This window comes from Adiantum capillus-veneris, chromosome 3, assembly GCF_014529385.1.
Source record: "Adiantum capillus-veneris isolate H3 chromosome 3, ASM1452938v2, whole genome shotgun sequence".
Taxonomy (NCBI): Eukaryota; Viridiplantae; Streptophyta; class Polypodiopsida; order Polypodiales; family Pteridaceae; genus Adiantum; species Adiantum capillus-veneris.
Window position 1 is genome coordinate 95531832 of NC_140933.1, and position 72089 is coordinate 95603920.

The window sequence follows — 72089 nt, forward strand, 5'->3', positions numbered from 1 at the left end:
AAAAAGACATTATACGCGTATGATGTCTTTGACCTAATTTTGGACATATTTTGATACTTTGCTAACACAGATCCATTGTAATAGCTGTCTAGAGGTTATATTTCAAGTTTCATCCCATTTGGATCACAATTGACCCAAAAAACAAGTCAAAAGCGGAAAATTGCCAAGAAAAGCCTAAATTAGCCATAACTTGCTCAAACAGAGTTCAAACTGAATTTTGTGAGTGAACAGAGCATAAAGGGCCCACTAAGAGTGAGTAAAACCAAAATAGTCAAAATCTGTGAAAAAAGACATCATACGCGTATAATGTCTTTTTCAGCATAACTGCGACAAAATTCTCACTTGATGAAACAGAAGTTGTCCAACTGACAAGATTAAACAATTGACCAAGTATCAATCAGTTTGGATCAATTCTGACCACAAAAACTTGGGGAAAACAAATTGCCAAGATGGAAAAGTTACAGTCCTTTAGGGGAATTGATGAATTTGAGATCGGGCAGGAATCTTCGTAATAATCAACCAAAACAAGGGGAACCAGCAAGTGTCATATCAACTGAGGGAAGTGTAAACCAAAGTTGGGTGCAACCATTAGAGCTGATCTTTGAAGGAAGTGTTTCTGATACTTCTTCGGAGAGGTCTTACGAGATTTTCACCGAACACTCGAACAGGAACAACAGAGAAAATATGGCAGCAGGATCATCAAACCCTTCCGCCACAATGAAGCTACTGTTCATAAAATATCAGTACGACAATGAGCAAGGTGCAAAGATCTACAAAGATGGAATGGACCGCTATTGTGTAAAGATAGAAGAAAGACCTAGTGAGTTCAAGGACTTAGTGCCTGTGAGCTATAGCGGAGATAGATATCTAGATGACGAGGGTACCATGTACTTGGTAGTCCTAAACCCTAACATTGTGGACAAGTGGGGATTGATGGGCACCAAAGCCAAAATAGATGAAGAACTCGAGGAGAAAGCACCAATAATGAACTTCCCTAATGCGAGGTTAAGAAGAGAGAATGAAACTACAAGGATCAACACTGATAACATCTATGTGGGGCTATACAAATATAATAATGGGGAGCAAGATCTCTATTATAGATGTGAAGAACCCTACACCGGAGAGTTGACAGACCAAAAAAGACTCTATGTCTTTACCTACACAGAGGGATCGGAAGTGAAAATTGCCGCTTACGATAAGTATGGCAGGCAATACTCAACAATGGGCAAGAAAGAATTAGAAGGATATACATACTTTGGGGGACCACTACATCAGTATTATGTTACTTCTAGCTCACATAGACCAGCACCAACAACTGGAGTGCAAAACTCAATGACAACAGGAGGACAAAGAACTCAGGTTGCTGACTCTTTCAGTCAACCTTGGGACTCGAAGCTCGGACCAATGGGATCATTACATTCCAGAGAGTCAATGGAGACGAATCGAGGTAGTGCAGTTCCAATCCCCACCTATACCACTCCAGGTCCAAGGTTTGAAGCGGAACCATCACATTTACCTCCTAGTAGTAGATTCAGGGCGGGGGAACCGACAAGGGTAACCCATGAAGTCCATGATGCTAGAGAAAGCTTTAGCCGAGACACAGGAGCAATGAGATTGGTAGCAGACCATAGACGTATGAGACCATCTCAAGTAGCGAAGTGTATGCCAAAGAAGTATGGTGGTTCAGGAGATCCGTATGCACATGTGTCACTCTTTAAGCAAGTCTTAAGAGCTGAGCAGATAACAGATTTCCATACACAATACGAGGGATTTGGTCTTACTCTAGAAGGTACTGCATTGACATGGTTTCAACCAATGAACATAGGGGGATTCCATGACATTGACCATTTGCTAAGAGAGTTTGCTGAGGAATTCTCAAAACGAGGGATTAAGCACAATACGGTCTCACAAATATATGCTTTTAAACAGAGAGAACACGAAAAAGTGAAGGAAGCTTCACTTCGCTTCAAACAATACATTGAGAGATGTCCAGTACGTGAACGACCACAAGATGACAGACTATCTGTTCTCTTTATTGAGGGACTGAGGAACGACACTCTCAAGAAGGACTTGCACTTGAAAGCTTGTACAAGTTTCGAGCAAGTAACGAGAGAGGCATTGTACTTAGTGGATAACTGTACGGTTTATGGAGAGGTGTCAGCGGATACAGATTTTGCATCCAGTAGCTCCTCCTCCGTAGCGAGCGAGACTACCACTAAAAAGAATGTTCAAACAACAACCATGCCAAATGTAGAGCAAATGATAGAAGATGCTCTAAAAAGGATGGCACCATACCAAAAACCATTGCCAAAAACACTGAAATGGTGTGCTATTGAACAAAAATGGACAAATCATCCAACAGAGGAGTGTTATTACAACAAAGGGTATGTAAGGGAGCGCCAGTATGCACCTCCTACTCAATTAGCACCACCTCAGATACATCCAGTACCTCGATACCCAACGGGAAGTGTACCAGGACCTATGGGGATAGAAAGACCGCAACCGGTATTGGGACAACAACCACCTTTACCAGGAGCAAGACCAGTGGGCATTAGATATGCACCAACCTTAGAGAATCAGGAAGAACAAGCCTTAGTGCCTGTTCAAGCCTATTATGAAGAATCTGGTGCACACATGTCTCCATCAGAAGAACCCAAACAACCAGAACCATGGGGCATGATTGGGAATGTTGGAATACCAACAATTACAAGTGCTTCTGATGAAGAGAGATACAATTTGGACGCAAGAACATTGATGTTCATAGCTCATGGAGGGTTAACAGGACAAAGACCATCCTATCCACAAAGGACGAATCAAATGGGACCAAGACCAGCACTAGGACCCTGTTACAAGTGTGGAGGTGACCATCTGATGAATGTTTGCCCACATACGGAAATCATTAGAATTAACGCTTATTGCACTGAGGTGTGGGGTTACTCACTTCATTGAGGATTGTTCAAAGAATCCAAACAAAGTGCAAAAGATGACATTGAATATGTTAGAAACTATTCCTACCAGCAGTGGGTCTGAAAATGAAACTCTGATACCAACGCAAGTTGTTACTAGAGCTCAAGCTAAGAAAACCACTAGAGAACCTGAGAATGGAAAGTTAGCGAATGAAGTGGTTAGTCAAGGACCGCGGAGTCAGAAAAACACATGGAAAGCTAGAAAAGCACGCATGAAGTTGAGAAAAGAACGTGAAGACGCTATTCTAGCTGAGGAGCTAAAGCAAACTAAAGCTAGATTAGAAAAACTTGAGAGTCAAAACGGGAAACGAGAGATGAGCCCGGAAAGAACGAAACAAAAGAGTATCAAAGAAACAACGAGCTTAAGCTCAGGGGGATCAGTGCTAGTCGACAAAGTACACGAACCATTGGACGCACTGATGAGAGCTTACGAAGCTAGGTTAAAGAACAACCAAACACAAGAACAGAGGTGGATGACATACCCAAACGCGGAATTGGAAAAGCAGAGACTTGAAATGTGCCAGAGAATGATCGAGACTGCACAAGCCTTATTAGAACCACCAAAAGAAACAATGAATTGTGGAAAGGAAAACCCAATTCAGCAAGAGACTATCGTTTCACGGGTAGCTGAAAAGACTCCCAGTGCACAAAAGCCTGAAAATACACAAAAGGATGACCGCATAGTATTGAACACAACCGATCAGGAGATAGAGAGTTTTCATCCAGTCATACAGAGGATTTACGGAAAAGATGAGGATTACAATGAATTTTGGAAACAAGTGAGAGAGGCAAACTTTGCAAACGAGCTAAGTTGCCAAGCTAATCAGACAAATTGGGAAAAGGACATCAGGAATCCTCCCATAGTGGAATTTGAGGCAGGATCTCAAGTGGACTTGGATCTGCAATCTTACTGGGGAGATGGGGGCTCTGTTAGAACAATGGAGAGCAAACCTCATTCACTGAAAACCTTACCTTCATACTTAGGAGAGTATGAAGCAAAATCCGAGATTAGAGCACTTCCCTCACGAAAAATCTCATCAGAAAAAGTCATGGACTCGCAAGGATTGATAGAGATTTTGTCAACACCAGTGACATGCACTATCACTCTAGCTGAGCTTTTGAGGCTAAGACCACATATGTGGACCACTGTAGGAAAATGCTTGGAGAAATTCGGGATAAAAGATCCAACATCGAGATTGCAAGAGAGCATAGAGGAGCTGAGCAAGCCACAAAAGAACGCTAAGCCTGTACCCTTAAACAAGGTCGGAGAGTATTGCGAAGGTGAAGAGGGGAATACAACCTTACCAGTTGAATTCCAAGGAGTGAAGACGATGGCAATACTAGACAGCGGAGCAGGGGTAGCCATTGCTACAAAAGAAATCTGGAAAAAATGGGGGAAACCAGCAATAAGGAAGACTAGGTTGAAACTCCAATTAGCAGATGGACACATGGAGAAACCTATGGGGTTATTAGAGAAAGTTGTAGTGACTTCTTGCGGCATTGAATACGAACATACTTTTGCTATTGTCGATTTTGCCAAGGAGAATAACTATGATATCATATTGGGAAGACCATTCATGAGACAGTTGAAAATGGTCCAAGATTGGGGCTACGATCACATATACTTGAGAAATATGGAAACCACTACACGTGTGAACCTGAAAGACCATAGCTACAAAGATGTGAACCGAACACCGGTAGAGGAGTTTGATTCAGCTACTTTGGCGGGATCCGAATTTCCAGCTTGGTTAGGTAAACCCAAGGAGTTATGGATGTGTGGAGCTTCGAAATGTGGAAGTCTAACGAGAGAAGAAGTGTTTTAGAAAGGGCTATCGAAGACGAAACTTATATAGGAGAACCCTTTCCAGAGGACACGTTTGAACCATTAGAATGGACACACATTCTAGCAACCCTAGATGTTTGTGCAATTCCGGATGGTCCCACAACGAAATTTTGCGACAAGGACGGGTACGACGTGGTTCCGTACTTCATGTTGAGAACTGTACTCGAAAAAGAAACTGAAAAGAACGATACACTGGAAAAGGAAGATGAAGAAGAGGTGTTTCACGACATTCCCGATCATCCAGAGTGGGGAAATGAAGCAGACAACGAGTCAACGGACAATTCAAGCGGAAACGAAGAAACTATAACGGATGTCCGATTTTATGATTTTCCGAACCAAACTAAACAACGCCAGAAACGCTATAGAGCAAAGAGAAAAACAAAGGGGGTTAGAACCAATCCGATGCCTAGAATAAGAGGAAAAAATCAATTCCTAATGCTAGTAAAGGCTGAAGATTGTGTTAAGGATAAGATTTCTGGAAGAATGAGAGGCAGTGATCAAAAGAGCTTACGAAAAGACAAAAGAGGCTCAAGAAATCAAGTTCAAAAGAATGGAACGAAAACTGAAACAGAAAAATCAGAAAAGAACAAGCGCAACAGAGAATACACGGAGTCCAAGTTAGAACGTAGAAACAAGTACAGAGAGCTCAAGAAAACTCTGAAGGAAGTTTGGACGACAGAAATTGAGAGTGGAGAGGACGAAAACGTCAAAATCAAGGAAAACATGGATGTTCCCTCTCACTATAGGAAATTCACAATAGAGGATAGGAAGGTGATATTAACCCCACCTATTCGAGAGAGGAAGGAGAACGAATCTTATGACGGACCGGAGGATGCAAAAAAAGTTGATTTAGCAGCTCCAGGTGAGCCACCTAGACCGGTGTACATAGCCACAGATTTGTCTCCAGGCGAGGAAGAGAGACTTTTGAGTCTTCTCAGAGAGTATAGGGATGTGTTTGCATGGTCTTATAAGGACTTAAAGGGAGTTGACCCATCGATATGCCAACACTCAATCCCACTGAAACAAGACGCAAAGCCTAGCAGACAGAGACCATACACATATAATGATACTTTTGCTAAGCGAATCAAGGAAGAGATAGATAAGCTAATGGAAGCTGAATTCATATACGAGATTGAACACACCGATTGGGTATCTCCGATTGTGGTAGTACCTAAGAAGAACGGAAAACTCCGAGTGTGTGTCAACTTAAAGAAAGTGAATGCTGCAACAATCAGGGACAATTATCCCCTGCCGATAACTGATCATGTTCTAGAGCGTGTATCAGGGAAAACAGCATACTCCTTTCTTGATGGTTTTTCAGGATATAACCAGCTAGCCATAGCACCAGAAGATCAACATAAAACAGCTTTTGCAACGGAGTGGGGAATTTATGCTTATCGGGTTATGCCTTTTGGTCTAACCAATGCTCCCGCAACCTTCCAGAGGCTGATGACGCATGCTTTCAAAGAATACTTAAGGCTGTTTCTAGAAATCTACATGGATGACTTATGTGTACATTCTCTACTGAGAGATGAGCATCTAGAACACCTAAGAAAAGTATTTGAGAAATGTAGGACATATCGCATTTGTCTCAATCCTGAGAAATGTGTGTTTATGGTCCGACAGGGCAGAATTCTGGGACATATTGTCTCACAAAACGGAATATCCACGGATTTAGAGAAGATAAAAGTTATAGTGGATATGCCTAGACCAACCAATGCGAAACAAGTACAGAGCTTTATGGGACATTGTGGATATTATAGACGATTCATTTACATGTACGCTATAATAGGCCAACCACTTTACAGGCTAATAGTGAACTTTGAATGGACAGAGGAGTGTGAGGAATCGTTCAAGAAATTGAAAGAGGCACTCATTACTGCTCCAGTCTTGAAATCACCAGATTGGGAGAAGATATTCCATGTGCATATAGATGCTTCGGCATATGCAATAGGATGTATTCTGGCTCAGCCAGAAGAAGGAAACATGGATTTTCCTATCTGTTACGCCAGTCGACAGCTCAACCATGCAGAGAAGAATTACACCACAACAGAGCGAGAAGGATTATGAATGATCTATGCTGTGAAGAAATTTCGGCATTATCTTCTAGCCAACAAGTTTGTGTACGGATCACCAAGCCTTGCTCTACCTAGTGAATAAACCATGCAATACCGGGAGAATAGTGAGATGGTTCATTATCTTACTGGAATTCGACTTCACGGTAGTAGTAAAGAAAGGAAAAACACATCTTAGAGCTGGTCATCTTTCGCGATTGACGAATGGAGAAGACCCTATAGGAGTAGATGACGACATGCCAGATGCGTACTTGTTCAACATAGAAATGATACCGAGGTGGTCTCAAAATGTCGTTAACCTATTAACCTATGGAGGAGAGTTCGATAGAAGAGAATACAACCTGAAACATATTGCTATTTAGCAATCCAAGAATCTTCAATTGGTTGCAGGAAGGTTGTATCAATTGGGAAATGATCATGTTTTACGACTATGCATCAATCCTGAGGAATATAGTATATATCTGCGCGAAGCACATGTTCAGGAATGTGCATTTCATTGTTCAAGAAGGAACACATATAGGAATTTGTTACAATTGGGAGTCTATTGGCCAGGAATGAAAGAAAGCGTACATGAATATGTCACTGTATGTATTGTATGTTCATCAAAACCGCCAGCCGAGTATTCGACATTATATCAGATAATGATCGCTCCAGAATGGAGTCAGTATATTGTTGAATATCTCACAAATAGAACTTTCCCAGAAGGAACGTCAAAAGCTCGTCAGAAATCTGTAGAGACAGAAGCTAGAGATTACGCTTTAATAGGAGATCAACTCTATAAGAGAGGTAAAGACAACCAGCTTAGGATTTGCGCATCAGAGTCTGAGTATGTGATAATCCTGGAGCAAGCTCATGGAGGAGTAGGTGGAGGCCATTTCTCAGGTGATAAGACAACAAAACTTGTCTTAGCCGCAGGAATATGGTGGCCAACATTACATATGGACGCTGAGGAATACGTTAAACGGTGTGATGACTGTCAGCGGACCAAAGTACCACTTAAAAGAGATGATATGCCGCTTAGACCAATGATGGGGGCAAGAGCTTTTGCAAAATGGGGGATTGATTATGTCGGACCCATTTCACCTCCTGCATATAAGACTCATGCACAATACATCATTGTGGCTACAGACTATCTAACAAAGTGGGTCGAAGCAAAGGCAACTCAAAAAGCAGATGCCAGGACCACGGCACAATTTCTATATGAATACGTCTTTGTACGATATGGATTGCCAATAGAAATTGTGAGTGATCGAGGCACACATTTCATAAATGAAGTGATAGAGATCCTTCTAGATGAATTCATGGTAATCCATAGGAAATCAGCCCCGTATCATCCACAAGCAAACGGACAAGCTGAAGCAACAAACAAAACCATATGCACGGTCCTTACGAAGATTGTATCTGAGTCGAGAACTGACTGGGACCAGAAGTTGCATTCAACATTATGGGCATATAGGGTAGCATATAAAACATCAATAGGAACGACCCCATATAACATGGTTTTTGGGCTAAATGCTATCTTACCAATAGAATTCTTGATTTCAACCTTAAGGGTGGCTAAGGATCTAGAGTGGACAGGGCACGAGCTTTCTGATAGAATAGATGACCTGGAAAAGCTAGACGAGCTTCGCCTAAAAGCAGTAGCTTCTATCTACGCTCAAAAAAGCGACAAAAGGAATTTTTTGATAAGCATGTGCGGACTAAAGAGTTTAAGGTTGGGGACTATGTCCTAGTTTACACTCTGAAACAGCATGCTAAGAAGCTTAAAAAGCGAGGGATGGGACCTCTGGTGATTAAAGATCTATCACCAAGTGGAGCCGTCAAGCTTGCTACATTAGACGGAGAAGAAATGCCCAATTGGATTAGTGGATGCAGAGTGAAAAAGTATCTGTTGCCGCTAACACAAGACATGCTTCTCAAAATACATCAAGAAAAGCTGCGTGTCCAGAAAAAGAAAAAGATTGAGGAGGAAGCGCAAGCCGAGGCGAAGGAAAGAATGGAGAAAAGAAGACTACTGCGTCAGAAACAGCGCAATGAAGGAGCAATACGAATAAACGCAGTCAGTATAACAGAAATGGGGAATGACAAAGAAGAACCCATCATTGAATGCAAAGTAGGGACCAACCAAATCAAAGCCAGAGCACTATTGGATTCAGGAGCTCAAGCTAACCTACTTTCACTCAGTTTGTATAGACAATTGACAAATGACACTAAATTACAAACTGCCAAGCAAGAGTTAAAGAGTTACTCTGAGAATTCAATCAAAACTGTCGGATGCACAGTTTTACATATACAGATTAACCAATATGTGTATCCTCATATGTTTTACGTGGTTGAAGACCAAGCTACACAACATCCATTATTGCTAGGACAACCATGGCAGAAGCAATATAATGCAATGATTGACTGGAGTTCTAATCAGTGCTTATCAAATACGAAGGTGAAAGTCAATCAGTTAAGTTCACCAAAGGAGAAGAGCCAACTCCAAAGGACGAATCCAAAGACAAAGATAAACAACAACCCGAGAAAAAGAAGAAGCAATGGCAACCAAAAGTTTCTAGACAACCGGATTACTCTTCGACGAGGAATTCTCAACAGTGGATAAGGAAGACAAGCAATAATATAACAGCTCAACCTTGGAAAAAAACGGAGTCAAAGTTGGTATGGAGACCAAAAAAGGCTGTGCCAGAGAACACAAAGGTGGAAAACAGAGTCTTCAATACCAGACAACAGAGTGATTCCAGACAATCAAGGACAGTGAAACAGATCTGGATTCCAAAGAAGTTCATGACGGCACAAAGCTATAGCAAGCAAATTTGGATCCCAAAGATTTGTAAACAGGAACTCCCTTCAGTACAAGCCACGGAAACTCCTAGGTATTTCAAGCCAAGGAAATCAACACACAGAACAAAGCAGGTTTGGGTCGCAAAGAGTTTGTGGCAAGCAAAGCGGAAGCAGATTTGGATTGTGAAAAAAGACAACAAGGTAACGAAGAATCCATCTACTGATTCTACTACCAAATTGCCAAAACCAACCCAAAACCCGACCACCAATCCATCAATCAAACAAAGAGCAGCTTTATTGAAAAGAATATTGTATCGTCGCTCTACAATTACATTGGGAATTTATGACCAAAACAACTACAAGGCTTCGCCCACAGACACTTCATAGTCGTCCGAGAGGACTCAGACTAGGAGGGGGGGAGGTATACAGGAGCTACAAAGCAGCTACAAGCGGAAAAAACAAAGAAAAACAAAAATTATATTACAAGGACAGTGTCTTACATGATTTTGCAATTTTTTTTGTTTGATTGTGGATATTGATAATATTTATGCCCTTATATACCTTGTTTTGCAACAAGAAGAGATCAAATGATGAATTTGGGTCTCTAGATGTGTAAATATCACTAAATAAGAGTGTTTTTGGAGCTAAAAAGTGGAAAAAAGTGGTAATCCAAGTCCAGAAATCACAAAGAAGTGTATATTCATATACACAGGGTTACCAGCTATTTATCGTGTATGTTTGGAATTTTTTGGCTTCAATTTGCTATTTTCCTTTATTTTTATGATTTTCTTAATAAAAAAAAAAAAAAAAAAGCAGGTGAAATGAGATCGGAAAAAAGAAAATAATAGACGGTGATGGTCCTAATGACAAGGGCAACCCAGGATAAAAATTGGGTACAATTCTGAAAAAGTTGCGGAAAGCCCGAAATGACAGAATTTTGGCAAAGTGGACAGATTTCTCAGAAACAGGTCAAATGGAGTCCAAATTGAGAAATTTCAAATCCTAAAGTGCATTTCACGACGAGATAGGAGCACATGTCAAATTTGGTAACAAGTGATCCGGAAGTCCGAAGTTAAGTATTTTTCACATCACTTTCAAGCTCATTTCCACTATTACCTTCTTGGAGAGAGCAAAGAGCACACAGGAGCATCCGACCTTCTACCGCCTTCTACGACTGCTACGAGAGCTCAGAGGACACCAGACATGAGAGGTAGACTCGTTGCCATAAGCTTTTGATGCTTATCGTTACCTTTTGTCGCGAAAACTCACCAAAACCAAGAAACAAGAGCAGACGGGGAATGGGGAGGAACGCTAGGTAGGGGCACAACCGCCTAACCAAACCTTGCAAGAACTTAGAGGTGGGTTACCCTAGTATAGGAGATGAGTTTCTAGCACTCAAAGCTCGAGAAAGAACGACTGGAAAAACCCTAGGTCAACAGAGCCTGCAAGAGGCAAACAGAAAAAAGTTGTCGGAACGACACAAAACTTCTCAGGAAGCTTAACAACATCAAGGGCAATGCAACCATGGAGTATCTCAGGGTTTGGATCACCAAAAGTAGGTCGGAACAACCGATTCGGCGACGGACACACAAAGCGTCATTTTGGCATAACGGCTAAAATTGACGACCAAATGACATGAAACTTCACAAGCAGCTTCAAATATACATGGATGACTTATGTTTGCAAGCAAAACCCAAAAGAAAGCTGATTCACTTACCGATGGTGAAAAAGACACTTTCGGGCAACCAAATGGAGAAAGATGGAGAACGGGGAGCCAAAGTCAAGTTCAACCAAATAGGTGGCTTCACAACATATCCAATGAGCTGGAAATGCAACTCTCGAGAAGAAAAGTTGAAGAAATTCAACTCCAAGGCAAAAAGACGACTTCAGAGACTGAAATGCCTATAAGGGGGCTTTTTAGCTAAACTGATGACTTTTTAAGTTGAAAACTAGTTAGCAGGGCTTAGGGCACTAGCACAAAGCATTCTTTGCACAAAAAGACCAACATTTCAAGAAAAGACATCATACGCGTATGATGTCTCACAGCATGATTTTCACATCCATTTCAACATTTGAGTGCATAGCCTCATTCCACATGTTAATCACATCCTATGAACCAAGTATCATGAGAATTGGAGTTAGAAAACCCAAGGAAAACCAAAAAGACGCAAAGTAGGCCATAAAATTGATTTTTGGTCCTAATTTTGTCAAAATAACTCCAAACTCATTGAAACTTTGTAGGATTGTTGATTAACACATCTACAAGCTATCTGGAACCAAAAAGCACCATTTTGACACAAAAGACATCATACGCGTATAATGTCTATTTACACTTACAGAGCCAAAAATGCTCATTTGTCATCATACATCCATTATATATATCTAATACATGCTACATATGAAGTTTGGAACCATTTGGTCAAGTGGATCACCCCATTAGCCCAATTAAGAGAAAATCCTTCATACAAAGCCTATTTTTGTTCCAAATCCAACATATTCAAGTCCAAACCAAGATTTGAGTATAAACAGTCCTTCACTAGCACATCGAGAGTCCACAGAACCAATCCCATGAAAAATTGATGAAAAAGACATCATACGCGTATGATGTTTCCAGAGCCATTTTTAGTCCAAATTCTATCCAAACTTGATAAATCCACTGAATAAGCCTATCTAAAGCCAAAACCAAGCTTATAGAGAAAATTGGTCCAAAAATGCACTAAAAGACATCATACGCGTATGATGTCTCACTATGTGATTTTGGCACCTCAGGGCTTCAACCACCAAACAGAAGTGTTCTACATGCCATTTGAAAGTAATCCACCAAGTTTTACCCAATTTGGATCATAAAATCCAATTCCCTTTCAAAATTTTGCCAAGAGCCTGAACCGGACTAAACTGGCCAAAACTTGACCAAATGGGATCCAAACTCAAATCCTAGCATATAATACTCATGTATACACTATCAGCTACAAGCACAACCAATATGAAGTCATTCTGACACAAAAGACATCATACGCGTATGATGTCTCCAGCATGATTTTGAGCCCAGTTTGCATATTTTTTCACCTACATTGCATCCTTAGGCCCTGAATAGCTCATGTTTCAATTTTCAAGTCATTTGAATAGTTAAAAGCTTCATTTCGGCTTTCAGTACTAAAAAGACGCTAACTTCTGAAATTGGAGTTACAGGATCCATGGATTCCGCTAAGTCATCGGCAACTAAGAGAAAAAGACCAACCATCAAGGATGCTCTTGCAGAAGCAGAACCTTTTGATATTCCAACAGAAACCCTCAAGCCAACCAAGACTTGGGTGGAGGAAGCAGTACTAGAAAAAGAGGGAATAAAGATCTACCAGGGGACTTTCAGAGATCCTCAAGGGCAATCGGTCGATGTACCTATGATCCCACGAGAATTAGTGGATTATAGCAGATCAGAGAACATCAGCAGATACCTGGAAAGGGCTGACTTACACAGGTTCTTCACCTCGAGACCATCAGGTGTGGATACAAGAAGAGTGTACGAGTTGGCAACATCCATTCAGAAGGATGGGAAAGCCACATTGACAGCCATGGATGGAGAGAAAGTAGAAGTACAGATCACTCCACAGCTCATTGCAGATGCATTGAAGCTGAACAACAAAGGGAGCTCTATCAGGGAAAGAAGGGAGGCTATAGAGGTTTATGGGTCCAAGAAACAGAATGCAACTTATGGAGATATGGCAGACCAAAGAGCGGCAACCCTTTGCCGACTGTACAACCAATTTCTCCATATTTGCAGTAAAAAACCGCAAAAGTATACGACACCGCCCCATGCCATTGCAACTACCATCACATGGGCACTGAAGAGCAACATGCCAAAAGAGGTGAATTATGCTCAATACATCCACGAGCAAGTAATCACCATGCACAACCAGAAGCCAAAGTACATAGGAGGAGGAGAAATCCTAACAAGAATAGCTTATGAAGCTATTGGAGCTAGGGATCAAGGGCCACGGGTTCCCTCCCAGAATGAGTGGCTTAGAGAAGCCGATGAAGAGGAAGAACAGCAAGAAGTATCCAAGAGGGCGTCCACAAGAGCACGCCGAAAACTAGAAATAGTTTCAGAACCTGAAGAGGCTGTGGACGAGCCGCTCAAGAAGAAAGTGAAGAAGAAGGCTGATCCCAAGCAAACCAAAAGTCAAAAAGCCGCAAGAATGGAAAGGCTGGTGGAGCAGTTCAGAGCGGAAAGAGCTCTAAAGGGGGACTTTGAAGAAATGTGGGTGCCAGACCCCACTAAAGTCGGAACCAGCTCAGCCAGGCCACATGTTGATCAATATGATCAATATATTAGAGCTTATGAGGAGTCGGAGGCCATACTGGAGCAACAACCTGTCGAGCCTTATACTGAAGAGGAAGTACAGCTTTTAAAAGCTGAGCTGAAAAAGGACGACAAGGAGAAGAAGGAAGTAGATGAGTCTACTAAACTTCGAGAGAAAGACGGGCAAGCAAACAAAGGGAAAGCCAAGATGACTGAGGACAATCAGCCCTCCTTTACTGATGTACCAAGCCCGAAGAAGACAGAAATTATTGTGGAGGAGACCACAATAGAAATAGAAACAGAAGTTATGGAAAAGCCGGAGGCCGGGACCAAGGAAACGGAGATAGATCCAGTTCAGCAAAAGAAAGATGATTATGAGGATCTGGTAGCGATCGGATACAGTGAAGAAGAGGCCCTGGAGGCAGTTTATAGGATATCCCTACGAAAACAAGATGATCGGAAAGGGACGAAGGAAAAGACAAAGGGTACAATGGAGAGTGAAGAGAAAATGGACGAACAGAACATACTAGAAGAGCCGAAGCCATTGGAGGTGGTGGCAGAAAGAGCTGTCAAGTTGACAGATGAAGATGAAAAAGACATGCACATGGTGCATGAACTGCTCAGCAAGATTAAAGAAAGATCCAGAGCAAAGGAAGTAGCAATTGAGACAGCAAAACAAAAGGAAGCAGAGTTGCAGAAGAAGTTAGAGAATGCTATGACTGAATCTGAAAGTCATAAAGCATCACTCTACGATGCAGAAAACGAGAGAGACGGCTTGATACTCCAACTAGCCGAAGCTTCAAGAGAGGTAACAAGTTCACAGGAAGCAAAGGAGCGAATAGAAGATGAGCTGGAGGCAGCCAAGGATGAGCTCATTGAGCTAAGGGAAAGAGTCGAACTTCAAGAAAGGACAATCACGAGACTCATGACCACCCCTAGAGCTAGCAGAGCAGGAACAGAACAAGAGGGAGCCCTCGTACTAGCTCTGGAAGATCAGGTCAAAAGTTTGCAAAGAGAGCTAAGGTTAGAGCAAGTGCAAAGATTGCACATGGCGGAGGGATCATTGGCTGCAGAGGAGAGGCTCACATCAGAAAACCAAACACTAAGGACAGAAAATGAGGCCCTCCGCAAACAGCTCCAAGACCTCCAAGAGAAACAAAGAAGAGAAATAGAGACACCACAAGAAGAAGCAGGGGGAGCAGCCATAGAGCTACCAAAAACTGGAGAGGCAACTACAATTGAAGATCCAGCCCCAGTTCAAGAAGTGGCCTCAACTTCAGGAATCTCTGAAGAAGAAGAACAAAGGCTCCAGGACCAAATAGAAAAGTCAACAGAGGAAAGTGCCAAGGCGGAAATGGAATGGGAAAGGAGACTCCTCATCTCCATTAGACTTCAAGGTTTAGACACAAAAGTGCTCCATGAAGAGTGGATGCAACCCAGCCTGCCTTTCCCTCTGATGAAATTTGAAGTGATAAAGACGAAAAAGAGAATAGAGGAGGAGCAGTATGTCGCTCTTTACGAAGGCGACATCACAAAGGATGAACAATCAAAGAAGATTGTAGATTCTCAACCTAGATGGAGGAAAGGTTGGCTGAACAAATACCCAGCCTACCTCATCTACTTGGTAGAGACTCCAAAGGAGATTCGGGAGGATGCAACCTTCTGCCCGGTGCCAAGAGTCAGAAACTGGAAAGAGCATGGCAGGATTGCAGAAAAGAAGCCAAATTGGCTTAATTATCCCAGGATGCCAGGACCAAAGGAAGGAGAGAGAATAGGTAAAGCCTACATGGTGAAAACCCTAACGGGCACCATCAAACTCTTTACTGGCTCTCCTGACCTTTCGTGTCAGATGCTAAAGAAAATCTGCAGGACTCTCTTAGCATGCATTGAAGTGTTCGCGCCAGATAAAGCCACGACCTCGAGTCTACTATCGACGGCCGACACAGTGACGGATATGATGTATGATCTTTCATTGCAGCCATCACCAAAGGTGTTACATCTCTTATACCAAAGAATTATGTTTTTGCCTAGCTTCCACATGCAAACATTCGAAGAAGCTTTCTACACCGGCTTTTTCACTCACGAAAGCAAAATATTTGGCCCAACCTTGACCATCGGCAACCTACGCTACGAATCACATTTGCAGATGCTCAAGACGACAGGACTCTATTGACCAAGCCTAAAAGTCATGTCAGGGACGACATGAACGCGGAGGGGGGGGAGTGTTGAGCCAGCAGAGGAAGTGTTGAGCCAGTAGAGGATCACACCCACATTTTTGCTCACACCCATCATTTTGTAACCATTGATTGCAATAAATGTCTTTCCGACATTAATTTTGATTTGAGCCATTCATTAAGTAACGGGACTCAATTGAGTTTCCAGCTTGTAATCCTGAAGTAATTTCACCTGTTGATGTAAATAATTAGAGATGTTCTCACCTCCAAGGCTGAGGTATATAAGCCAAAGTTTTGTAACCTAAAAGAGATTCAATTATTAATCAAAGTGAGTTTTTGAGCGCCGTGACTGTGTCTGAGAGAGAGAGAGAGAGAGAGAGAGAGAGAGAGAGAGAGAGAGAGAGAGAGAGAGAGAGAGAGAGAGAGAGAGTCTTATCTTCTTGCTACGCGAGCTACGGGGCCGCCATTGGAGAAGCGACATCGCCATTGTGTTAGCAACGGTGAGAGCTACGCACAGATACCAAGAGTGCGCGCTATCGGCTTCTATGTGTGGTAAGTTCCTACGAGCTTCGGTGTGAGTTTTCTTCCAACTCGTGTGTCGGAATAGAGCGTGCAGCATATCTATAGAACCACAACGAGTAGAGCTACGCATTAGTACCATCGGGGTCAAGTTTCGGTCACCTGTATTTTTCGGCCTGTCTTCATACGCGTTTGCCGCACGGAGTGGTTATAGGTTGATTTTGCAGTTCAAGTCTTTAGGGTGTTGTTCTTACCTAGTGTATAGACTTCCCCTTGAGTTTGAGATCGATTCAATGATTCTAGATCCTGTTTCGTATAGCATTCGTTCGTAGTACGGATTTCAGTCACTTGCGTATTTTAGAACTTAGATTTGATTTCCTTAGTAGTGATTGTCATTAGAAGGTCGAGTAGGTGATTTGACACCCACCTAGTTGTTTCCATGTGCCTGCGGGTCAAGCTCCGTCCTCGTCTGACAAATTCTGTTGTTGGTTGAGTTCTCGCTATTTAGCTTCCGCTAGCGGCGTAACCGCCTTAATTGAAGGGGATCGGGGAGCACCACAGACGGAGAGTGAGAGAGAGAGAGAAGGAAACACACACACGAAGTGGGTGGGGAGACTGTGAAGTGGCAGCTCCCCCTATACAGGATACTCACTATAAGTATAGGGTAACAGTGGGCGGGCGCCCATGACCTGGGTGACCGGTCAAGGCACATAGGCCTTAACCCCAACACAAGCCTCAGTCCCAAGACCTCAAACACCTTTGAAGGTGGAGAGAGCTAGCAGGGAATGAGGGTAGGAAAGAGGAAGAAGAAACATTTCATAGGAGAAAGAATATGTCTTCACTTATCATAACTCTTCTTGCTAGCATACATAATAGCATAGTAATGAATATGAAGAAGATGGCAAGCTTAAGCATTGAAGCATGGATCTTGGTTGGATTTTCACTCCATAGCCAAGAGTGTTATTGTAGGCTCTCAACCTCTACTTGCTTGGAGAAGGAGAGGAGCTCTTGCACTTTGCATATCGCATAATGAGTGTGAGTGTGTGTGTGGGAGAGTATACCCCTCAAGCAGCCCCCTAGCTTGCTTTGGTCGACCCCCCCTTGTAGGTTATGCTTGAAGCTCATTGGACCCCTCCACGCCTAGCCAATCATAAGCAGGAGTTAAACTAAGCAACAAGGGTAGCCTTGGGACAAGTTTCCCCCTTTGCCCTTTGAGAGAGAGGACTTGATAAATGTAAAGAAAATCAATTAATTATCCTAAATTATCATTGGACCCCTTGGGTGGCCAACCAATAGGCTTCAGGCACACCATGAGGGCAACACGAGGAGGAATTTGACAAGTGTCCCCTTTGCTTTCTTTTGTACCAAGCATGACTTGTGTGTGCGTGTGTGCGTGTGTTCTCTCTCATCCCCCCCTCTTGTAGGGCTTGCCCCCTCCTTGTAGGGATTGGATTTGACCTTTTGACACCTCAAGCCCCTCATGCATAGGTTTAGTTCCCACCACAAGCTTGGCCCTTAAGCACTTCAAGCTTGGGCTGGGTTCTCATCTCAAGTACAACCCTAACATCTCAAGCATTTCAAGCACCTCAAGCATCTCAAGCACCCCAGTCTCATCAAGTACCTCAAGCACCTAAGCTTGGGTTGGGTTCCCACCTCAAGCACCTCAAGCTTGGGCCTGGTTCCCACCTCTAGCTCAACCCTAGCTTACCTAAGGTCAAAGGACTTTTACACCAACTATTGGAGGTCTTCAATGAAGCTAACCCTAAGGTCTTCTAAGTTCCATTGGTAACCTTGCTTTTTGATAGACCATCTCTCATTTGGGCCCCTTTACCATTGGCCCCGTGTTGAGATAGATCCATAAGCACATGTCTATATCTTAACCCTTGTTCCCGTTTATTCTCACACATCAAGTGATCAGTTTAATATGAGAAAATCATTTGGGTTGGTTAGATATTAGATTTTATGACACTCTGTTTGGAGAGTGTACTGGCTCAAAAAACACAATCTAGAAAGGAATGTAAGTATGATAGCACTAGGGTTCGATCTTTTTTTGGCTTTCATTAGGTAAAATCTTAGAGGATACCCATTTTGAGCTCAAAGGGAAAGCCTCATGGGAAAAGACGTGGCAAGTAGGGGAGGGAGGGGGACAATTGGCAACTAGCTAGTGAACAAGGAGAGAAGGGCGTAGAGGAGGCGACACATGGTGGGCGTTAGTTCCAGGTGGTAGTGCAGGGTGGATGACTGAGGAGAGGATGGGAAAATAAATTTTTTTCATGTGTATGGGCTCTTATCTTGACAATGTAGGCACTGGTGGTGGATTGGCTCATGCCAAGATACCTTGTGTCGAAGCTAAGGAGGCTACAAGTTTGAATCCCACCTCCTGGTATACTGCGCTAAAAATGCAATTGGCAAATGGAGTGAGTATGGAGAGATTAGAGTTTATAGGGTGACAAGATGCTGAAAGTGAGCTGAGAGTTCGCGATGCTGCTGGTTCACAGGGCTAAGATTCAACAGTAGACGGTGGTGCAAATTTGGCTGAAGTAACCAAGGTGGTAAAAACATAGGTGGGTGCCAAGAGGGGTGTGGGGCTGCTTTTGCTAGTCCCTAAATTCTTTAGGGTGCACGACGGGTGGGTGCTGAGAAGTGTGAGCAGGTCTAAGCCGATCAGCAAGCTGTTAACATTATAGTGCATAGATGTGGTGGCCTTTGCTGGTTTTTGGCAGATTCGGAAGCCGTGTTGAGTTTGGGGCTTGGGAGTGGGGGGTTCTTGGTGCTTTGTAGCTTCATGGTGCCCGAGTGCTCATTGGTGGTGCTGCGCTTCATTTTGGCAAGCACAACGATGGCTAGAGACAACAATGCCATTATTATGTCATTAGATAAGCGCGCTTTTGTTATCTCACTAAGCTTTGTTTTATAGTGACTTTATTAGCGTGCTTCTATAGTTTCTCAAAAAACAAAAAGTGATAAAATCACAAGGCCTGCCAAGCATAGTAGAAATTTCTTTTTGACATGCAATTTTTCAAGCCCCCTTTTCATATGCTTTGTGTAATACGATCAACTTATGTAGTTTGCCATATATAACATTAACTCAAGTGTATAAACAAAAAAAATGACATGCAATTTCGAGATTCTAGCATGTCAAATGACATGAGGTTTTTTTAAATCACGTGTTGTGATAGACAAAATAGCCTTTGATAAAAAAAAAGTATCAATTATAGGTCTTGATCTGAGCCTAGATCCCACTTTAAAAGCTCTACATCTCTAAGTTGAAAAAGAATTAAAATAGCATCCTTAAGCTCTACATCTCTAAGCTTTAGAGCCCTATGCTCTAGACTCCACTTTAAAAATTCTACATCCTTAATTTCTAGAGTCCCTTTTACAAATTTAAAACTCTATATCTCTAAGTTGTAAATCCCACTTTAAAAGCTCTAAAGTTCTAAACCCTAAAACTCAAGTGCCTCGAGGTGACCCTCCCCCTACCTGTTTGTGGGTCCATGTAACCTTTTTCCTTTCTTTGATTCAAAGTTTTACTTTCTTACAAAAAAACTGTTAGTTCTATATCCTTAAGTTCTAGAATTAGCTTTAAAATCTCTAAAAATAAAAATATAAAATCTCTAGAGATTAAAGCTCTAAAGGATAGATCTCTCGATTACAATTTAAACTAACAACCAAGTGAAAGGGTCACTGTGGCTTTCTAAAATACCACGAAAATGATAAAATCATTAGGTTGAGTTTAACTAGAATTATATAAGGTAAGGTATTGTTCAAGAATATCTCTTTTATTAAGAGACTCAGTTTCCTCCTTGCAAAGAAGCAAACCGGAAATAATAGTCGAATTTTTGAATTTGCAAGATTTTTGAACTAAGTTCTCACATCTTTTACCATTTTTTCTTCCCTTTACCATGGTTTGCTCATTTAGTATATATATATGTGTGTGTGTGTGCATGTGTAAAATAAGTAAATATGTGTGTAAGTATGTATATGTATAGAATTTATTAGAATTATGCAAGGTGAATTTTCACTTTAGCATTCTAAAAGAATAAAATGCAATTGAAGTCAAGCCCTCTAAGGATGTGAAATGAAAGGTGAAATAGAAAGATTCATTTAATATTTTAAAATAAAAATAACATTTAAAGTAAATCTCCATTATGGCATTGAAAACAATAAAAGTATGACTAATCAAACTTAACACTAAGTTTCTTTTAGAAAGCCTAAAATCACAACTTTAGTGTATCATCTCAAGTTTCAATGGGTGAAAGAACTTCTATCACCTCCAGTTTCAATGGGTGAAAGAACTTCTTAAAATGAAAAGGTAATTCTTGAGATTTGTGGAGCCTCCCAATATGTCTGGTCAATATTGTAAAAGGCGTTTTTGGAGAGTATTTGTTCGGATTCTCTCTGCTCCAGAGTTGGCGGTTGCTTCGACGTTGAATACTCTCTCTCTCTCTCTCTCTCTCTCTCTCTCTCAGGGCGGTGGCCGATGTGTCCTCTCTCAAACCCTCTCTCTTTCTCGCTCTCTCTGGAGGCAGTGGCCCGCGAACCCTCTCTCTCTCTCTCTCTCTCTCTCTCGTGCATGCGCGAGCCTCCAAGCAGGACGAGCCTTTCTCCTCTCTCTCTCTCTCTCTCTGTGTGTGTGTGTATGTGTGCGTGCAACAAGGCGACTGTGGAGGTTCGCTCTCTCTCTCTCTCTCTCTCTCTCTCTCTCTCTCTCTCTCTCTCTCTCCCTCCACGTGCAGTCGAGCGGATGGATCTTGGAGGGCGGCATGGTCTTTCCCTCTCTCTCTCTCTCTCTCTGGCGACCACCGCCCACCTGTTTCTCTCGAACCCTCTTGCAGAGACGGTGGCACTGGCATTTAAACCACAAGGAGGCACTCTCTTTCTCTGTCTATCCTGCAGTGAGCAGTCCGCCGCTAGAGAGTGGGCAACAATGAGCTCTCTGTTCAGAGTGTGCATGCCATTAGGCCACCTCTCTCTCTCTCTCTCTCTCTCTCTCTCTCTCTCTCTCTCCCCAGAGTGGCGAGGTGTGCAGCCAAGGGAGGATGCGTGGCCGAGGTGACGACTGAGGGAGAGAGTGAGGAAGGTGGAGGGGGAGGGCAGGCACAAAAGGGGGCGTGCACAAAGCTCTTTGTGTGTGGGAGGCCTTGTTTAGGGCGTTGCAGAGGGGGAGCATCAATAGTTGTGTACATGGATTTTACAGAGGGGGGGGGGGGGAAGATATTCAAGCAAAATTCTGGTATAGAAATTTAATTTCTTTATGAGTAAGCCAATATTTTTTTATTTCATTATGGTAAGTCTTTTATCATTTAACCTCTAAGGCTTGCAACGTTTCATGTTTTCAAAAACAGCTCAAAATCCTTTCATTGGTAAATGAGCATTCAATTCATATTTTAAAACTCAAGACATGTCCATAATTAGATTTACACACTCTTCATTTAAATGAGTGCCACTATCTTATTTCAACTAATCAACATTTTCTATCAAAAGATGCTTGAAAATACAACTCAACCTTTTTGGCTTGCCCAAATGACAAAGGTTACAGAAATGCCTTCTCTTTTTGCTAACTAAAATAAAAAAAAATTGAGTTGTATTTTCAAGATTTTTTGATAGACCAAAAATGTTGATTGGTTGAACTAAGATAGTAAACACTCGTTTAAACGAAGAGTGTGTAAATCTAGTGATGGACCTGTCTTAAGTTTTAGTACTCTTTTCTCTTAAGTTTTACTACTGTTTTCTCTTTAACAGAAAAGAGTGTAAAGTTTTATTGGCCTGGCCAAAGGGCAAAAGCCATCCATACTATGTACGGCTCGCCTTGAGCTTGTTCTCTGGTCTAACAGCCCGCAAGACGCCAATTCAGAGCGTCTACCTCGAGCTGAAGAATATACCATAGCCTTACAACGACACCTCTCTCTCTCGCACGTGCGCGCGCGCGCGCACACACACACACACAGAGTCGAGACACGAGACCCACCCATTTCTGTTCGCAGAACTCTTTTGGTCTTTCTCGTTCTCGTATCGATAGTTGCCACTTCCATGTTTCGAGCGTTGGAGACTAAAGAGAAGATGCCAAACAGAGGCATAGCTGGACACACCATAACCGGTAATGGGCATCGTGTAGAGTGGCAATAAACACACACAACACATAGGCACGCACATGCTTCCAAATTTCCAATCTCTCTCTCTCTCTCTCTCTCTCTAGCCTCTGGGTTGCGATGCAGGGAGGAACCAATAGCCCGCAAGGTGAAAGCTGCAAGAGCTGTGTGCCCTAATTGACCAAAGCAACTGCATGTAGCAACAACAGTACTCAGGTTGGAGTTGGAGAGTGTTTGAGTGAAAAAGCAAAGGCTGTTCTCTGCACCTTTTGAGAAGAAAGGGGCCTCCTCTCTTGGCCAAGCAGGTATTCTTCAGCTCAACCCAGTTTTTGTGCCCTTCTTTTGGTTTTCCTTACTCTGAACTCTGTCACAAGTGTAGCATGCCTTTTGTTTTTCCTTACTGTTACTGTTAATATCTCTTTGAACATAATCAATGGGCTGCATTTTCTTTTCCTCCTTGTACTGCCTTGAAGGAAAGTAGCTCAAATTTTCCTTTCTTCCTTTTCCCAAGTGCAACAAGTGGGTGGACATCATGCAGGAGCCAGAAAATAATGCAGCCCAAGGCATTACATCCGAGAAGGTACTGTCCAATGACAAGAGGCAGGAGTTTCAGGCTCTCATTGAATCCATGGCTTCTTGCAGTCTGCGTTGTATAGCATTGGCTTACACCAAAGTGCCAGAGGAGAGTATAAGAGTAGTGCATGGTGACAACATTGGGCGTTCCTCCTAGAGTCTTCCAGACTCGGCTCTGACATTCTTGGCTGTGGTTGGTATGAAGGACCTGAAGTAGAGGCCGCTGTGAGTGCTGTGAAAGCGGCCAGTGTGACCGTTAGGATGGTCACCCGGGACAACCTTGCAACCGCAAAGGCCATTGCCTTGGAATGTAGGATCTTGGAAAACATGGGTGCTGCTGCACAAGGCCATGAACAGAATATGTCCGTGGAGGGGGCAGCCCTTAAGAGCTGGACAGAACAAGAGCAAAATCTGAATCTGCCAAGAGTGGGCTTTGCCAAACTCTTGTTGGTGGAGACCATGCAATCTATGGGACAGATGGTGGCAGTGATAGGGGACGGGACTAACGATGCCCCGACACCGCATAAGGCAGACATAGGCATTTTGATGGGGATCTAAGGAACATAAGTCACAAAGGAAAGCTCCGACATCATCATCCTCAATGAGAACTTTGCATCTGTGGTGAAGCTGGTAAGGTGGGGTCGCTCTGTCAACTTTAACATTCAGAAGCTCCTCTAGTTTTAGCTCACTGTAAATGTGACAGCTGCACAATGTGGAGAAACTTGTCTGTCCAAGCCATACAGGAGGTGGAGGTTCTGCTGACGCTGCAATTCAGGGGAGTTGAGCTCTTGCAGGTTTCAGGGGAGACCGATGCCGATATCATCAACCGCACCAGTCATCTTCAACACCTTTGTGTTCTGCCAGCTCTTCAACAAGATGAATGCATGCCAGCCCTACCGCCGTAACATCTTTCATGGCCTTCAAAAGAATCGGCTATTCGTGGGCATAGTGGCCACAACAGTATGGTGGAGTTTCTAGAGAAGTTTGCATCCACGATCCGCTTGGATTGGCAGCAGTGGTGGCTGGTTTGCCTCGGTCTGGCCTTGCTTAGCTGGCCCATTGTGCTTCTTGTTAAGTTTATCCCGGTCCCCAAAAGCATGTGTCACAACGCCTAATTCAATTTATAAACCACCGTCGACTGATCATAGTATCATATATACATGTACGCAAGGAAGCCACCAAGGCCAACAATAATACTGACATGGGCATGAGATCTAGAGCACAATATATATTTAGCTGATCAAAGCATTTGCAGGCCTACAACATTACCACAACAAGAATCCAAAAGTATTACCATTGCTAGCACACATAAGAGAACACTTGTACACAACTACCCTGCCCATTTGCAGCTTAATGAAACCACAATATAAGCCTCTTATGCAGATTATCTCACAGCCGATGAGTTTTTGACGGAGCTGGCATGGGGAAATGCTTACATGGCTGGCCTTGATGAAGAAGGGAGATTTGTGTTGGTAAGGACCATCAATGTAGCTTGAATGTCACAATCTGAATTATGTCATAGTGCAAGTCACTAGTTTTTCCCTTTTCATCCTTCCTTTTGCGTTTAGGTTGTGAGGTTGAAACCTGAGACTACCAGTCAAGCACAAAAACAATAAGCATGCTGCTTTTGTCTTAATCGTGTGTGTGTGTGTGTGTGTGTGTGTGTGTGTGTTGTGGGAGAGAGAGATAGTGAGAGAGGCTTTTGAGATTCGAGGGAACAGTCCAAAATTGTGACAGGTATTGAACTCAAGATGTTGCATGCTAGAGAGAAATGGGCTAACCAATCTACGACATTTGTATACTTGAAAAACTATCCCATTTTCTCTGCTTTGTCTCCCATAGTTCACATGCAGAGGTCCTTTTGGAGAGGAAGCTTCCTACAGTGCAGGAAAAATTCCAAGAGAGCAAACTTTGAACGTTCGATCGGTTTTAGACTCAAGATCTTGTATTCTAGAGAAACGGGATAGAGAGCATTGCCAATGTGCAAGTGCTCTGCAATGGCATTCACATGCTTGCTTTTAGTCTGTCTCAACAGCTTGTCACTCAAAATGAATCTATGTTGTGAATTTTTTTTTTTCCAATTCAAGGTTCATTCTCTACTTCATATTTACCATGGAGGTGGCCATAGCTTGCATGCCATCCACAGTGGAGCAATGCGTACTTATTATCGATGCCGCAGGTGAGCCAAGATTCTTTAAGTGAAGGGTTTTGACGGCCGTTAGGCTCTTTGTTGCTGAAATGCATAGTTGCTTCTCAAAGTTGCTAGTGCTACATGATGAAGTTTTGTGAATAGCCGGAGTCCATGCCAATTTTTGGGGCTTTCTCCTGAAACCCTCATTACCGGAGGTGCATTGTCATGCTTATGAAGTGGATGCATCTTTTCTTGCACATAGGCAATATTGTATGTAGCTGAACTAATTAATTGTCTTACACATGCATGCATGTGTTTTTGCATTAGGACGTACAAATATTGACAAATTTAATGCTTGCACAAAGGTTGCAATATCATTGTGCTCGCTTGCATTCTTGTGGTGTACTTTTCTTAAAAAATTGATTTTTTAACCTGTTTGTAAGAAAATTTAGTACGGGCATTCCAAGACCGAATGGATGTATATATGAAGATTAAAAGCAACAATTTCTTACTGTCGAGTTTAGTGTGTAGTCCTTTTGACATTTGAACCTTCAAAATAAAATACCACTTTTCAACACTAAAAGCTCCAATCAAAGCATACAAAAAAGAGCTACAATGCCAAGTTCACGCTTACATAAAAAAGAAGTCTAGCTAGATATCTTTGTGAAAGAGGATGGCATGGCTCCTCTCCCTTTGTTGTTCTCTTGCATAGAGTGTCAATCCATTTTTGATCATTATCAAACAATGCACGAAGATAATCCTCACGATCCACAAAGCAAATGTCTGCACAATTTATAAACTCATCTCACAGATGAGGTAAAATTAGTGCATGGGTGTTCATATTGAATTAAATATATACACATTTATTTAGTTGTCAAAAGTAATGTCTTAATTTTAGATTTAGAGATGATGCAAATTGGCACTCTATCTAGTTTTCTTTACTTCACATGTGTTGTAGTTGCATCACTTCATGGCAGGCCTTGTGATTTTATCACTTGTTTCTATTTTAGTCCGTAAAAAGAGAAGGCATCTCTATAGCCTTTGCCCAAAGGGTTTCATGCTTTCAAAGGCAGCCCAAAATCTTTTCATTGGTAAATGAGCATTCATTTTTTAAAACTCAAGAATACGTGCCCACTATTGTATTTCAACCAATCGCCTATCAAAAGATGCTTGACTCAACTTTTTTTCTATTTTAGTCAGCAAAAAGAGAAGGCATCTCTATAGCCTTTTCCATTTGGGCATGCCAAAAAGGGGGTGCCCTTGGGTGATTATCATTGCGCTTAGTTTGTGAGATTCTCAAAACCTTTTTGACCAAGGCCTCTTTAGCCAAGACCTAGATCTTGCCATAGCTCGCTCGCACCACGCCCCGCTTTTGTGTCTTTTTGCCACCACTTCCCCATCCACAAAGGGTTGCTCCTTCACAATGATAGCAATGGAGATTGAGGTTTTGCCCATGGAAGAGGACATCATCTAGTTCTCGCAAATGCTTGCGGTTAGGAAACTGCCGTTGAATGAAGAAGTCATATACCGTTGGATGAAGGGGATGGGTTGGCCTTGTGACCATCACTTGATGCCCTAATGATAGGTGTTGCTTTGTCAAGGGGTCCAACCATGAGGGACATCAAAGCTTTGAAAAGATCCCCTTTGTTGAAGAAAAAGAAAAGGAAAATGATTGACCAAACTGCTCAAGGAACTAACTTCATGATAAAGGCCCTTAAGGCTGGTGAGCTTCAGGGTTCGATCCGTGCGAGTGGGAAAAAGGTGGAAATTAGTTCTACATCTCTTAGACCATGCATCTCATTTGCAAGCATTCTTAAGGGTCCTTACTCTAAGGACTGCCTAAAGCCACATCAGATGAGTCGACAAGTGATGGAGGCATTGAAAAATTGAAGAATGTAAAGGCTCGGATTGAGTAAGAGCTCAAAAAGTTAACAGACAGACCCAAAAAACAACAAAAGAACTTGCTTACAGGCAGAATGCAGTGGGTTACTCGAAGGCGGGCTGACAGATCGGGCCTTTAGTGGTTTAATGAAGTCTTTGTCGCAGCAGGTGGAGGTCAAGGGTAATTACTTTGGTGATTCTATCAGCTCCAATTAAAAAGTAGCTAGCTATGCAAGCTAAGCTTACACTTGTGTTTGGATTCAGTGGGAGAGTCTCGAATAGGTACGAGATAGCTTTAAGGACCGTAGATTCTTAGGCGTCGAGGAGAAATTGAAAATATCTCTTACCTAGGCAAGGATGTCTGTTCGGTTAGATTCAAAAAGGTCTTTGACGTGTCAAAGATCCTGGATAAAGGTCCTTTTATATTTAACAACACTACTGTTTGTGTGGTACCATGGGAGCCATTGTTTGACTCAGTGGAATCCCTCCAAGGAATTGTTTGACTCAATGGAATCCCTCCAAGGATTTAACAACACTTGTCTTTGTGGTACCATGGGAGCCATTTTTTGACTCAGTGGAATCCCTCCAAGGTTCATCCTATCTGGGTCGAGTTTGAGGGAATGCCTATCTGGCTCTCGAATAATATCAGGATGTTTTCTAATCAAATGGGCACCCCCTTGTTTGTTCCTAACAAGAGAGGTCTAAGTAGGTCCTCTAACCGGGTTTGCATAGGCTAGAATGTTTCTAAGACACCACATAAGAGCATGGTGATCAATGTTGGAGCTGGGCTAATAACTATTCCGCTCAACGTCAGGACTTACTTTGGAGTATGTTTTGAGTGTAACAAATTTGGACACTTTACCAAGGATTGCCCCATGATGGCTAAAGTGAATATCGATTCTACAACACAAGTCTTCAATGAAGGGGATGACAACCATGTCCTTGTTAAGGAAACTATGGTGGAAGGGAATGAGAAATAGTTAAAGAGTAACAAAGGATAAAGTGTAGGGGAGGAAAAAGAGGCTATGATTTGCGACAACATGGACACCAAGTTGTAGGAGAAGACCTTGGAGAAGCCGAGCCTCACATTGAAAATCTCTGAATGCCCATGCAACGAAAAAGCGTATGTTTTTCCTGCTTCTACACTTAAAGTTAATGATAGTGACAACTGCATCGGTTGTGCAAATCCAAGATAGGGTGAAAAGGGTAAAGGCAGTCTATGTCACCTGAGGCTACTAGATCCTTGAAAGGAAAAGGCTTTGCCCAACTAAAAGGAGGGACGTGTATCGTCCTGCTTCACAATCCCTTTGCAGTGCTACAAGAAAAGAAGTCCACTGACTTGGAACTCTCAGATTCTCATGGGACTCCAGATGTGGAGACTATACAAGGATCAAATGTTGAAGAATTTGTCCCTCTCTCCCAATGAATCCCACAGTTCAATTGCTGACTTGGAATGTGAAGGACATAAGAACGAGAGAAAACCAAGAAAAGATCTATCAATGCATGAAGAGGAGAAATGATATTAACATGAAGAGGAGAAACAATATTAACTGATGGTGTATACAAGAACACCACCTTGATGCCTCAATGCCGAGGAAAAAAAACGCTTGGGAAACTAATTTTTTTTTAACGGCACCACTCCTAATGGCTCTGTGGAGTGGTGAAAGGAGCTCACAAGGATCTAGACCCTATATAGAATTATTTTTTAGCACTTGACCAGAAGGGCTCTTGCGGTGTGTATTAAGCTTAGTACATAACAACTTCCTCACTGTTTTCAACATCGACTCTCTTAACGACTCCAAGGGAAGGAAGCTGTTATGGCATGGCCTCTCATAATTACAAATAGAGGAGGATTTTTGTTTGATGGGAGACTTTAATATGGTTTGTTCGAGACAAGATAGATAGGGTCCTTCAAGCATACTTGCTAGGGGGGGAGTGTAAGATGTGGTCTTCCCTAGAAGAAAAATGGGCTTTGGTGGATTCCTGGAAGACTGGCCCTTGGAAGATGATGCAGGGCTCACTTACCACAGTCTCCAATGTGCCCAATCAGCCTTCAAACTTGAAAGACTCTATTTTTCTCACAGTGGGGATTGGGTGCCTTCCTCATTACTTATGCAAGTCCTCGTGAGTAAAAATCTTTTAGATCATTTTTCCCTTGTTGGAACCTTGATATTTTCTTCATAAGAATCACATCAACCACAATGTGCCAAGAAACTTCTTATCACCTACCTTCATTTGTTTAAAAATGCTCACTTCAAGGCTCTGGTGTCTTCAGCTCTACGGAACAACTTAACTAGGACACCATCAAGGAAATGACCAACTCATAGAAGAGATTTAGTAAAAAAAATCCAATCTACAATAAAGAGAGTAGGTCCAATGCTAAAAAAGAGTAACAACCACACAATCTTAATCTGCACATCTAAATTTAAAGAGGTTGGCCCAAAGAAAATGCAAGGCAAGGCCTCAGACCAAGAACACATTGAGTGGCTGAAGATCAAGCAGACCTTGCATGAAAGGGAAATGGAGGCGACTAGACTTCAAGCCAAGGAAAGGTACATCAAGACTGAGGATCCTGACAAAAACACCCTACTCAGAATGATCAAGGTAAGAAAGTGACATGCTACCATCTCCTCCTTGATTGACAACCAAGGGGCCCAGATTAGTAACCCTGATCAGATGGCCAAAGTGATTTTAGATCATCTTAGCCAAATCATTAGACATGAAGATTCCACTTCCAATATCAGAGAAGCCGTGTTAGATATTTTTTCAGCCACCCCAACGTTAGATAAATATTGGAGGACTCTTTACAAATTGGGCAAAGAAAAGTCACCAAAATGGGATGAGATCACAACTGAGTCATTGTAACATTTAATGGCCTAGTAACTTGTGTGTAGCGGAAATTAATATGAAAATAGTGGGCATTTCATTAGAATAGATTCCTAATGAGAATTACAAGAGTGCTTGGGTGGAGAGAGCAACAAAAAGCATAACACCTAGTTAGATAGCATGAACAATACTTTCAAAAGAGAGAGAAATTAAGCTATTGACAACAATTGAGGACCGGATTTACATGGAGCCGGTCCCCCCTCCAAAAGGCTTTGTATTATGGTTTCTCCCATCAAGAGAGACATTGTACTATACAATTATTTGTGTTCCTTCAAGACTAGCTAGTGCAATGAAGATGAAAGCTTCATGCACTGAGCAAAACACTTATCAAACACAACATCAATTCTCTCCGGTCTCAGACCCAAGACCTCACACACCTTCGAAGATGGTGAGAGCTAGCGGGGTATGAGAGTAGATTGAGAGGAAGAAGGAGTATTCTTACGAGAAAGATGTACATCTCCTCACATAATCACTCATATTAGCATAACTTAGCTTAGTAATTAGCATGGTAGAGGAGATGAGCATGCATTGAAGCTTGGCTCTTAGTTGGATTTGCATCACAAAGCCAAGAGTTGTTGGTGTAGGCCTCCCTTCTCACAAGCTTGGAGTAGGTGGTAAGCTTTCCATTAAAGCTTGAGAAGGAGAGAGAGTCTTCTTTACTTCACACATGAGATTGTGAGAGTGTGTGTGTGTGTGTGATAATGCCTTGAAAAAATCAGCCCCCTCTCTCCCTTGGTCGATCCCTCTTGCTATTTGCTCATGCTACAGTCTCATTGGACCTCCCTACGGCTAGCCAATGATAATTAAGCAGTATAAGTGATAGCCATTTGACATGTGTCCCCCTTTCCCCTTTTGTGAGAGCTTTATGTAATTAATAAATGCAACTAAACTCTCATTGGACCCCTTTGCCTCCTGGCCAATAGGAATCAGGCAAGCCATTGGGCTGCTGAATGCTCATTGGACCCCTTGGGAGACTGTTCAATAGTCTTCTAGAAAGCTTAATTCTCATTGGTTCTTTTATTAAGTGTTTTTAAATTAATTAAACTAAATTTACTCTAGCCTAATTCTCATTGGTCCACCTCCAAGGTTATCCAATAGGAATTGGGTACACCTAGTGGGCATCTGGGCTAGGGAGCTGACATGTGTCCCTCATTCCCTTTGTGTAAAGGGTGTGTGTGTGTGTGAGTTTCTCTCTCATCCCCTACTCCCAAGGCTCACCCCCTCCTAGGTAGGGATTGATAAAGACTTTTGGGACACACACAAAGCATCCAATTCCCCCCATGCTTGACCTTTGGACACAACCTTTGAATTTTGGAACCTTAGCATTTTGGAAGTCTTAATGGGCTGAACCTTAGGGTCTTTTAAGCCCATTGTTGCACATGGCTCTTTTGCAGATGCCCCCCCCTTTGGATCCCTATTTTCCATCCTTTGGATCCCTACTGTGGCCGGTCTGCTAGCTTAACCAATATTCTAGCTTTTTCTCCCCTGGCACTTCCCCATATTAAATGATCAGTTTAACATGAGAAAATAATTTAGGAGAATTAGATGTTGATTATTATGACAGTCTCACCAAGTGAGCCTTTATAGAAGGCACACTTGAATTAGGGGTGAAGAAAGGATTAATTAAGCTCATCCTCAAGCAACTAGCTTGCTCTCAACTCAAACAATGGAGACCAATTACAATGATGAATTTGGTGTACAAGTTGTTGGCTAAAATCATCGCTGAATAAATTTCCCTAGTGTGCTAATGTTATCTCTCCCCTATCAGAATGGTTTTATTAACGGAAGATCAATATACAACATCTTGGCGGCCATGATAGATATGGAGTATGCCAAGTTCAAGAAACAAGAATGTGTCCTACTCCAATCGGACCTTAATAAGGCATATGATAGGATAACTCGGTCTTTTGTGCAAAAAACACTATAGAGTTTGGGGTTTGGTTCATGAATTTGTCAAGCTATAAGTACTCTTGGGTAAGGGAGCTCCTCAGAGCTGCTATTCAACTCAAGAATAGTTGGTGGATTTGAAGTCAAGAGATCCATTCGTAAAGGGGTGCCTCTGAGCTCCTCTTTGGTTGGCCGCCTGCACCCACCCTTTTATTTGCGATGTTGGAAGAAGTGGTGTCAAGACGAGAGATTCAAGGGTTGCAAATCTAGTATGGAAAAAAATTGATTATGACAATGTTTGCAGATTACTCACTACTCTTTCTCCAAGTGGATGGAAACAATGTTTGGAAAACCTTGGAGGTTGTCTAGGTGTTTGCCATAGTGTGAGGGTCTCAATGTAACATAGAGAAATCAAGACTTATATCTTTGAAAGAAGGTGATAACTTCGATTCTGCACGTTGGGCTGGAGAGGTTGTGAAGAGAGGCAACATCTTTCGCCACCTTGGGTGCCCGTAGGGGAAGGAATTACTCATAAGATTTCCTTTGACTGGGGTTTATCAAAAAATATAAAAGAAAATGAAGCGTTGGGAGTACATCCTAATTCCCTTCCACTATAGAGCTACAATATAATACCTTCTTCATCATGTATATAACCTTCAAAATAGTCATTCCTGCAATTATCCTAATTCCCTTCCACTATAGAGCTACAATATAATACCTTCTTCATCATGTATATAACCTTCAAAATCGTCATTCCTGCAATTATCCTAGGAAAATTGGAGTTCTTGTGGAGAAATAATATGACTATTGGTAGACTGTGTGGCAATGTGATAAATGGGCGGCTATTTCTAAACCAAAAGACCAGGGTGGGTTGGGTAGCCTTGACTTTATGTGCTAAAGGTGCTATATGGGCCAATCTCAACATACAAAACAGACTTCTACCCCCTTTGGAGTAAAGGTGCGAGAGGTGGATTTACTAAAAAGTTTATTGAAAAATGTTGTAAAGCCGTCGTTGTACTCAAGTGGAAATAAGAGACTAGGTACCGGAAAGGGACGGCTAGGCACTGGTCTTCGTGGGGCCCGATAGTGGAAGATTTGAGCCTTGATAGCCATTGGTTGGAAATTGCTAGGAATCTGAACAACAAGGGCCTTGACACCTTGGCGGATGCTCTGTGGAATGATAAAAAGGGGATTGGCAAACCTTGGCGCATCTAAAGATTTTTTGCAATCTTGTGCTCCAAGAGAAAATCCTCATCGGAAGACCACTAGAAAGATTATCAAACTGAACCCTTCCTTGATTGGAATGCTTGGAAGTGGCATAGAGAAAGACTGTTCAGCTTGCCATGGCCTAAAACTCTCTATGAAAAGCTATGCTTTATGAATGAGTGGATGGAACACCTCAATGACATCTGGTCCAAAAGGTGGGCAACAAGCGAATGGAGTTAAGTACTTGGTAACATCTAGAGGGACAAGTGTGACGAGAGGGACAAAGTCTTCCTCTAGAGAGTTCTCTTTGGTTTCATCACAGCTCGGGATAAATCCAAAGCTAGAGGTCTTGCTGAAGTTAACTGTGTCAGGTGCAAGCACTCAAATGAATCCCTCTTGCACATGCTCTAGGGATGTCCAAAAATCAAAGACTTCACGGGCTCTATTTACAGAAGCGTGTACACACATTTGGAAGTCCCTTTTGTACACGTGACCTTGCTATGGGGTCCATGTTCATTGATGATTTGGATCTTCTCATTGACATATGCATAGTAAGAGCTACTATAGTGAGAATTATTTGGCAAACTTGAAATGCACTATTGTTCCAAGGGAAGTGTGAGCCCCTAGTCACAAATGTTGTTCTAGAAACGTGCTAGTGAAAAATTCATTACAGTAAGAACTGCAAGTTAAATAAGTAAGGTTAGTCGGGATGGTCATCTGATTTATTTTTTCTTGGAAAATCCTGTGCAAAGGATATGCCACGGCTCTTTGTAACCTTTTGAGTTTAAAGCAGTCCAAGCTCAACTAAGCACTTTACAAAGAAAGATTTTAAAACTAAGCACTTTACAAAAAAAGATATTTAAAATCTTTCTAGGGTTGATGTTACCCATACATACATTGAGGTGGGGGTTCAAGTAAAGTTTGAAGGTTGATCCTAAGAAAGTTCAAATCTTGAGTTGAAATAAAAGCAATGCTAAGTCTTACGTATAATTCATGCCTTTCAAAAAAGATAAACATGTCCCCCCCTCCGCCTTGAAAAAAAAAGTCACATTTACACAAACATCCTTAACAATACTATTCTTTATTTTGTGTCCAACTGTCTTAAATTTCAACATTTTTTACGCTTTTTTTAAAATTTATGCTTGGCCCTCAAAAATAATTTTAACAAAACAACAAACATAAGAAATAGTTTCTTACTACTTTTTGTTTGCCTTTTCTAGCGGCCTTTTGTGGCTTGCTAAAGGCCTTAGTATCCAAGGTAGTTCAATTTTAATTGTTCGACATGTATCCCTCGAGAAAGCCTTAAAAGTCTTGAAGGGGAAGGAATCATGTCCTTTGAAATGCTAATAGTGTGTGACCCACGTGCTATTGTGGCCAAGAAAAGCATGGCTATTGGATCACACACATACATATATCTATAGGTGTGTGCGTACAAGCAAGGAGGGTGTACTGTAATCTCTATAATCATTCTAGTAAGATGGCAATTCCCTCTTTCTTTCTCATATGATCTTCAGATCAAGACTTGTCAAATAGATCTTTGAAATCTATTTGGATTAATCTTATGAAAATAAGAATTCTCTTCTTCGCCCTCTCTCTCTCTCTCATGAACGCACGTGCACACATATACACAAATTTTTGAGTCAATACATGTTGAATAGATCTTTGGAATCCCTTTCAGTTTCGTTAAGAAAAGGAAACTATAATAACCTTTGAGTGTAGGAGATTGGTTATCACAATTTCTTTTTGAATACTGGTCTTAAGTTCTAGACTTTTTAGATAGAGCTTTGAGGTCTCTTGATGTGGTGCCCCCCCCCCCCCCCCCCCCCCCCCCGAACTTCAGGTCTTGGCCAAAAGGATCTTTAAAGTTTGTTGGATACTATTTTATTATGTGTTGAAATTCTCTCTCTCTCTCTCTCTCTCTCTCTCTCTCTCTCTCTCTACATTGTGCGATGCATGGAAGAGTCTAGCTTGGATTTCCTAAAGCTAAGATAAAGTATTAAGACCTCTCTCTCTCTCTCTCTCTCTCTCTCTCTCTCTCACATCAGACCTTGAGACCAAGACTCCTCTAGTAGATCTTTTATATTTGTTTGAATTGTTCTTATGACAATAAAAATTATCTTCTTTTTCTCCTTCCCTCTCTTTGTCTGTGTGTGTGTGTGTGTGTGCCTTGCAAGGCTCTTAAAGGTCTGCTAGGGTTCCAACCCTTCCTCCTTGCTACCCCTGCCATGCACAGGGCAGCGCTTGCTGGGGAGGTTAGCCTTAGCATCTGCCTCCCCCCCTTGCTAGTGATACTGCCTTGCCTCCATATCCTCGCCACAGCACCTCAGATACCCACAAATATCTATGTCAACAAAATATATAGAGAGAGAAACGATCCTCGATTGGCAGTATACTGATTAGCCTAGCCATTAAGAAAGTAAAACACAACCCGGAGAATCATACGAGGATTCTAGAATAGATTGACTTTTACCAAAAAGACCATATTCCTAAAAAAGCCTTAGCAGCTAGAACCTGACCTTTTTTACCAAGAAAGGCCAAATATTGTATTACTTACTGCACTAAGTAGTCATATCCTCATTAAATTTTTTGTATATTGCAGACCCTTGCTCTCTCGCAAGGTTTGGAATTATCCTTTGAATCCCTCTCTGTGGCTACATCTCTTGTCCTCAGATGTATTAACAGCCTGGATGCTTCTCAACTAATTTATGACTTGGCTCTTACCTCAGACAAAAAGATGTCTATCTTACACATGTTATCCTTTAATGATTGGGTCAAAATTCTGGCTACCTTGGATAAGGATTCAAAAGAAGGTGTTAATTTGATTTCCCAATACACAACACAACTTCCTATACTCTCTTTACAATATCAGCAAGAGCTTGCCTCATTCTCGTCCTCGGGGCTGATCTGTCCAACTTTTTGAAGAAACTATGCGGCTTCAATCCTACCTTTATAAGTACCCTAGCTACTCCAGCTATCCCGCAAATAGGTGGCATCTTTTGTAGGGATAGTGCTACTTTGGAAGCCGTTAAACAATTTCAGAGCAATCTCTGCTCCCTCAATGACTCTAACCTCTTAGAAATGCGACCAAAAATCTCTAAAGTCTTTCCTTTCCTACCTCTTAGGCAGATTGAAATTGAATCCTTTGGGGTAGATCATCAGCTCTCGGTATTATCAAACAAAGCTTTTTTAGCACCTATTCTAAGTGAAACCTGGGTTTACCTTGCTAGCCTCCTTGCCCCTACCATTGAATATTGCAGACTCAAAATTTTGAAAGGTGGATAGTTCCTTGAAAAAGGGGAACTCATAAAAGCCCCCTTCAACCTCAACCTCATCGATCAGTCCAAATGCCCTTCCAGTACAGAACTACATCTGAACAAAGGGAAACATGAACTTTGCCAAAAGCAACCCTGACTTCTACACAGAATCCATTTGGAACGTTTTTTGGCCCTATGTTAAATGTGCCTGCAAGTTTCTTGACCCCAAAGCTTCATGAAAATCTAGCATCATGTGGTTCGATCATGCCATATGGTTTTTTCTCAACCATCTAGACCTACTCTTCCCGGAGAAACCAATAGACTTTCATCTCTCCCTTATTTGCAACTTGGTTAGGTGGCCCAACGAAACAGATAGTAATCGCTCAGATTTCTTTTAACATCTTTCGTGGACTAATGCTAGATATTTTGAAGGAACTAAAATCTGATGAACTTGGGATATATATGACCACTTATGCAAATTACAAAGGTGTAAAGATTATCACTAGCTTACTCAAACCATGTATTAATGAAGATGATTCCCCTTCTTTAAAAAGACCCAATTCTCTTGCTACCTCCAACTCTTTTACTTCTTTTCTGACACCTAGCTCGTCTTCTAATCGAGGGAAATCTCATAGCTACACTAGAGGAAGAGGTAGAAACACACCAATCAAGAGCCTTCTTGAAATGTAATTATTGAGGTTGCTGTAAGCCCATGTGAAAGGAAGTTTCTCAACAAAAGAGTTCCAAGCCAGGACTTTGTTTATGTACACTGTCTCTTTCATAATGAGCTTCTCGATTGGGTACATCCTAAAACACTTTTTTGTGAGTGCTTCGACCTACTTTTTGGAAATCACAAACTACTAGACAATGTACTTATCAGATGGAAATATCAAAAACCCGTTAAAAATTTGGTCTATAGTAATGATTTTCTTCGACAAAACTCAGTCCTTGAATGCATGTGCAATCGGTTTATCACATTTTGGAAAGACTTTGATACATATGGTATGCATGTTTGTACTTGTGATCTTACCATCATTGGAAATAACAAAGTCCAAAAAATCTTGGCTAAAGGGCTTAACCACATATCTAACTTTCCAAAAAGCCCTTATCTTGCTCTATCAGCTTTACTTAGTTGCTTAACTGACCTTGTCAGTTCTCTCCGACTGGAGAAGACAGTCCTATTGTGGTTCTTTATGTCGATGATCAGCAAATCATCGACATAAAGAACCACAATGAGAAGTACATCACCCTCACGCTTTACTTACAATGTGCTTTCTGTTGGACCGTTACGAAAGCCTCGTTTAACCAAATGAGTGTCAGCTTTCTCATACCAAGCATGAGGAGATTGCTTCAACCCATACAGAGCCTTCTTACATCTACACACTTTGTCCTCTTGTCCTTTTATGACAAAACCACGAGGCTGCGTTACATAAACTTCCTCAAATATGTCACCATTCAAGAAAGAAGTAACAATGTCTGATTAATGTACATCCCAACCAAAATGAGCTACCAATGCACATAGAAAATGCACAATAGTCATACAAAAAGTGGGAGCAAAAGTCTCTTCATAATCTATGCCTTTTTGCTGTGCATAACCCTTTGCAACAAGTCGAGCCTTATGGCGATCGATCTCACCATCCGGCTTGCATTTTAACTTGTAAACCCACGTTGTACCAATGGCCTTTTTGCGAGGAGGAAAATCACATAAATTCCACGTGTCATTTTCTATAAGTGCATCATATTATGATTGCATGGCAGGAATCCAATTTTCTGAATTCTATGCTTCATCAAAAGACAGAGGTTCCTCAACATCATGTAAGCTAGACACACCAAAAAACCAAAAAAAAGCATGTGCTCAATAGAAGGCTTTCTATCATGCCATGCTTCATATGGAGTAATAGACTGCAAAGCTTTCGTAGGACACCTGTTAAGTACATAAGTGGCACACATGATGGCCTCAAGCCAAAAAGGATACGGCAAAGCTTGACTTTTGACTATACATCTTGCCATTTCCGTTAGTGACATGTTTTTCCTCTCAGCAACACCATTTTGCTGAGGTGTATAAGGCATTGTACATTGGTGTTTTATCCCACGACTAGCCAGAAATGCATTAAAATCATGAGACATATACTCCCCCCCTTGATCGGAACGGAGGGTGCCCATAGTACATTTCGAGACATTTTCAACTATAGCCAGAAATTGTTTGAAGCACATAAAAAATTCTGACTTCACTTTAAGCGGAAATACCCATGCATGCCTGGAGTAATCATCAATGAAAGTCACAAAGTACAGGTAATTGCGCAAGGACGGAGTTTGCATGGGCCCACAAACATCACTATGCACAAGTTGCAACCTGCATGTGGCCCTAACTAAACCATCCTTTGGAAACTTAGAACGCTGCATTTTACCCAGAATATAGCCTTCACAAACATGTTTGACAGGTGCTTCAAGAAGCGGCAAAGAAGCAACCATATCAGATTTCTGCAAATGCAGCAAACTGGCAAAAATTCATGTGAGGTCCCCACCTGTCATCTCAAACGACAGTTCTGATGGTAAACTTGGTGGCCACTAGATCTATAGCGGAAGCAAACAAAGTGGTTTAAGGGACGAGCTCTCATCACCAAGTGAATTGAGTCGAGCCTACTAGCAACAAGATCTAGTTCCACCCCGCAGGGAAAAGCGTGTCTAACCAATTATCGGTCCTAAGACTCACCTTCCAGAAGGAGATAAGTCTCGAGTGCCTTTTTCCCATTGCTTTTAGAGGCACGTACACTTGGGACTTCACTGCTTTTGGTGTAATGAGAAATTCTAATGTCATTTACCGTACTATGGGGATAGAGAGTTCCCGACCAATCGGGACCACCCTTCTCATAGGCATTGGCAACTCGAGCCAAGCCCCCACTTTCCACCCCCATACTCACACTTTGTCTTGTGTGTCCTAATTACTAACACAATTGTTGTTCAACATATATATTCATTGATTAATTCCGATTCATAGGTTGTGTTAAGACAACCCTTCAAACAGTTTTTTCAAAGCGGCACCAAAACAATCTTTCTAGTAAAAATTCATTCAATAACTCATTTCATTTAAACTTCTAATGTCCTGGAGGCACGAAATCCCCTAGCGAGTATTAACTCCACCCGTTGTCACATAGTTGCCCATACAATTAGATTGTCCACCGCATAAAAAGCACGACATGAAAATCCCACCGCAAAGAACTCAAGTCGTGGGTATCCACCGAAAAGAACACAAGACGTAGATCAAAGCCCTAAGCTAGGTAATCCTAGCTACTGTGAGAACCTCGCAAGCTGTCCCCTATGATCAATAGGGGGATCAGGACTAAATCAACATTGGAATTAAAAATGAACTGGCCGAGTTAATTTTCCCTAGCAAACAGTCCTTCCTACACCAGACAGTATATTCCAAAAACATTCTTTTCTACTTGCATCAATTAAAATGCCGTGGTCTCCATTGGATCTTCCAACATGTTTTGGGGTAATGTTACTTTCCTACCTTACCGAATGCAATGTTATTAAACTGTACTTGAATTAAAATTAGACCTACCTCAATAATCTCCTCTTGATTGTTTCGTGAGATGGCCGGTGCTTGCTCGACGATAGGAGCCTTTCCCTTTCCGTTGGTGTTGCTTGTTCCGGCCTCATGGTCGTGAGATCCACCAAAACGAGTCCTCTTTGGGGCCATTATACTCACTACTAAAGATGATGAATTTGGAAAAGAACTAGTGTCCAATATTACCATAACAACCACAAATGGTCCAGATACAACATGGTTAGCCTTATCAAGCAATTACTCTTATACGGAAGGAGTAGAGTAACTTCAAGTACGGTTATTACTCATCTATCTATTTTTGGGTAAATTTGGAGTAATATTAGGTGATCCAAGTCATAATTACATCAATTTAGGATAGCATCTTCTCCTGAACTTATGGAAATTGACTCTGAATTAAGGTTCTTAGCTTAGGCAATTGGAGAATTCAGTTCTTGTAGTTACTTGCTTAATTAGAGTGGTTGAATGATGATTTTAGTGTATTAATTCCTTCTCAAAATGAACGGAAAGATGCAGTTATGTCTTATGCATATGCGGAAGAAATTCCGTTCTCTAATGACAATTAATTTTTGAGAGGGAGAATTAACTCTTCTAATTACACATTAATCTCTTGCAATATGAGTTTAATCCATTAATTAAACTCTTTCCTAATGAAATGATAGGTTGGGGTTGTTTAATTAGTTACATTGCTAGAAATTGGGTCAATCTCCACCACTCAATCATTGAATTGACTAACTCGTAATTCCTTCTTACTAACCATGGATTAATTTGTGATTAGGAGGTTGACTTGATGTTTAATTAGCTAATGGGATTAAGAAAGTGAAATAGACTAATCACATAGGTGATTTAGAGAGTTGCTACTAGGTAGAGTAGTTAGATTATGCATAGTATTAGCGGAAAATAAGGGATTCATAGAGAGATTAAGATGTAAGCATGAATTTAACTCGAGATTACCATAATTCGAGTTGATTAAGACCTTAATTGCTGATCCAAGAAGCCTAATTTGACAAGAAATTGGCAGCACTTCCTTCCCTTAATCCTCTCCTAGAGATTGTGTATGCCTGCAGCACCTCGCCGAAGGTATGTGTGTGAGGGAGTGTGTGTGTGTGTGTGTGTGTGTATACTGAGTATGTGTGTGTGGGAACAGGTCCTTAAATAGGCTCCCAACCTCAAGAGGTCAAAATCTGCTGCTAATTGCATCTGAATGAGCACTTTGGTCATGCATGGCAGCTTGAGTGCATAGCTTTCAAGTGTCCAATTTGCTTGTTTTAACTGAGTCTCACACTCTCTCTTGCTTGGAAACTCTCACGAGCCCCTATGTGTGTGAGGGCGCCGTATATCTGCTAAAAGAAGTCTCAAGTGTCCTAGAGTCCGTACACACACCAGCCCCCGAGTGTCGGTGCCCCCGCTAGCCTTAGGAAAAATTTTATTTTTATCCTTAGACGGTCGTTACAGCTTGGATTTTAATTCTGAAACTTGCTATGCTAAGACTGAGCTAAAGTGCATCATCCCGAGTACCTGCCATATTTAGCAGCTCTCGGTGTCCAGAATTGCATTTTTTTCAAATTTTGGATACGGGTGCAGTTTGACGAGCCGGTCAAAACTAGACGGGTCGGGTGACCAAAAACTTACTATTTTAGGATATTTTTCAAAAAATTGTTTTTATTCATTTTTGAAAGCTCTATAACATTCTAAACATCTTGGCACCAACAGATTTAGAAAAGCTGTCAAAAATAGTAACTTTTTGCAGTATGATTATTTTGTAGTACAGGGGTGCTCTTTAGCTCGGGGTCAGAGATCTTACATCCTCCTTGACGTAAAAAATTTGAGATGTCCTCATCTCAAGAATTTATTAGGATAATCCTTTATGAGTGTTGGTTCGTCCCCCCAAGTAGCATCTTCTTCAGGATAATCTGTCCACTTCACAAGGTGCTCGGTAATCGTCCTGTTTCGTAGCTTTCTTTCTCTTGATTCAAGGATGTAATCAGGTTGAAGTTCGAGAACTCCTTGTGCTGGCATAACTATCTGATCTGAGTCCAAGAGTTGATCGGGGTTAGGAATGTAGGGTTTGAGTACGCTGACGTGAAATACATCGTGAACCTTTACGTTTGCGGGTAACTTGAGCTTGTAGGCCTGATCACTCACAACCTTAGTGATTTCAAAGGGTCCACAATATCTCGGGCTTAGTTTCTTGTATCTTGCTAATGATAAGTTGATTTTCTTCGGTTGGACTCGTAGAAAAACTTTTTCTCCTCCCTTGAAGGTCCGTTCTGATCGATTCTTATCTGCGTAATGCTTCTTTCTATCTTGAGCGGCTTGGATATCTTGGCGAATGGCTTTAGTCTGAGCTTCCATGTCTTCTAGCATCTTCTTAGAGGCTTCTACCCTGATGGTTGGGTCTGAAAAGTTAAGCGGTGCTAAACAGTCTTGTCCATAAAAAGCTTTGAATGGTGACATTCCAATGCTTCTGTGTTCGTAAGAATTGTAAGCATATTCTACCAAAGGAAGATATTGTAACCACTTCTTTGGCTCTTGCGAACAATAGGCCCTGAGAATGCCCTCAATGACTTGATTTACTCTTTCAGTCTGCCCATCTGTCTACGGATGATACGCTGTGCTGAAGGCTAATTGTGACCCAATAGATTGGAAAAGAGAAGTCCAAAACTTTGATGTAAACTTGGAATTTCTATCACTGAGGATACGCTTGGGTAAACCATGTAACCTAAAAATTTCCTTGATGAATACTCGGCTAATATCCAAAGCAGTAAAGGTTGTCTTTACAGATATTAGATGAGCCACTTTTGTGAGCATATCAACAACCACAAATATCAACACTTTTGTGAGCATATCAACAACCACAAATACAAAGTCATAACCTCCTGTAGAAGGTAATCTTGTAACAAAGTCCATACTGATGCATTCCCATTTCATCCGGGGTATGTCAAGAGGTTGAAGTTTCCCTGGTAATTTGATTCTTTTGGCTTTTATCCGCTGACAAGAAAGACATTGCCTCACATAGCGAAGTATGTCTCCTTTCATTCCGGACCAAAAATAACTCCTCCTGATAGCATGAAGAGTCTTAGCATAACCTGGATGTCCTGATGTAGGGCTATCATGTGCTTCATACAGAATAGTCTTCTTTAAAGCTGGGTCTCTGGGTACACAGAGTCTATATGTATGAAGTAAAGACATCCTCCCATAAGAGAGTAATATTTAGCTTCAGGCATCTTATTCTGCTGGACTAATGATACTATACGTTGGTATTCTGGATCTACCAAAGATGCTTCTTTTATTCTATCCCAGATAGGGTTATTTGGAATAGAGATAGCTCCGAGAAAGGAGTTTTGGCTAAGTCCATCTGCAACGGCATTTTCCTTCCCTGGTCTATACTTTATGTCAAGGTCATATTCTTGTAAGAGTTCTATCCATCGCCGTTGTCGCATATTGAGAATAGGTTGAGTGAAAATACATTTTAAGCTCTTGTGGTCTGTAACTAGCTGAAATTTGCGATCGAGAAGATAATGTCTCCAAAACTTCAGCGCATGTATAAGCGCTAAAAGTTCCAAATCGTGAGGAGGATAATTCTTCTCATGATCCCTCAGCTTTCATGAAGTATACGCCACCGGTCTTCTTTCTTGAGTAAGAACTCCGCCTAAAGAAAATTTGCTAGCATTGGTCGCTACTTCAAATTCCTTACTGAAATCTGGAAGCTTTAAGATAGGAGCTGAGACCAAGAATTCTTTTAGCTTAGCAAAACTAGACTCGTACTCAGTCTTCCATTCGATCCTCATTCCTTTCTTTAGGAGTTCCGTCAAAGGTGCAACAATACGTGCATAGTCCTTGAAAAAAATCCTGTACCATCCCGTTATCCCAAAAAGTCCTGAAGATGGATGGTTGAGGCCAATCAACAATATCCTTGATTCTATCTGGGTCCACTGAAATCCCTTCGATCGATATGATAAATCCAAGATAATTGACCTTTGGTGAGCATAAGGTACACTTGCTTGCTTTAGCGTAAAGTTGGTGCTCTCGAAGAAGATCAAGTACTTTGCGAACATGTTTTTCATGATTTGCCTCGTTCTTAGAATAGATCAGAATGTCGTCAAAAAGAAAACCAAGACAAACTTGTCCAGATTGTTATGGAATTGATATTTTATTATTTATTGCAACAGTGACAAGTGAAAAAGACTGGACCGAGATATGCCTATGCGAATGAAATATATACAATGTACATTCTATTATTCAAGTGCTCTTTTATGAGCTTTGGCCATTTATGACCGGTCGGCCAGTTTGTAACCAATTTGACCATTCAAGAAATCTATAAAACAAATATGTGCAAAAGGAAAATGGTCACTCTTGCACGGGGGGAGATTGCACCCAATGTGTGTGTATTCTTCTCCCCTCTCCTCTCTTCTCTCTCGCCGTGCTGGCGTAGCATTCCACTCTAGGAGGTGTGCCTGCACACGCTCTCTTGCCCTCTCCGCTCTTTGTCTCTCTCGTATTGCGTATGGCTCGGAGTATGTGCAATGATGTTTGCCAGGTATACAGTTTTGTCGATTTATGGCTTGCTATGTGCTATTTCGATCGTATTTTGCTGGGCTCTATGCGCTCCCGTTTGTAGCAGTGGTATCAGAGCGTATGTCATCTCTCCTAACAAGATATGGATTGTAGAAATGGTTTCTATGACACATTCGGAGCTAAGTAATTTCCAATTAATTACTCATCTTGATTACCAATGATCTTCGTCGGCATCTATTAAGTAACTTATGTGTGTATTTTTCTTGGAATGCTGGAGCATGTTATGGAAAAGTTTGCATTTGAATAGTAGTTTTAATGTCATCGAAATTGTACAAGTGGCAGACAAGATTCCCTCTTCAAAAGCGTGAGAGAATGGGGACTCAATCAATGAATCAATAGAAGTAGCACAAGAAATTTAGGAAAAATTGAGCATGACACAATCCTAAGTGTTCTTGAGAAATTTCGAGAGAAGTTGTCGTTGAGATTCAATTGTACAGGGAAACAATTTCAAGAGGTAAAAAAAAAAACCCCTAGTTGTCGTCGTGGAGACTGACCAACCCTGGCGTGCAGCCCAAAATAATGGCATCGAAAGTTATTAGAAGTTATCAGGGAGAGAGGTTTCGAACAATAACGATGATTCAAATGAAGTGTGTGTGAAGGCACACAGAATGGTGATAATGGCCAACGGATGTCGATGACATCTCTGGATTATTGTTGGCTTGCCACCCGACATAGTCAATAACATGCAGATGTGTACTGTATTGCATGCATGAATGTTGCTGACATCCACTCACGCTGCAGCAACTAGAATCTTGTCATGCGCATGGTTCGTTTTGACTGAAAGTCCCCCAGCCTCACACACACAGCGTATTTCTCGCTCTCCCTCATCAACAAGTAGCTCTACACAGTCGTCCTTAACCACTGGATGCCGCAACTATAAGCCGCACTCAGCTTTCTCTCTCTACCAATCACTGGCGATGATCATGCTGCAAACCCCTTGTCATACTGCACCACAGCCCCGCCACCTTTCCCAACCACTGCATAGTAGCCACCACACACTGGCATATCTCTTTATCTCTCTCTCTCTCTCTCTCTCTCATTTTCAACAACCAGCTTGCCATGCATGGCACCCTCTTTCTCTCTTTCTCTCTCTCCCCCTCAATCGCCACTCCACAGACATTAGGAGAAAGCTGGACTCACTTTTGGGCCTTTCAGTTCTAGAGAGAGAGTGGCGCTCGACCAATGAGGAAGAGGCTAACGTTACGTTGAAAATCAACATTTTGGAGTCAAGCTCTTTTTAAAAAAAGGGAGGAAATATTATTTTGGTTCATCAAATTGCACAATTTCACACTTTCAAAGCATAAATGCCGTAAGTCGTACTAACTATGTATCGAAGAATTTCAGAACTTTCATTGAAGACTCTATCTAGTATCTTTGTTCCCGCCCAAATATGACTTTGAGTAGCTCTACTTCCCTCTCAAAACTTCTTTCCTTTTTTATATTTGCGCTAACCTTTCTGTGTATTCATTCTACTGCACACCATGTCTACTTCTCGAAGGCCTAGCACTACCATTGACTCTGTTAGCATTTTTAACAGTTATACTACAGACGATCAAGCATGGATTCCATCTCAAATAACTATCGGAAGTTGGGTTCTACTGCAAACTAGGAGGAGGAAGAGGAGGCAACGCAATGATTTCGTGGAGGCTTTCAAGGGTCAAGTTAAAGAGTTTAAAGTGTGTGCACAAAGCAAGAGGGTGAAAGAGGTCCTCATACAACATGCTTTCCAACATGCAGACTTAAGGTTGTAAACATCTCCTCCAAGTTTTCCAAGGCATCGACCCAACTGTAAGTTATTTCAACATCTCGCTTAGTGCATGATTATATTCGAATATTAAGTGGTGGATATCATCTTTGGTATGTTTCAGATATTTATCCATCGAATATGACAGATTGGCAACCAGTTGAGAGTATAGTTGGGATTTTTGATGCTTTCCATGCATTTATTGGTGAGCAAATGTACCGAGGAAGACAACACAAGGAACTTGCAGATAATGGAATTTTCTTTTATGATATGTCATATGTGGAACCGAGAACTTCCATTGGTTGGGGTCGTGTAGCTCCTTTGTCACTTCCATCCTTTGACAGTAAGGATTGGTCATTGCCTGCTTCGCAAACTAGTGAAAGCTTCAGGAATAAGTTGTTTCAGGATATACAGAAGTCCCTCAAGTATTCAATTTCCACAAAAATAGTTCGGCTCGCACTATTTATGCCTCTTGAAGTGTTTGTAGATTTTTTCTTCGATGAGCAAATAAGAACTACCGCAACAATGTTCATTTGCAAGTCTGAGAGCTGTTTGGACTTTTTAGAGGATAACTGGGATAGGAAACAATCACAGAACAAAATCTGTATTTTGCAAAAGAAGTCCATAATTTGCAAGTTCATTATAAGATCTCAAAATTTCTTAGTATCGTTTTACCATATTAGATATCATCTTCTTAGTGGGCAGCTTATTCCACTCGACCAAGATACAGAGAACAGCCTCGAGAAAAAACCTTTATCAATGGAGCTCTACTTTCGAGACAGCCTACTTACTGTGATGGAGACAATGTCAATCACAACTCTGGCACAGCTCAAGATAGATCTTACATGTGAAGAACTTCCACTTTTGCCGAAATTGTATGCATTCAGTCTCAACAATAGAAAGGTGCTTACTAAATCGATAAATTTTGATTGTCGTTAATACACTATGACTGAATCTAACTTTTTCTTCTTTTCAGATTCCAAGGCGCAAGGAGAAAACAACATTGTGCAAGGAGTCACTAACAAATACACTTCACTTAATTGCTTCCACCAGAAGCTAGGTCACATACCTTGTGCACGCAAAGAGCTTTGATGCCATGCAAACCATGATGTACTCTTCAAAATGACTAATGCAGAGATATTTTTTGGCGGTGAAACAATGTTTCAAAAATGTACATTTTCAATGTTTCAAAACTTTACATATTGTGTTGTTTCTTTCAAGATTTATACAAGTAATTTGCTCCATTTCCTTGCTACTGTCCTCTCCCTCGGTTTGTGCCACTCGTCCCCTGTCCTCTCCCCCGGTTTGTGCCACTCATCCCCTGTCCTCTCCCGCGGTTTGTGCCACTCGTCCCTTGCCATCTGCTCCGATTGCTCCCCTGCTCTCTGATCCTGTTGCTGATACCTCTGCCTCTGGGGACGTTGGTCTCGGGCATCCTTTCGCGTCGCTCGAAATCATGGGCGTCTTCCATGGCTTCCCATGCTTCTTGCACCTATGAAGCTTCCCGATGTTCTTGCTCTTGCCGTCGACGTGTAGCCCATTCCTCTAATTCTGCGGCATCCGCATAATATTGGTTTATTGCTTCTTGCATATTTTGAACGTCTTCTTGAGTCTGATTGTGGCGTTGCGTCATTTCGTTAATGCAAGCCTCTTCGAACTCGTCAGCTCTCGCCGCTTCCTCTCTTGTGCGTCTGTTTACCGAGATTATAATATGCTGGATGGCCATTACAGAAAAATGTCGCACATCGTTGGTTGGTGTAGTTATGTAATCAAAGTTTTTGTAGAAGCATGATACAAACATCTGTTGCTTCATACAGACGTTGCAGCAAACAATAAAACAGTAGATTACTTACGTTCGGTATATCCATAATTTGACTGATGAGCAACACGACATTCAAATAGGTTTGCCAGCCACAACTATAGTCATTAGTCTGTGTGGGCACGGTTACCCGTTCTTGCTAGACTACATTTCCTAGATCATGTTCTAACAAAAGATGCTCTACACAGCATACAAGTTTTTTCGCGGCACTACATACATAACCACTTGAGTCAGCAACACATTACAAAGAGACACTGCTTTCCAAATGTACCCAAATGGACCTTACATTTTTACACGACCGTGAAACGCCCTGCTTTGCCCGGAGTTTGCGTAGTAAACAATCTTAGCTTCCATGTCAAATAACATCAGACTCCAATGATCACTACAAAGACACCATCAAAGATGAGGAGAGATTCTCAATGCAAGATGTTTTTTACAAGGCAAGAAAATACTCACGATTGATTGTACGCAGTGACCAGAAAGCGCGCTAGATCAAAGTTGACTCTGTTGAACTAGTTCATCAGACTCAAAAAGCAAATTGAGTTGTTCTACATATAAGGCAATGTCAACGGATCTATTACGTATACTTTCTCTTGAACCTCAGGGGGCAGAAGCGAGACAGCGTGGCTAACATGAACAAATGGCAAAGATTAGACTTGAACACCAAGTGAGTCAATACCGAGCGAGTGGGACATTTATCGAATTCCATCCGCCACTGATTCGCTTGGTATTGACCCATGTCTTGGCTGAAATGAGCCATTATAAAGAAGAACTTGATGATTGCCGCAAAGACATGGGTCAATACCGAGCGAGTCAGCGGCAGATTCCAATTCCATAAGCAACTGATTCGCTTGTTTCGCTTGGTATTGACCCATGTCTCGGTAGAGACCCATTTAATGTGCATGAGAATTACCACAAAGCAACATTGATGACCTCATTCGTTGCGAGCGAGATGGTGAAACTGCGTATGCACATGAAGTCTACATTATCGAGGTTGGTAATGCAGTCCTCCTCTGACCTTGCAGGCAGCTGTATGTGCGCATGTAGAGGCACTGAGCTCAACAAACTTCTCAACTCCTCTTCATTCTCTTCGTTGATTTGCTCTAAAATAATTGACTCATCCGATACGTTGGATGGCCCTTCTGATGCAAAGCCTTGCCCTTGCCTTTCTTGAGCTGGCTCCCTAGCTGCCTCAGGCTCCTCCCTAACAGCCTCAGGCTCCGGATCATTTTCCTTCAATATTGGTTGCTCCATAGATGCCTTAGGCTCCACCCTGACCTACTCTTGTCCCTCATCATCTACGATGGGCTGTGGATCCTCCATGACTTGCTCATTTTGGTGTCTAGTTGGCTCCTCGATAACTGTCTCTGTTTCTTCCATGACTGCCTCGCGGTCCACTGTGGCTTGCTCTTGGCCCTCTGCGGCTATCTCAGCCTTCCCATCTGTGTCGTTTCTCTCGACCCATGATCGGGTCCTTTTGCTGTTTGTTTCAGCCCTAGACGGCTCTGTCTATCGTGCACGAGGATGGAGAGGGGGGATGTTGAGAATATCCATGGTTCTACTATCCCGGATAGGCACTGGCTAAAGCAGCCCATCGTAAACGAAGCCTACGAAGAGTATCAAAATCCCGAGGCATGATAGTGACGTGGTGTGCATGGGCAGCCAGGATATATCCATCGCTGAAGAATTCCACGAGGAAGTCTTCAGCAATTTCTTGAAGGTAGAGGAATGCACTGTTGTCCCATCGCATGCCGACTCTCCACTGCTCGCAAATCTCCCACACTACTCGCTGGAAAGGGAGACGTGGAATAGCAAGTTCAACGTGTTGTTCTATCCTGCGCAGCTCTTGCAATACACCTCTGTGCGCCTCATATCGGCGTCTTCTTGCTTGAGCATTCAAAGATTCACTTGTTGCCCTCCTAGCGACGCAGGCCTTTACACGAGGCATCTCTACAAATACAATAACACCAAAAGACAATTCATTTGTCAGCACAAGGGACTTCAGATTTCAGAAAAGGTCAGTACCAAGCGAATAGGTGCATAGGAAAGAGTTGCTTTGCCTTATTCGCTCGGTACTGACCTCAGAAAATAATAATAGCAGGCATGACTTATATTTTCTGAGGTCACTACTAAGCGAATAGGTGCATAGGAAAGAGTTGCCTTGCCTTATTCGCTCGGTAGTGACCTTAGAAAATAGTAATAGTAGGCATGAATTATATTTTCTGAGGTAACTACTGAGCAAGTAGGTGCATAGGAAAGAGTTTGCCTTGCCTTATTCGCTCGGTAATGACCTCAGAAAATAGTAATAGCAGACATGACTTATATTTTCTGAGGTCACTACCGAGCGAGTAGGTGCATAGGAAAGAGTTGCCTTGCCTTATTCGCTCGGTAGTGACCTCAGAAAATAGTAATGGCATACATGACTTATATTTTCTAAGGTCACTACCGAGTGAATAGGTGCATAGGAAAGAGTTTGCCTTGCCTTATTCACTTGGTAGTGACTTCAAAGAATAGTAATAGCAGACATCACTTACATTTTCTGAGCTCACTACTAAGCGAACAGGTTTGCATCCCCTGCAACAAAATACCTTATTCGCTGGGTATTGACCTCAGAAAAGTGTACAAGCAAGCGAACAGGTTTGCATCCGCTGCAACAAAATACCAATGTGAAGGAGATGTTAAATCAATGTGGTCCTAACTGTCATGTCGTTCTCTCCCATCGCCTCCCCTAATATCGGGGGGATGGTACCATTGATTCTCTCTCCCACGTCCACCTCTCATGAAACCGCATGGCGGTACCACCCCTCACAGACCACTCACTCATAAGCCATAACCCAGGCTCTGATTTTTAGGCATGTCTGAAAGTCTATTTAAGAAGCAGTTGTTTCAGAACCTCCCTCAGGGTTTTGCAGAACAACTAAAGAAGATTTGGATAGTGGTGATGCCTTTCCAAGGTATACTCCCGCAGCGCCAGAAACACCGCATCCGGGCCCTCCTCATGAGGTCCCCCCTTGGCCCTCCCCCAATGTTACCTTTAATGTTCTCGATCGACACAGCTTGGGAGTGGCTGCTGTCAACACGGGAGTCAAGTCTCGAGGTAAGCCGTTGGTAATTCTTTGCTTTCTGCTCCTAATTTCCAAGCTCCGAGTTTGAAGAGCTTACTTGATAAATGCTCTGTGCAGGATGCTAGCCTGAAGCTGCAGCAAATGCTGATCGTCAGGCAGAGGGTCTCAATCCTTAAAGACTCTCTGGAAGCAAGAAGGCCTGAAGACATGCAGCGATTGCTCGCCGAAAATGGCTCTATGGAGGCTATCATTAATTGGCTTCAGGAAATGAAGGATGAAGTGCTTGAGCTAGCCAGTAAATATGAGGAAGCCATTAACTTTGCCAATAGGCTTTGCGAAGAGATAGCCTGGCTGCTGTGAAGGAAAAGGACTACATGGCTATTGCAAACCCTAAACCCCCGGAAATTAATAGGCCACTCTTTGTAAAGTCTGAAGTGTTTTCTAACTCAAAACCCGGTGTTCAGTTGTAATTTTGTTTCTTTCTTATAAAATCAAAATGCGTATTTGGCAAAAGAAAACCCTAAATCCGCAACAAGAAGGGGTTACCTTCCCCTTATTTGCTTAGTATTGACCTCTGTACTAGCAGGCATCACTTAACTTTTCTTTTGGTCAGTACCAAGCGAGGAGGGCCCTTTGGACTAAGTGACCTTACCTTATTCGCTTGGTACTGACCAAGGCCGATGACGTGTACCAAGCAAACAGGTGCAACAAATAGGGTTTACCTTCCCTTATTCGCCTGGTACTAACTACACAAAATACAAGTGCACAGAAGGGTAGTAAGTAGCATACCTCTTCACTATGTGTAGAGTTCTGCGTCGCTGAAGCACTGCAGAACAAGAGTAAGAGAAGGAGGATGCGCGAGAGTAAGAGGTGATGGAGTTTGCTTACCGCGTAGCGTCGATGGGGGTAGAGTTAATTAGAATGATGCGCAGTAGAGGACGCAAAAAGAGGCAAAATAGTTGAAACTTGAGATGTTTGGCGGGAATAATGCCTCAACTTAGAATGCTTACCTCAGGGAGGGTGACAACTTCACTTATGCACGAGATTGCGGTTGGTAAATCGTACTGCATGGGAATCTGAGACCATTTAATACTGGTTGTCCTTAAGAGCGCAGCCCACGTGCCTTTTTGAGTGACCGTTTAGGGTCAGACAGACGCCAATCACCCTTGCAGTCGCCATCTCCATCTCCATCTTCGAGTGGAACAAATAGATCGCCGCTGCCTTTGCCTTTTCTGCGCCCTTCCCCTTGTCCAGCTCTCGTGATCCTGCGTTTAGAGTCAGACGCCGATCGCCCTTGCATTCGCCATCTCCATCTCCAAGTAGAACAAACAGATCGCCATCGCCTTTGCATTTTCTGCGCTCTTCCCCTTGGCTAGCTCTTGTGATCCTGCGTTGAGTGACCTCCACTCGTTGAGTCCTTTGCTGCTGCGTCGCCATTGCCATCGCCCCCCTCTGGTTCTTGCTGTCGGTGGCCTGCAACATCACCATCCAACTCGGCGCCATTGGATATTGCAGAGACATGTTCTTTCTCTCTGCCTCTCCCCTTCCTGTGTGCTGTTAACTGTGTGCACACCGAAGCCACTGCGTTAGGGTAAAAACGCATGCATGGTTGGAATAATTACTCCTTATGTGATCGTACCGCATTCATGGTTGGAATAATTACTCCTTATGTGACCGTGCATGATTTTGGGCATAGTGAGTGAGTAGGCCTATAATCTATTACTGATAACATAATATGCTCTGTTCTTATCCACCTGTTTTGAATGCTTAGGTCACAAGACACAACCAAGAAAATAGGGCCCTTCGGAGATTCTTGGGGCCCCTACTCGCTTGGTTCTGACTCAACTAACGTCACCTCTTATGACATTAGCGCACGGGACATAACCCGTCGAAAGGGCCCTTCGGTGATTCTTGGGGCCCCTAGTCGCTTGGTTCTGACTCAACTAACGTCAACTCTTATGACATTAGCACACGGTACAGAACCAAGGAAATAGGGTCCTTCGGAAATTCTTGGGGTCCCTACTCGCTTGGTTCTTACTCAACTAACGTCACCTCTTATGACATTAGCGCACGGGACAAAACCAAGAAAAAAAGGACATTGAGGGGTACTCGAGGCTCAACATTCGCTTGGTTATGACACCAAATAGTTTTGGCTTGCTTTTCCTTTCAGTCATGGGGATCATAGTCCTGGAGACAGACGTGCATGAGGATACATGTGAAGAAAAACTATTCACATTCTTATATAACGCCCGTGCTCATCACCGTGCACCAAAACTATCAGGAATGTTCAATGCAGAGTTTTCTATAAAGAGGATTAAAGATTTCTCCTTTGAGTACCTACAAAACCATTTGCAACAGTATGAGGCAGTCACTTGTGACAATTCCATGACAGTTGATGGCATGAGATATGTGCACCCTGCCGACCTTGACCCTGACAAGAGTGCTTCAAGGAGACTGAATCACTGTCTAGAAAAGTGTCCCTCCAATGCACTGCTTGTGTAAGACAGGTGTATGAAGCACTTCAAAAAGTGTCGCTTATTGGAATTCTACCATGGGTTTGTCTGTTACTTATACTTGCAGACGGATGGTGAGTCAGAGACTTCGCAATCAACAACTTTCGGTAGTTGTCCATTGGCACCGGAGGAAGAGGTAGAGGATGTGGAGGTGCAATTCAACCCAGAAGAAGAGCGGGTAGAGGTACTAAAGGAAACATTTGATGCGGGCTTAACTCTTGTTTCTCTTGGGGATGCAGCAATAGGGTGCAAGCAAGAAAGACCAAGTAAGGAAGTGACTTTGCCTCTGAATTGTGCTCCCAACTTTGCTATGGCGGGCGACACCCACTATGTTCTGCTCACAGATATCATGCATGAGCTCAATATACGGGAGGACTACTGCCTAGCAGCAATTGCAAATTTTTGTGAGGCAGACATGGGGTTTGTGGACGATGATGGAGTGGACCAACATCTTATTGCTGACACAGCTGTCCGTGACTCACAGTTCACTTCAGGGTGGCAACTGATCAAAGATACGTTCAATGAAGCGAAGTCCAGAGAGGCCAATTTGCCAACAGATGAGCAGTTTGAATCGAAAACAAAACAACTTGGCTTGGAAAACATGGGTAGGCACGTGGCACCCAAAGATCAGGTAATGAATAGTCAGTCTATTCACTTGTGGGCGAGGTCGATGCTGGAAATGGACAAGAATCAGATGGTAACTTTTGTCGTGCATTCAGATGGTATTAGAGATGGCCCAGTGATAAAATGTCATGATCATTTTTTTTGCTGCCAGGTGCTAGTGTATGACGATAGTTTCCTTAGAAGAGCGGGAGGCTCATGGCAAGGGCTTGTCATTAGAGTCCAAGGCAAGGATGCGGCGTTGTCTCACTACATCGGGCGTTTCAACCACAAAAAGGTTTGTAGAAACAATTCAAGTACTTGGCAATTGCACTCATCTCACTTACGGCCCATAAATTCATTGCAATTTTTATGTAGATCATAATATACCACAAGGAATACTCCGATGACAATGCAAAGTTCCCACTTTTTGCAATGAAAGTTATTACAAGATTGTGTGGTGGGAACCCCCTCCCACTAAACGCAGAAAGACTAATTCTGATTGAGAAACAGTTTTCTCTACGCGTATTTGTCATTGGGTATAGGTGCCAAGCAATGAGAGCCCCCTATTTCATGTCCTACACAGCTCAGGCTCTGGCTGCAGGGGTTGAAGACCCGGAAAGCTTAGATCCATACAACAAGCGGCTATTTCTGAGGGAAAGAAGATGCCTGATGCCCGTGGGGATGCTGCCATCAACAGAGGAACGAGCTTGTCTACAGAGCTTGCACATCGAAGAGGTACCAAGTGAGGAAGAAGGAGGTGCATCGAAGAGAATAAAAACGACGGGCTCAGGTCCATCTTCTCCCACTCCCGACTCGTGACCGGCGCCACCTCGCATGGCGCTCTGCCACATTTGAAGCTCCCCAACCCATCTATTTCTTCTCTTTGCGGATGTGTTGTAAAGACCGTGTAATTTCTGAACTTTCAAGAAGTTCCTTCTGCCTTGCTCTATGAATTAGTCGTCTATAAGTCCATTGGTGTAACTCTAATAGGCTATTGGCCTTTTCTTCCCCCCCCCCCCATGTCGAGTGTGGTTAAAATAACCTGTTTTTGCCATGTAGTGGGTTTTTTCCATGCCTTGTGTGGACCATATTGATAGTGAGCCGTATGTCTTGGCAAAATATGGACCATGGTTGAAGAGTATGTGTTGCATTGAAATAAAACAAAATGGTCAGTAGAGTATAATTTAAAATTTTGTTTTGTATACGTAGAATGCCAACCCACCATGTAATGTGTGATATGTTGCCCACCCCACCCTATAAGGTAAGCCTTTTTCAAATCCAGCAAGGCTGCTTGAAATGATTTGAGCTTACTTTGGCCCCAAGAATGCTGCTCAACGTAATGGAAAATTTTATCTAGTGATTTCCACACGTTCGCCTTGTGATTCTGGATTGCCCCACCACCAGCATTGTCTTTAACCACTTTATGTAACTGTTTCCATTTGTTGAACAGGTTTCTCCTTTCTTCTCTATCTGAATCTTTGAGGCTAAACCCAAGAAACCTTCTTGCCTTCACTCCGCCTATCGATGCTTTCCTCGGTGCCTTGTACCGACTTTGAGACATCTTAGGGTCCTCTTTGATTTTGACATTGCCTCCATGCAAACCAATGTCTGAGAGCACTCCCTCTAATGCTTTGATCACTCTTTTCGACTCACTCTCTGGCTTTAATGTCCATGCAAAACATATGTACAAATGAACCACCTTTTCAATTATTCGACAGAGTGTATGAAGTGTACCGACTTTGAGACATCTTAGGGTCCTCTTTGATTTTGACATTGCCTCCATGCAAACCAATGTCTGAGAGCACTCCCTCTAATGATTTGATCACTCTTTTCGACTCCCTCTAATGCTTTGATCACTCTTTTCGACTCACTCTCTGGCTTTAATGTCCATGCAAAACATATGTACAAATGAACCACCTTTTCAATTATTCGACAGAGTGTATGAAGTGTACAGACGTGAACTCTACTCAGAGGAATATCAAGCACTGGCTTAAAAGTTTTATCTTGAAGATGTCTGTTGGGAGCTCTAATCCATTGCACACTCTCAAGTGATTGTGCATCAGCCATGCAATATAAGCATGGATTTGCCACAGCTGCTCCGTGTGTTATGCTGTACATACACTTAAGAGTCTTTAAGTCACTTGCCATGTGCCATTCCACTGTGTAGTCACCAAATCCTTCCACTGAAAGAACGGCTCTGATAATAGAAGGAATTTGGGTTTGACTAAAAACCCAATCGAGGATTTCAAAATTTTCCTTATCAACCTGAAAAATGAAAAATGAAAAATGAAAACACAAAATCAACAACCAAATAATCAATATTTTTGTTATCAGAGATTGAACGAAGTATACCTGAAATGATCCTAGAGTTAGAATGTTGTTTTTTGATTGCATGCTGAAGTATCGTGGATCCTCTTTCGTTATTGATGGATCCAGAGCTCTGTTCATGAGGGTAATGGTGACTCTCTCCAACTTCTTGTTCTTGAGGACCTCGCACATGTCGAGCTTCAAAACAAACTTGAGAACCCCGTCGCACTCGTGTCGACTGATGTCAAAGAAGTGAACTGCATACCTTTGCAATGCTTCAAGATCAACGAAGAGGTTGTTGTGCTCGTTAAACTGTACCTCTCTGCCACCCTTGCCTAAGAACATTGCTTCATTATGGAATGGTGACCCAAGTTTCTCAAACACCTCATCGTTTACGTGTCGGAGAGCAGCCTTTACATGTGATGGCTTTGGCAACAATGATCCTCTCTGTAGTTTATTTTGAGACTTTTTAGCTAATGCTTTGAAGAGTTCCCTGTATCCCATCTGTGAGATGCCACTCTCATCAAGTATTTCTTGCACTTCCATTGGTTCCAGCTGATTCTCATTCATGAAGGAGGTAAGTAGCCTCCCTTTCAACTTACGAGATTTTTTCTGAGTTATCATCTCTTCAACTACTTCTTTTGGAACTAGACGGCTGTAATGCACTCCGGCATTGAAGCCTACACCGTTCGAGTTTGGATGCAGTAAAGACCTGCCAAAAAAGCACAATGCGTTATGATCATGTATAGGAAAGTAAGCGTATACATTTCTTATTGAAGCACATTGAAGAAACAGACTTCGAGTTACCTTAAAGCTCGTATTTGTTTTTTCAGGCCACCACTACCAACCTTCATGTTCTCAATGTTGCACAGATCTCGTCTTCTTTTCCGACTACCAAGCATGGTGTCTTTCTCTCGCAAACTTGTGATCTTCTTCTCAAGGCCTTGGATTATCTCCTTGTTTGATGAAATCTTTTGAGAGCATGCTTCATTAAGTTTCTTCAGCTGCATGTTCTCCATTTCCAGGAAGCTTCTTTGTCTTTTTGCATTCAATCCTCTCATTTTCAAATGTTCGGTGTATCCTAATAGCCCATCCTTGCGATCGCCTCTGAAATGTAAGAGGTTAGTGATATTAGCAAAGAGAGGTGGCGCATTTGTCGCTCATTTGTCGTAGGATCCTTTGGATAAATAGACCCATCGGTCCACAAATCCAAATGATGTTCCTTGTTTGTCCTTCTAATTTCTTTCTCCCGTTGAGATAAGAAAGACTCCCTACTACGTTTTTGCAAAAACGGTGCGTACTCTTGCAATACATCAACATGAAGATGATGTGTGTTCTTTCTTTGGGTAAGTGTTAAAGATGAAGGGGTTGAGGATTGTAAGTTCAAATTAGTGTTTTCATTAGGAAAAGATGCGTTCTCCATTCCTAGAGTTGATAGAGAAGAAGACGGAGAAATGTCTCAAGTTTTGGGAGGGAAAGCCATATTCTCAAGTTTAGAGTTGATAGAGTTCATGTGGCTTATGTTTCTGGAGGGAACGCTTGTAAGTTGGCATTTCAAATCATTAGTCATACGATTAGTTGGATTCCTGACAAGAGAACGAAGGATAGGAATGATAAAGACGGCGGCTACCTACCAAAGAATGTCATTTTGGCTTTTTGTTGCACAGAAAAGTATCACATAAAATGCACAATTTAACATTTTCATTTTCTCTCTCTAAGCCGACGTGGCACTTCTTACAGGGCCCAAAAGTGAGTCCAACTTTCTCCTAATGTCACCAGTTGTTTGTGGCGCACAACACAGCCACCCACTATCCACCCCAACCCCCCATGTCCTGTGGTCTTGGTTGAGGACCAATCCGGTCCGCCATCTTTGACTTCCAATGAAAACGCGGGCGCTCATGTACTACCAGTCATACTCCCTTTGAACTGACTGTAGCTGACTGTAGCCTGCACGGCTCTCAATTTGCTGCCACTATTTTCATCATGCATTATTTGCATCATTTACAAGTCACAAACCACCAACGTCCCACCTGTTTCGGCATACTGGCACTGCGCACCCTCCCCAACCACCTACTATAGTTGCAGGATGTCCACTACTGCATGGCGACTTTAGCGTTGCCTTCTCTACCTTCTCTGTCTCTTCTCTTTCTTATTCATTACACACACACACACCTTCCATTTAGAATGAGCCCACACCGTGCAGAAGGCGGCTACCTACTCTATCAATCCTCTCTCTCGTCTGTGCCGCACAACCCACCTTGGGATTCCTCTTCACACTTATGTTTCCCCATATCCTGATCATGCTCTCCTCTCATGCTTTGCATATGCTCCTCAAGGCTCCTAATTCATCCTGCGCTTGATTGACACCATGGAGGTCATTCGTGCCTTCGTTGTAGCATTGACGTCTTAAAATAAGCAGGTCCTGCCCCAGTAGGTGTGGTCCAAGGTGCGGGTGAGCGTTGGCGCATCTCTCAGTAAGCTGGTGTTTGAGGAGCAAGGAGCGATGCCAGATCTTGAAGCACACTGGCGTAGAGTAAGCCTTCTACGGCTTCACAAATTGTTGCGCAATAGCATGATCACATTTTTTTCCTTTGCTTGTAACATCAGAGGAGCATTCTATCACTACTTGTGAAATCTGCCAGCTTGTAGCTCACCTGTACATCTAATCTACACTAGTTTTAGAGCTTGTTTTTTTTAAGACGCATTGTAGTCGTCCACAAGACTATATCACCATTATCCATTTATAAAATTTGAGTTAATATTTGAAGGGCTTCCAAAAGATGAACCCTTCATTGCGCAAGGTTCTTTTCCTAGAGAAATTACTTGTTGAGCACCTTGAGAGGTGCCATGCTTGTGATGGGAAGCAGTGTTCGAGACAAATCACTTTCCTAACCATACACAAACAAGGAACGTTTTGAAGACTGACTTGATTTTTCTTCTTTTTACAATATTTCTCTTAAATTTCAAGCGAAATGATTCTTTTTCCGCCTGCTCTCAAGGGGCATTACTGACTTTTCACGCAGCATGATCGTAAGCTGAGACACACTTTCCCCAAGTGGCAAGGGTTTGCAGTTTTCAACCTTGCCGCTCTGTGCCTATTTTTGGATTTGAGGTTTGTGTGTCTATATTTAAGGTGGAGATAAGTGCTGCTATGTCTCTTGGTATTTCAATGTTTGTTGTATCCATTCAAAGATGACCATCAAAAGTAGTTCCTACAAAATTTTTCACGAGAAGTTCTCCTTGAGAGTGCAATGCTAGCAATCAAAGTTTGGATAAAACTAATCATCACAATGTTTGTTGATCAAGTTCGGAATTGCCCAAAAAAAAAACAATTTTTGTAATTGAAGAAAATAAGGGCACACCTAAAGCTCTTTTGTTTTTTACTTGAAGGAATGCTTGGAATCTAGCCGATGTTCTGCAATTTTAGCTAGTTTACATAACACCGGTGCACTTTTACAAGTTTGATCATAAATACCGATAGAGGATTCAAATTTTAAACTCAACCCGTACTAACTTGAATCCTAGTACATGACGTTATTTTCCATAGGAGGATACTACTAGAAAGTAGCATTGTATTATCACTTCTGAATGATTCTTACTCGCTATGACAAATGTATTGATTGTTATCCCCAACGCTACTGTAGCACTCATGTAGTAGTACGTGATATCTCCCATGGACATGGGAGATGGGATCCAAGACCTCCATTAATCTAGGGACTTGACATTAAGCGAGCATTTTAAACCTTGTTGCGAATATATACTTGGGTTACTTACCTTTGTACAATATATATATATATATATATATATATATATATATATATATAATGCATGAATATTTGGATATATATAGCTAGCAAGAGTATTTTAAATTTTTGTAACACAATCCCCCGCTCTAATATTCTCGTTTGATAAATGCTCCATTAACTTTGTGCTTAATAATTGCTTTATTTATTTGTGAATCAAGTTCATCTATGCTATTAAGTTGAATTGCATAGTTTTTCTTCTTGCTAAACTTGTCTCACATTTCAGTCTCAGCAAGGTTATGTATAACTTTTTATTCGTATTCCAATTTAATTTTAACTTTTTGATTGTCGAGTCAAGGTGCCAACATTGTACATCCTAAAAGTGTAATCAAACACTAATATTGAATCGAATTCTCGATAGGCACGATATCCTTTTATTTCATTGCAAATTACTAACACCAAATTATGAGATTTTGGATTTGTTAACTATACTTTGATATAAAATGCTAGTTGTAGCACTTGTACCTCTCCCCATTTGCCAACAATGGTATATATATTTTCAAATACAGTATACCCTCTTGGTATGTACATCAAATACATCACTCCTCTCTTCCTATTTTATTTCTTTGCATTCTGTTCTAAGCTGAATGCTCAAACACTGTTAAGGTCATGGCTTCTGATTGTATTGAAAGAAATTTTTATTGAGATGATTTGTCAATAAGCTATGCAGCTACTCATGTGAGCTAAGGTGCTCTGGATAGTGACCCACAATTTGTAAGTACCTTGCTATACTCCAAAATGGTGTCACACACACAGTAAATACTTTTCCCTTTTATGTCTTGTCTAGTCCATTGGTCACGGATACACAGATTCGCCGATTTAGGCAGTGTGTAGATACTCATCTTGGTGCAGATCCGTCGATCTAGCCAGCACATTAATAAATTGCAGATTCATGATTTTTAAACTTATCCCAAATGCAGATTCTCCGATTTAGGCAGCAATAGTGCAGATTCGCCAATTTAGGCAACACATCTTATTGGTGTAGATTCACGGATTTAGGCAACACCAATCACAAAATCATGCTGCAGTGGCTGACCACCACTATAACTGGTATGATTTTGTTAATCGGGTATAGAAAATGAAAGATATTTTGGATTTGGATTTGGATTGGAAATTGGTATATGTCGATGCTTTTCTATCATGACAGTATTTGAGATTGATGAGAAATGATTATTGAATGATGAGTGTGACCAATGATATCCTGATTCATCAGGGTATGACATATATTTCTTATTCTAGTGGTATGGGACACTAGAATAGGTAGTATGTGGATGAGGGCAGGCATAAGCTAATGTTGTTTAGTTTCATAAATTTTTCTTTTATTTATGTGATGTTTTTGACACAACATACTAATCACTATTTTTGACAAGTATTGTTTGCAGATTTTTATCTTCGCAACTGAGGACAGTTGCTTTCCAACGGACATGTATGTTATGGAATTGACATTTTATTATTTATTGCAACAGTGACAAGTGGAAAAGACTGGACCGAGATAGGCCTATGCGAATGAAAATATATACAATGTACATTTTATTATTCAAGTGCTCTTTTATGAGCTTTGGCCATTTATGACCGGCCGGCCAGTTTGTAACCAATTTGACCATTCAAGAAATCTATAAAACAAATACGTGCAAGAGGAAAATGGTCACTCTTGCACGGGGGGAGATTTCACCCAATGTCTGTGTATTCTTCTCCCCTCTCCTCTCTTGTCTCTCGCCGTGTTGGCGTAGCACTCCACTCTAGGAGGTGTGCCTGCACACGCTCTCTTGCCCTCTCCCGCTCTTTGTCTCTCTCGTATTGCATACGGCTCGGAGTATGTGCAATGATGTTTGCCAGGTATACAGTTTTGTCGATTTATGGCTTGCTATGTGCTATTTCGATCGTATTTTGCAGGGCTCTCCGCGCTCCCGTTTGTAGCACAGATAAGGTTTGAAATTATCTTGCATAAGTTGATTGAAGCTTGCAGGAGCATTTGTTAGACCAAAGGACATTACTGTGAATTTGTAGTGTCCATACCTAGTGTTGAAAGCTGTCTTTGGAATGTTTGATTCCTTGAACCTGATTTGGTAATATCCTGACCTTAGATCAATCTTTGTAAAGATTTTGGCGCCATGGAGTCTATCCAAGAGTTCGTCAATTCTTGGAACTGGATATTTGTTTTTGACAGTTACCTGGTTCAGTCCACAGTAATCTATGCATAGCCTTAAGGTCCCATCCTTCTTCTTTTGAAAAAGAACTGGTGCACCCCAAGGAGAAGTACTGGGTCGAATGAATCCTTGTTCAATGAGTTGCTTAAGTTGTTCCTTGAGTTCTATGGCCTCTGGAAGTGACATTTTATAAGGTGGCTTTGAGACAAGTTCACATCCAGGGATAGTCTTGATCTCATGATCTACCTCTCTATGTGGTGGAAGATTCGTAAGGTCTTCAGGGAATACATCATTATACTCCCTCAACCAGTTTGGTCGAATTCTGGTATTTGATTGGTTCACCTTGTTGAGCTTTACTGCATAAATTTGTTGCCCCTTTCTTAGTCCCTTCAAAAGTCTGCTGGCCCTTAACTAGATTAGCCCTAGGTCTCCCATTTTTCCCCTGGATTAAGACTTCATTACCTAAGTTATCTGTAAAGGTAAAGTTCCCCTCTGCACAATGGATGTGGGCTTGATTTTGCTTTAGCCAGTCCATCCCTAGTATCCCATCAAAGAATCCTAAAGGTAGGGTTCGAAATTGGGCAGAAGTTGGGTGTCTCCCTAGGTCAATGATTATACCTGCAGAGTGTTGATATACTACTTCCTTGCTGTTTGCTAAATCTACAACTAATTTTCTTGTTGGATACTTATCTTGCTTTAGCTTCCTCATGCATCTGGGTGAAAGAAATGAAAGAGTACTACCACAATCTATAAGGTTAACTTGTTCACCTCTGAGAGATCCTGTTGTATGAATGACTGCGTATTGCTCGCAACTATTAGGATTGTCAATTGCAGCATGTAAGGTTGCTCTCTCCTCTGCTTCATCTCCCACAGTTGGTTGTAACACTGTGGCATTCACTCTGGTGGTAGCTCCACGCCCTCACCCTCTGTTTACCCTTCCACGTCCTCCTCTTCCATTAGGTTGTCCTCGCCCATAGACATTTAGAGGTATGGCATTGGCGCTAGTTGCTTGAGTCTTCTTGGGGCATTTAGATCGGTAATGCCCGAATTCGTTGCACTCATAACAACGTACATTTGGAAATTCCATAACTGCGGTAGTGGCTACTATTGGGCGCTGTTCGTATGCTTGGTTGGTTGGTCTATTATTCCAAACATTTGTCCTGGCCTTTTTTGTTAAATAATTCCTCCTATTCTAATTGACCTTCATAATTTCCATAGCTAAGGGTTTAGCCCTTAGCAAGGCATCTTGAAGAGTTGCCGATCTGAGAGCTTCTAGCCGATTGTTCAAGGGGTCGATGAGCCCTTGGCAGAACCGTGCTACTTGCTGATCCAAGGTCATTCTAGGAGCATATCTTTGAAGAGTAACAAACTTTGAGTAATACTCCTCGATTGAAGAAGTCGGTTGACGAAGGGAAAAGAACTCGTTCATATTCAAGGTTTTATAAGCGGGTGGTAAGTAACATCCCATCATTGCAGCCTTGATGTCTTCCCATGACTGAGAAGATCCCTTGATGTTCAGATCTCTGCAATGCTGTTTCCACCAAATCTTGGCATCGCCAGAGAGGTGGAACATTGCGAGCATGGTCTGGTTTTGGGGTTGAGTTGCGACAACCCCGAAATAATCATCCATTGCTTCCATCCACACTTCCGCATCTCTCTCCACATTAGCTCCCTCGCCCTTAAAGGTCGGAGGTTGGGCTTGTTTAAGGAGGAGCTTCTTTTCTTGTGCTGTCGAATAGAGAGCGATAGGTGGTGCCTACACGGTTTACACTGAATTCGATATGATTGCTAGAGTTCAAGATTTAAATAAACACGGAACTTTAATAAAATCCAAGTTTCAAATCATCGAGAGACAAAAACTCAGAGACAAAAACTCCTCTTTTATTGATAGAAATTTTATTACAATCTTAACCTTTTGAGGCTTAGGATAAATTTTGATCAATTTATTACATAACATTCTGGGATATCTATATGATACGTCTGGTAGGCTATCCTGGGATATAATGATACAGACCATGTTTATGTGTTGTCACATTCTTACAATCCTCTATTTATCCTAAGAAATAGTCCCTATAATTATCCTTAAGCGGGTAGTAAATTATGGTGTTCATACTCTTGGATAAGTGTCTTGGAACACCAAAATTTCTATCTCTATTTGTTGTTGGAATTACATCAGTGACCTTGTCCCAAAGCCACTCATTGAGGGTTTGCTTGGTGCCGTCAGAAGTAGCAACAGTGACGCCCGAATGTGAAGGCAACAAGTCGTCCTAACTTCAGAGTGTTGATGTTGTAAATCCCACCTTCGGGGTCCAGTCGATCTCCCATCCTTTATCAATGCGAGTGGAGTGCGGTGTATTGACCTTTAGCAGCATCTCCATCACGTCTCGCCGGAAACAATAATTTGGGGAACGACGTACTTGCTCATAAATAAGCTTAAAGACTTGAAACTTTTGGTATTCAAGTGCGGAATCTTCCTGCAACACCAATGCAAGGATTTCGGATTAGCTACCTAGATTTCCTTAGTTGTAAAATTTTCAAACAATACGAATTTTGGTTCCCAGTCTATCCTAACCTTGCTCTAATAACACGTGTGAGATCCCTACCCCGTCATCTCAAACGACGGTTTTGATGGTAAACCTGGTGGCCACTAGATCTATAGCGGAAGCAAACAAAGTGGTTGAAGGGATCAATTAGAGGACGAGCTCTCATCACCAAGTGAATTTAGTCGATCCTACTAGCAACAAGATCTAGTTCCACGCCGCAGGGAAAAGCGTGTCTTACCAATGATCGGTCCTAAGACTCACCTTCTAAAAGGAGAGAAGTCTTGAGTGCCTTTTTCCCCATTTCTTTCAGAGGCACGTACATTTGGGACTTCACTACTTTTGGTGTAATGAGAAATTCTAACGTCATTTTAACGTACTATGGGGACAGAGAGTTCCCGACCAATCGGGACCACCCTTCTCATAGGCATTGGCAACCCTAGCCAAGCCCCCACTTTCCACCCCCATACTCACACTTTGTCTTCTGTGTCCTAATTACTAACACAATTGTTGTTCAACATATATATTCATTGATTAATTCCGATTCATAGGTTGTGTTAAGACAGCCCTTCAAACAGTTTTTTCAAAGCGGCACTAAAACAATCTTTCTAGTAAAAATTCACTCAATAACTCATTTCATTTAAACTTCCAATGTCCTGGAGGCACGAAATCCCCTAGCGAGTGTTAACTCCACCCGTTGTCACCTAGTTGCCCATACAACTAGATTTGTCCACCGCATAAAAAGCATGACATGGACATCCCACCGCAAAGAACTCAAGTCGTGGGTATCCACCGCAAAGAACGTAAGACGTGGATCAAAGCCCTAAGCTAGGTAATCCTAGCTACTACGAGACCCTCGCAAGCTGCCCCCTGTGATCAATAGGGGGATCAGGACTAAATCAACATTGGAATTAAAAATGAACTAACCGAGTTAATTTTCCCTAGCAAACAGTCCTTCCTACACTAGACAGTATATTCCGAAAACATTCTTTCCTACTTGCATCAATTAAAATGCCGTGGTCTCCGTTGGATCTTCCAACATGTTTTAGGGTAATGTTACTTTCCTACCTTACCGAATGCAATGTTATTAAACTGTACTTGAATTAAAATTAGACCTACCTCAATAATATCCTCTTGATTGTTTTGTGAGATGGCCGGTGCTTGCTCGACGATAGGAGCCTTTCCCTTTCCGTTGGTGTTGCTTGTTCCGGCCTCATGGTCATGAGATCCACCAAAACGGGTCCTCTTTGGGGCCATTATACTCACTACTAAAGATGATGAATTTGGAAAAGAACTAGTGTCCAATATTACCATAACAACCACAAATGGTCCAGATACAACATGGTTAGCCTTATCAAGCAATTACTCTTATACGGAAGGAGTAGAGTAACTTCAAGTACGGTTATTACTCATCTATCTATTTTTGGGTAAATTTGGAGTAATATTAGGTGATCCAAGTCATAATTACATCAATTAAGGATAGCATCTTCTCGTGAGCTTATGGAAATTGACTTTGAATTAAGGTTCTTAGCTTAGGCAATTGGAGAATTCAGTTCTTGTAGTTACTTGCTTAATTAGAGTGGTTGAATGATGATTTTAGTGTACTAATTCCTTCTCAAAAATGAATGGAAAGATGTAGGTATGTCTTATGCATATGCGGAAGAAATTCCGTTCTCTAGTGACAATTAATTTTTGAGAGGGGGAATTAACTCTTCTAATTACACATTAATCTCTTGCAATATGAGTTTAATCCTTTAATTAAACTCTTTCCTAATGAAATGACAGATTGGGGTTGTTTAATTAGTTACATTGCTAGAAATTGGGTCAATCTCCACCACTCAATCATTGAATTGACTAACTCGTAATTCCTTCTTACTAACCATGGATTAATTTGTGATTAGGAGGTTGAATTGATGCATACTTAGCTAATGGGATTAAGAAAGTGAAATAGACTAATCACATAGGTGATTTAGAGAGTTGCTACTAGGTAGAGTAGTTAGATTATGCATAGTATTAGCGGAAAATAATGGATTCATAGAGAGATTAAGATGTAAGCATGAATTTAACTCGAGATTACCGTAATTCGAGTTGATTAAGACCTTAATTGTTGATCCAAGAACCCTAATCTAACATGAAATTGGCAGCACCTCCTTCCCTTAATCCTCTCCTAGAGATTGTGTATGCCGACAGCACCTCGCCCAAGGTATGTGTGAGGGAGTGTGTGTGTGTGTGTGTGTGGGAACAGCTAATTGCATCTGAATGAGAACTTTGGTCATGCATGGAAGCTTGAGTGCATAGCTTGCAAGTGTCCAATTTTCCACTTTTAACTGAGTCTCACACTTTCTCTCTTGCTTGGAAACTCTCCTACAAGCCCCTATGTGTGTGAGGGCGCCCTCTATCTGCTAAAACAAGTCTCAAGTGGCCTAGAGCCCGTGCACACACCAGCCCCCGAGTGTCGGTGTCCCCGCTAGCCTTAGGAAAATTTTTATTTTTATCCTTAGACGGTTGTTACAGCATGGATTTTAATTCCGAAACTTGCTGTGCTAAGACGGAGCTAAGGTGTATTATCCCGAGTACTTGCCATATTTAGTAGCTTCCGGTGTCCAGAATTGCATTTTTAAAAATTTTGGATACGGGTGCAGTTTGACGAGCTGGTCAAAACTAGACGGATAGGGTGACATAAAACTTGCTATTTTAGGAATTTTTTGACAAAAATTGTTTTTATTCATTTTTTAAAGCTCTATAACATTCTAAACTTCTTGGCACCGACAGATTTAGAAAAGCTACCAAAAATAGTAACTTTTTGCAGTATGATTATTTTGTAGTACAGGGGTGCTCTTTAGCTTGGGGTCAGAGATCTTACAATTCAGATGACCAAAACGTGCATGCCAAATTTTTGCATCTGAAATAGCCTTTGAATCTGCAACAGCATTTGAATTTTTTTTTTCACACTTGTCATACAAAGTGAGCTTACACAGCCCACGGCACAAAAGGCTAGATGCAACAATTTCATCACCAAAACTGAGATCATGAACTGTACATCTGTCATTCACAAATTTGACTACAAGTCCAAGTCTAGCAAGTGCGGATACAGACAAGAGATTCTTCTTGATCCCAGATACATAAAGTGCATCAACAAGTGTGAAGGAACTGCCATTTGTAGTGGTAAGCACAATCTTTCCAACTCCCTGAACCGAATAAGAGGCATTGTTGGCACAAGTGACTGAATTCCCATGAGAGACAGACTTGAGAGAGGTAAACAATTCACGATGTGAGGTAATGTGCTTTGTAGCTCGACTATTGAAATACCACACATGTGAATCTACAGCAACTGATAAGCATGCATCATGGACAACAGGATTGTAAGTGCACTCTATGCTAAAAGCCCATTCTGCATCAACATCAGCAACATAGTCTCCTTTCAGAAATGACTCAACAATGGCTGCATTTGTAATGGAACAAGCATTTGCAGTGGAACCACCCTCTTTCTTCTTAGCCTCTTTGGCCTGCAACTTAGGACATGACTTGGTCAAGTGATCATTAGCTTTACAATAATGGAAACGCATCTTCCTTTTGCCCTTATCACCAAAATTGCCAGACAAAGTGTTGCCAGGAGAAGCATTAGGAAGAGAAGTTTTTCCACTGGCAGCAGAACCATAATAAGTGGTTGCATTGCTGTTACCACCCTTCCTTTGAGAAGCAATAAAAGCCTGTTCAACTGCACGCTATCTAGTCCTGTTTTTTATGGAAAGTGACTCTTGCAACAGCAATGTGCATAATGCATCAAACTTGACAACTTTTGGATTTCCGTGGGTCATAAGTCTCCAAGTACTAGCAAAATTCTGGTAGGAATCTGGTAAGGCATCAAGAACAGTCTGCACAAGGGAACTATCTGAAATGACTTCACCTGCAAAAATAAGTTGCACATTGATATCCTTGGCACTAGCAAGAAAAGTGTCCATGTCATCTTCCTCATGCATAATCTTTGACTCCAACTCTTTACGTAGCAAAGCAATTTGAGCCTCATTGAGACTTGCATAAAGACCAACCAAAATATCCCAAGCCTGTTTTGTAGATTTTGTTAAACGGATGTGAGGAACAATGGTGCGCTTCACAGACAACACAATCAATGCATGAGCCTGCGCATCCTTTACATCCCAACGAGCTTGTTCTACCGTAGGCAAAACAAATCTAATAGCAGCAATCCTTGCAGCAAGACCTGCAACATCCTCAACATCGCCTGCATCCTCAGAACCAGGACGTACATAAATGCCCTGCACCATATTCCAGACGCCCTTTGACACAAGAACATGTTGCATCATATAAGCCCACATAGGGTAATTGTCCCCATTCAACCTGTCCTCAGCAGCAAACATCTTGAACACATCTGTGGTGTTGTTGTCAGCCATGGTGAATGCTGCACCTGATGTGAAAACTGCCCAAAAATAGGAGAAACAGAGCGGGAACAACACGTGCTATATAGCACAAACCGTAGAAGACTGTAAGGCACCTGTTATGCAAAAAATGGCACTGACAAAAATTTTGCACAAAATGACAAAATTGCATGTGCAGACCTACCTGTAGTGGAAATGGAGGCCGAAATGAGCTCGAATCAAACATTTGAGTAGACTGAGCTCTACGAGCTCATCCAAAATTTTTGTGGACCTGTGAACGCTTGCCAAAGCTCACTGAAATCGGACAAAGTGAGCAGGCATGTGCTCGAGTAGCTCGTGACTAAGCCCGGGAGGATGCAACCTGCTCTTATACCAATTGTTGGAATTAGGGTTGTAGAGAAACACACACAACTTGGAGAAGATGAAGGAAGCTCAAGGAACACAATAGAGAGTGTGTTACTTAGTGTGCAATGGAAAGATAGATAGCCCTAGAGTGATGGGCGTATATACAATGCTCGGGGGAAAAAACCTCCTAAAGAGGGAAAAAATGCCTCGGCGGTCCTAGTGTGTTCACACACATCACTACCACATGTATATGGTAACATACAAGTCAACGCTATCTATCAAGTAGTTGCTTTTGCTGCAAGATGCCAGAATATCAATTACACTGCCAAGAGACCACCTCTTCAATGCTATGAGTGTGGAGGTCCACATTGTGTAGCTGAGTGTCCTATTAGGCTACAAAAGAATGCTACACTAATGCAAACCAGTCAAGTGAGCACATCTACAATGTCGATACTCATGTGTAATCGATGTGGCATAGATCATTTGATTGCCCAATGTCCGAATAATCCAAATGCACCGAAGATCACGCCATTAAACTTGATTGAGGCTACCGTAGAGCCATCACAAAGTACACATGTGGTACCAGTAAACGTACTCACACAATCAACGCTCTAAAAAAAAAAATTGTATTCTTGAAGAAAGAGACATGGCATCAATTGCCCAATCTCAAAAGTAGAAGAAAGCACAAAGGAAGAGATCGCAAAAAGTAGCAAAGTCAGACCCCAATTCAAAGACCAACATAGGGACTAGTGACGACCCCATATATATGAACGATGATGAAGAGGATTCTGATTCAAGTGAAACCATGGAGACCAAAACGACCACTAAGAAAGAAACCAACAAGGAAGATCGTCATGAGCCACAATGGCCAGGATCCAAGAATAAGATAGGAACTTATCCAAACTCTATAGAGGAGATCGAGCAAGTCAAGCAATTAATGAGTTTGGTAGAAGAGACCCAAAGGGATCTAGAACCAGCACCTAGGCAGGTCCCGATTATAGACACATTGTTCCCTATGCAACAACAACCTCACAAAATCCATAGACCCCTAGCCATACCTAGTGTCATCTAAGAAGAAAGTGACTTAAAGTCATGGGAGAGTGGACATACTCACTTCTTGTTGGATAGAATGTTTACAGAGGGACTACCTGACCCTATCAAAGAATTGGAGATCCCATCTTTCCCATGTCAAGGGACTAAAGGCCAAAAGGTCTCGTTAAATATTTCCAAATTGATGGATTTCATGGCTTCAGAAGTTTGAATCACCATCATGTCCAAACTATATGGAGACCCGGAGCTATTCTTAGCTCTTCAAGCTTTCCTCAATGGAGAACTGAAAGTCGGGCTACCACAATTTGCACAAATGGATGGAGCTAGGGAGATGCTAATAGAGGAGGAACACTTAGACCCACAATCCAACCTAAATGAGAACCTTGTTGTAGAAATACCTTTTAACAAGTTGGGACAATAATTTGAGGGTGATGAATCCAATGCAACCATACCAATCACTACCAAGGGATTAACTATGAAGGGAATCCTTGATGGTGGCGTTGGGGTTAACATTGTGGCTAAAAATTGCTGGGAAACTATGGAAGACCTCACCTTGGGACCACAACCATAGTAGTAAAGATGGCCAATGGGTCTATTGTTAAACCTATTGGGATGCTAGAAGATCTCAAGATCAAGGTCTTTGGACATAAAATAGGAAATAATTTCATTGTTATGGATTTCTCCAAGCACACTATGGCATTTGAGATGATCTTAGGACTTCCTTTCATGAGGGAAGAAAAAATGGTGCATGACTGGTCTAAAAACCATGTCTACTTGCAGTTCCAAGATTCTGTCATTCTAATGGATCTTGTAACTGGTTGAGCACATCCTCTAGGAAACAGGTTTATAGTTGATCATAGATCTGACACCACAGTTCACTCGGCCCCATTGCAATATTGTTACACATGTAAAATGGACACTGATGTTGGGGAAGATTCTCCTTATATGGATGTTCTACCTAGGAAGACTGACTCTGAAAATGCGGATTGGGTCCACTTAGCAACAACCATAGACACTTTGAGAAATAGGGGGATGACCTGGGTAACAC

At 41.9% G+C, this 72089-nt stretch overlaps 1 pseudogene across 1 annotated transcript; it reads left to right on the forward strand.

Annotated features, from left to right (window-relative positions):
* The first annotated feature begins 22266 nt into the window (after positions 1–22266).
* LOC147461338 (calcium-transporting ATPase 10, plasma membrane-type pseudogene) lies at positions 22267–24863 on the forward strand (annotated as a pseudogene). The gene is made up of 3 exons (XR_015187585.1): positions 22267–22755; positions 22874–23052; positions 23259–24863. The product of XR_015187585.1 is annotated as a calcium-transporting ATPase 10, plasma membrane-type pseudogene (transcript).
* Positions 24864–72089: the final 47226 nt, after the last annotated feature.